Here is a 72,089-nt window from a genome sequence, read left to right as displayed (position 1 = left end):
TCAGCATGGGATACACTGCACGGGACTCAGTTCTTTAACACAAAGGCTGGCTCTCAGGGATAAACTTCCAGACCTCCTGGATAGAGCACCGAGGAAGTCAATGCTACGAATTAAAATTTACATACGAAAATGTGCATATTTTACAAAGTTGTATATTTAAACAACTGAACTACATAAATTTATGAACTGCATATGTATGCCTGTGTTTTTAATCTTATTTTATTTTATTTTGAGACAGAATTTCTCTGTGTAGCCCTGGCTGTCCTGGAACTCACTCTGTAGACCAGGCTGGCCTCAAACCCAGAAATCTGCCTGCCTCAGCCTCTAAGTGCTGGGATTAAAGGCGTGTGTTTTTATTCGAACATATTATTTTTTGGCCTTTAGAGGCAGGGTTCCTCTGTGTAAGAGAGTGCTGGACTCACTTCACAGACCAGGCTGGCCTCAGACTCACAGAGATCTACCGGCTTGTGCCTCTCTCGAGTGCTGGGATTAAAGGAGTGCGTCATCACACAAGCTGATGCTAGGAAGATTTTAAAGCAGCCTCTAGAGACTTGGTATATTGATTTCCTACTGCTGCTAAAACAAACTTAGATGCCTAGATGGGCATAATCCTGCTGTCTTGCAGCTCCAGAGGCTATATGAAGTGTCTCTGGGATGACCCTCCTTCCAGCAGCTCTAGGGAAGAGTGTGTTTCCTCTGCTGGTCCTGACGGCTGCCAGCATTGGTTTGGGTGTCCCACATTCCTCTGTGGCTTGGCTTTTGTACCTTTTAGTGGCTGCTTGCAGAAGCCACTCTCATAACCATCAGGAAGGCTTTTGTCTTCCCTCTTCCGAGGGGAAGGTGACTTTGATAGTCCCATCTGGATATTTTAAAGTTAGTTGTGGCTGGTGAGTAGGCTTAGTTCTCTTTCATTGTGTGTATTAGTCCAGGGCTAATCAGAGAAGCAAAATTGGTAGGAGACACATCTCAAGAGATCTGTTGTGGAAAATTGGCTAACCTGGTTGTCAGGATGGCTAAGGGTGGGCTGTCATGGTAACCCAAGGACAGGCACACAGCAGAGGATAATGTAAGTTGCCTATTGGGCAGATTTCCATAAAGGTGTGGCTGGAGGATAGAGCCACTAGGGGGCAGTGTACTAAAGGGTGAAAGCTCCTACTAGAGGCCAGGAATAGGGTCTGAATCCCCAACTCTGATACCTGATGCTGTATGCCAGGCAATACACTTAACACTTCTTTATCCCTATCATCTTCTTTCTCTTTTCTTTTTTCTCCACCTTTATCTTTTTCCTTTCTTTTTTTCTGGAAAGGGTCTCCTGTAAGCCTCAAACTTTGAACTTGTTATGTAGCTGAGGATACTTTGGATTCCTGATCTTTCAATGTTCACTAATACAGTTCTGGGATGAACAAGGGTGTCTCCATCATTGTTGTTGTTACTTGTTTTCTTGAGACAAGGTTTCTCAGTGTATCCCTGGATAGCTTAGAACTTATTCCGTAGAGCAGGCTGGCCTCTGACTCAGAGATCCGCCTGCCTCTGCCCCGAGTGCTGGGATTTTCAGTGTGTGCCACCACCACCTGGCTCATTATCACTTTTGTAAACCAGAGATTTTGGTTTTCCAAATATAAAATTGTAATTTATGTCAGATATATTTTTGTTGCTATTTTATACAATTCCATTTGAATGCTTATTGGGTCAACATTTGTGAGTGCAGTCTTCATAGCTCCTTTAGACAGAGTAATCACTCAAGTAACAAGAATGAGCTGCACTAGGCAGGCCACGGGCATCTCCTCTGAGTTCATGCTTGGTAGCAATTTTCCTTGGGAATCTGGACAAAGCACTGCTGCTAATGTAGAGATACGTCTTTGCCCATTAATGCTATTTAATTGGAAATTGGAACAGGGCGTTATGTGTTCTTTGTTCCTTTTCAAGTAGCCTATTTCATCACAAATTCTTCCTGGCTGTTACATGTATTAATAATCCATTTTCCATTTTTGTGCTACTAAGTAACATTCTGTAATGTCTGGGCCTGACAGAATCTGCTTCACCATTACTCATTAGTTAAAAGATACCCATGTTGTTTCTACTTTGAAGTTATAATGGATAAGTTGTTGCAGGTAGGCATTCAGGTGTGGTAGCATGTGTGTGTCTCTCTGGGTGTGGTGTGCCTCTCACTGGTGAGGACACTGGTGGAGAAAGAGGCACACTTCTCCATTGCTGGTGGGATTGCAAGCTGGTACAACTACTCTGAAAATCAGTCTGGTGGCTCCTCAGAAAACTGGACATAATACTACCTGAGTACTCAGCTATACCACTCCTGGGCATATACCCAGAAGATGCTCCAACATATAACAAGGATTCAGGCTTTACTGTGTTTAATTTAAAAAAAAAAAAAAAAAAAAAAAAAGATGTTATGCCTTCATGGCCAGAAGAGGGCGCCAGATCTCATTATATATGGTCGTGAACCACCATGTAGTTGCTTGGAATTGAACTCAGGACCTCTGGAAGAGCAGCTGGGGCTCTTAACCTCTGAGCCATCTCTCCAGCCCCATGTGTTTCCTTCTTAAGTAACAAGCAAGCTGTTTTCACAGGTTAGCTGAACCATTTTACATTCCTTTCAGCAAAGTATAAATGATTCAGCCTCTCTGTATGCTGAATAGCATTTGATATTCATTCATTCATTCATTCACTTTGCTTTGGTTCTTCTGAGAAGTCTATCATAATAATCCACTGTGTTTTAATGCTTCACACTTTCCAAACAGCTATCAATATTTAACTTTTCTCTCTCCATGATCATTTGCCATTTGTACTCTTCTTTGGTTAATGGGTCTTCATGCTTTGTCTCACTGAATTGTTTGCCTATTTGCTTTGTGTATGTACATATGTGCACACATGTGTATTTCTGCATGTGTATGTGTGTACATGTGAGCAACAGAAATTTGTATCTCACAGATCAAGGCACTGGCTGAGTTGGTGTCTGGTGAAGGGACACTTTCTGGTTTGCAGATGGTTGTCTTCCTTTGACAGGCTGCTCTTGGAAGGTCTCTTAAAAAGACACTCTCCTGGTTAACTTTAGTTGTCAACTTGACCACTCAGAGTTATCTAGGGTCTGGCCCAGTGCGGGTGATGTAATCCCTGGGTAGGTGGACTGAAACTATAAAAAGAGCAGATGAACATAATCCTAGGAGCAATTGGCATCACAGTTTCTGCGTCAATTCCTGTCTCCGGGTCCTACCTTGAGCTCCTGCCCAGGTTCCCCTCACGGATGGACTGAAATAAACCCCTTTCTTCTTCCAAGTCATGATATGTATCACAGCATAGAAAGCAGACTTGAGAAGACAGTGATTCCATCCAAGGGGACTCTGCCATCGTGATGTCATCATTTTCCCCAATCTATACTTTGCAAACACTACCACAATGAGGAGTGGTTCCAACATCTGCCTTTGGAGGGCAATAAATATTTAGTATATGGAAAACATCAAGTCTAAGAATCTCGTGGATTACTTAGAGTTCACAGGTCTTCTTCTATGCTTTGTCTTCTAAAAGTTCTATATGTTATAGGTAAATCCATTCTTCATGTTGAACTTGTTTTTATCTGAGGACTCCATCCTCATATAGGGTTTGAAGGGTTTGCTCCACTACACTGCTTTTGAGATTTTATGTACTGATAGAAATTAGCTGCTGACATTCCTGTGACTTTACTTTTGGGGTCTATATTCTTTTCCAGTGACCTGTGCATTTCTTTGCTAGTTCACACTCTTTAGGTTACTGGCGTGGGTGTAAATAGTTCACACTCTCTGGGTCACTGGCATGTATGCAAGCCATTTAAACTCTGGGTTACTGTCATGTAAGTTGTTCACACTATTGTGTTACAGTCATGTATGTAAGGTGTTCACACTCTTTGGGTTACTGTCATTTAAGTTGTTCACACTATTGCATTACATTCATATAAGATTCTCACACTCTTGGTTTACTGTCTTGTGTGTAATTTTCTCACACCTTGGGTCACTGTCATGTGTGTAAGGTTTTCACACTCTTGGGTTACTGACATATGTAAAGTATTCACACTCTGGGTTACTGTCATGTATGTTGTTCGCACTCTTAGGCTATTGCCATGTATGTTGTTCACACTCTTGGGTTACTGACACATATGTAAAGTATTCACACTCTGGGTTACTGTCATGTATGTAAGGTTCTCATACTCTTGGTTTACTGTCATGTGTGTAAGGTTTTTCACTCTTGAGTTACTGTCACATATGTAAGGTGTTCGCACTCTGGGTTACTGTCATGTGTGTAAGTAGTTCACACTCTTTGGGTTGCTGTTATACATGCAAGACATTTAAACATTCTGGGTTACTGTCACATATGCAAGTCATTCATACTCTCTGGGCTACTGTCATGCATGTGAGTAGTTCACACTCTTCAGGTTACTGTCTTATGTGTAAGTCATTAAGATTCTGTGGGTTACTGTCATGTAAGTTCACACTCTAGCATTACTGTTACATATGTAAGGCATTCACACTCTCTGAGTGACTGTCATAATAACAGGTAAACTAAAGCATGCCGTAACTAATTTATGTTAGTATTTTTTACTTATGCTCCTTGGGGAAATCAAGAAAGTATCAGGAAGAACAAAAACAAAAACAAAAACAAAAACAAAAACTTCACAGAATTGACTGCCTGTAGCTTGGAACAAATTCAGGGAGTCATACAGGAGAGAAGTTGTAACTTTTTATAAAATAATAACCCTGAAGAAGAAAATCCATATTAATACTAGATACTGTGAACTCAGCGAGGAAAGTAACTTGAAAAGGTTGGCCATCCTGTAGAAGACCTGGTGGGACCTGGCCCCTCCTCTGCCTTCATTCCCTGGGAACTCGGCAGGACCCAGCCTTCCCCTCTCACCCCATCCCCTTCCTGTCAGCTGCCAGTACCTCCAATACAGGAGACTCTGCCTGGGCAGGGCAGGCTTGGGAATTAGGTATGACATCTTCACCTTCGTTCCTTTCCTCCTATGCAAATTCCTCAGTCTCATCTCCCAGCCAATAGCAGACCACAGGCTGGCTCTCAGGACTTGTCCCCCCATGCCTCAGTTCCCTCAGGATGCCACTGAGCCTGATGGCAGATCCAGATTTCTTCTCCTCGTGGACCCTCTTAGCCTCCCTCTTCCTGCCAAACCGCACTCCTCCAAAGAGTCCCTAGTAACAATTTCTTCTTGGGATCCCCCAGTGGCCTCAACCGGGAGGGACTCAGAAACACTTCCTACCAGGCAACTCATGGCCACTACAGTCCTCTGAGATCTAGTGAAAAAAAAAAAAAAAGTAAAACAAACCTCAACCCCCAACCCCTGCAAAAAAAAAAAAAAACCCAAAAAACAAAAACAAAAAACAAAAAACAAACACACACCTAGCAAAGAAAAGAACAGTTATCAACACCTAGAATTATAATCGTTCCAAACGGCAGACACCTAGACATCAGAGTAAAAGTGTAATCAGTAACAGCCAAGAGGATCTGTTCCTACCATAGCCCAGCAACACTACACAGCAGGCCCTGAGAAATGCAGTATAGCATGAGGTAAGAGACAAGGACCTCAAAGCAGCTTTTATGAATCTGTTCAAGGAAGGACCTGAAAGGGGATAGGAATGAAATCTGTTAAAACAGAGCCCGTGGAAACATGGATTCTGGAAATATGGAGACAGTTAAGACATGAAAATAGAGAATCATTAGAGAAAACCCAAGCTGAAGTAAAACTGGAGGAAATAGTCAGGGCTCTGGCAGGGGTAGCTAACTGCAGACTTTCACCTACTGCTCCTCTTCTCCAATCCGGCCTCCCCCTCACAGTCCTAGCTCTGCAGACCACCTGCTGAGACCCCCCCCCCCTTCCATCTCTAGTGACTCAATCCACACAGATCCTCCCTCCTGACTTCCTTCCTTGTGATGCCTGGGAACCTGCAGGCTACTCTAGCCAGAGAAGCAAGCAGACAAAGTAGAGATCTTTCCTGCTTCCTCTGCTTCCTCTGCCCCAGTCTCATCCCCAGCTCCTTAGCAGACCTTCCTCTGTGGCCTCCCCTCACTCTCTACCGTCGTTCCTAAGGAACTAAGCAGATACTCCTGAAACATCTGCTTTCCTCCCTCTGTGGACACTCAGTTCCTTCTCTGGTCCTTTTCCATTCCCAAGTGTCAGCTCCCAGTTCCCAGATGCACATTTTAACTAGATTCCCCAGAGGCCACACCTATCAGGATCCCAGAAGAACTTCTTAGCAGGCAAAAACCCAGAGAGGGCAACAGAAACCAAAGAACAAAACCCCCAACCCAACATAAACAAGACTAGATATCTGCAACCTAGAATTACAAACCCAGATTTCTAGACACCAGTACAAAAAACACAACCATTAACAGGCAGGAGGACAGTATGTCTCCATTAGAGTTAGTCAGGGTTTTCTAGAGTCACAGCATTTATGGAATGAATCTGTCTATCTGTCTGTCTGTCTATCTATCTATCTATCTATCTATCTATCTGGAATTTATTAGAATGACTGTCTATCTGTCTATCTATCTATCTATCTATCTATCTATCTATCTATCTATCTATCTGGAATTTATTGAAATGACTATCTATATCTATCTATCTATCTATCTATCCATCCATCTATCTATCTGGAATTTATTGGAATGACTATCTATCTATCTATCTATCTATCTATCTATCTATCTATCTATCTATCTATCTATCTGGAATTTATTGGAATGACTTACAGGCTGCAATCCAACTAACCCAACAATAGCTAGCTGTGAATGGAAAGTCCAAGAATCTAGTAGTTGCTCAATTCCATGAAGCTGGGTATTTTAGTTGGTCTTCTGTATAAGCTGGATTTTTTTAAAAACCTACTCTTAATAAGGACACACTTTATTCCCCCCTTTCTAGCCCATCATTCAAAGATAGAGGAGAAAAGATAGTAAATAGAATAAGGGGGTATGGACCTGTTTAGAAGTAGTTCTTTGGGGAAATTCCAATATCTGTTGTCAGGATACTAGCAGTCCAGCTCATCAGTGTTAGGATACCAAACAGGAATCACTAATGGTGGCACGATCCAGCAGAAACCTCTAGGCCTCTGCTGAATTGGCATTAGTCAGTGGAAGCAACCAGAACCAGCTAGGATGCCAGGAGGCATTTTCTGCTGTGCCTTTCTCAATAAAGTGAAGATCAGCAAAGCCTAGTGCTACCAGGCTAGCTATGAAAGTGCACCATCTCTGTCTGCTGAGTCCTATTTATACTCTCTCCGACCATCGGGGTCCTCCCATTGGTCTTGCCTCAGCAAAACACCACATGAGTCTGCCTCACATGACACAACTATAAATTTCCACTTCAGTTATGTATATATTGCTTCCATTTGATAATAGATCACTGCTGCTTACATAACACCCAGCTCATGGTGGGCTGCTCAAGTCACATGGTAGCTTGGCCATTGTCAAACATTCAGTTTCCAATAAGGTCCATTAGCAGACCATGAGTTGTCTTTCAAAGGAGGAGGAGTTGCCTGCAGCAGATGGTAGAGCCTTGCTGCAAAATCCCAAAGTTCTCTTCTGTGATTCACCTATAGGGGCCTTCCAAACAGCATCCCTATCTGCCACCGACACCTCAGGTACCATTGGGTCTGCTGGATCATATGGTCCAAGAGGTAGAGCAGCCTGCACAGCAGCCTGAGCCTGTTGGAGAGCCTTCTCTTGTTCCAGGCTCCATACAAAACTAGCAGCTTTCTGAGTCACTTGGTATATGGGTCAGAGTAATCCATCTAAGGAAGGAATGTGCTGTCTCCAAAATTCAAATAGGGCAACTAAGCTTAATGATTCTTTCTTGGTGGTGGGAAGGGCTGGGTACAATAACTTATCCTTCATCTTAGAAGGAATATCTCTGTGTAACACACACCACTGAACTCCCAAAAATATCCCTGAGGTAGGTGGTCCTTGAAATTTGATTAATTTCCCATCCTCTGATACACATATGTGCTACCAGTGAGTTCAAAGTGGTTGCTACTTTCTTCTCATTTGGTCCAATTAACATAATGTAATCAATTAAGTGCACCAATGTGGTATTTTGTGGAACAGACAGACTATCAAAATCTCTTTTAATAAGTTATGACATAGGGCAGGAGAGTTAATATATCCTTGAGGCAACAGTAAAGGTATATTGTTGGCCTTCTTAACTTAAAGCAAATTGCTTCTGGTGTTTCTTATGGACAGGTATCAAGGAAAAGGTATTTGCTTGATCAGTAGTACGATGCACTAGGAGATGAGTTAATCTACTCATTTAAGGATACCATATCTGGTTCAGCAGCTACAATTGGAGTCACAACCTGATTTAGTTTTTGATAGTCAACTGTCATTCTCCATGGTCCATCTGTCTTCTGCACTGGCCAGATAGGAGTTAAAGGGAGATGTGGTGGGAACCACCACCCCTGCATCTTTCAAATCCTTGATGGTGGAGGTAATTTCTGCAATTCCTCCAGGAATATGATACTGTTTTTGATTCACTATTTTCTTTGGCAGAGGCAACTGTAAAGGCTTCCATTTAGCCTTTTCAATCATAATAGCCCTCACTCCACAGGTCAGGGAATCAATGTGAGAATTCTGCCAACTTCTAAGTATATTTATCCCAATTATACATTCTGGAAATAACCACAGGATGAGTTTGGAACCTACTGGACCTACTGTAAGTTGGACACCAACCAAAACAGTATTAATCACCTGGACTACATAAGCCCCTACTTAAACTGGATGGACACAATATTTCTAGGGATCTCCCAGAATCAGAGTCAATTCAGAACCAGTGTCCAATAGACCAGGGAAAGTCTGATTATTTCCTTTTCCCCAGTGTACAGTTACCCTTGTAAAAGGCTGTAGGTCCTGCTGGGAAAGGACTGGAGAAAGGCTAACAGCAAAGCTTTAGGTGTCCTATCAAGATCTCTCTTCAGGGGAACCTGGCCACCCCTTCATTCAAGGGGTTCACATCTGGAAATTCATTCACTGGCCAAGATTGCCTTTTGCTGAGATCCAGTGTTGCGATTTTTCTGCTTATACAGATCAAACAGAAATGCAGTGGGCTTCTTATCTATCTCATGCCTGGAAACATTAATTCACCAGCACTCAAGGTCCACAGGAGTCATACCATTATGAAATTCATCTTGTCTGTGCTCATTATGGGTCATAAAGAACACTGCTTTGATTGACAGACCACAGGAAGCTCAAGAAGAAGGAAGACCAAAGTGGGGGGTGCTTTGGTTCTAGAAAGGGGACAAAATAATCACGTGAACAACTATGGAGACAAAGTGAGGAGCATAAACTGAAGGAAAGGCCACCTAGAGACTATCCTACCTGGGGATTCGTCCTATAAACAGTCACCAAACCCCAAAACTACTATGAATGACAAGAAGTGTGTACCAAAAGGAGCCTGTTATAGTTGTCTCTGGAGGGGCCCTGTCAGAGCCTTACACATACAGAGGCGAATAATAGCCAACCAGTGAACTGAGCACGGGGTTCACAATGGAGGAGATGGAGGACAGACTGGAGGAGCTGGGGCAGGGGTGGGGTGGGGTTGCAGCCTCATGGGAAGAACGACAACATCGGCCAACTAGACACCTAAGGGCTCCCAGGGACTAAGCCATCAACCAAGGGGTATGAATGGTTCCAGCCAAAAGATTGGCAGAGGAATGCCCTGTCGGGCATCAGTGGGAGGAGAGGTCCTTGGTCCTGTGAAGGCTCAATAGAGGCCCCAGTGTAGGGAAATTGAGTGGGGGCTGTGGGAGTGGGTTGGGTGGAGGAGCATATTCTTGGAGGTAGGGGGTGGGAGGATGGGCTGGGGGTTTTTGAAATTATATTTAATAAAAAAAAGAAAAAAGAAAAAAAAGAACACTGTTTTGGCTGGGCAGTGGTAGCACACGCCTTTATTCCTAGCACTTGGGAGGCAGAGGCAGACAGATTTCTGATTTGGAGGCCAGCCTGGACTACAGAGTGAGTTCCAGGACAGCCAGGGCTACACAGAGAAACACCAAAACCAAAACCAACCAACCAACCAACCAACCAACCAAAACAAAACAAAAAAACCCCAACAACATACTGCTTTGTCTACACCATCCATTATAGTAACTATGATCACCTGTCTCTGGCAATTCAAACCTGGCCCCTGCTGCCTCGAAGTCCAGTTCAACCCATTGCATTTAATTCATCCAACTGAGCAGCAGCATCTTCGACTCTAAGGTCTAGTGCAAGGAAAAGGGCATCAACAAAGCTCTCCAAATGTTCTGTGCCCCTCTCGGTATTTTGGGTCTTATAGGATTTGTGAAGGACGTGTCCTTCCCATTATGGAGGATCAGGTATTACTAGAGTTACATCAGTGTACTCACTCTAGCATTGCAATTTCCCTGAGCCTTAAACTTCTCTCATTAACTCTAAGTCAAAGAATATCAGGCATCTCCAACTCCTTCTCAGTAGGCCATCTTTTGATAAACTCACAGCCAACCACACAAACTTCTATCACATTATTTTTTTAACTATGTGAGCTTCCACATTAAACTTCAAATCTCCACTCAGAGGGCCCATGTCAATAAACTCAGCCTGATCTAGTTTTATGTTCATTCCACCATTATCCCATACCCTTAAAATCCATTCCCACACATATTCCCCAGATTTCTGCTTGAATGGATTAGCAAAGTCATTAAACTCCTTAGTAGCAAAGCACGCTTCCTCATGAACTACAATTTCTACCTCTACTCTAGAGATTGTTTTGCCTTGAGTCTGGCTATAGGTCTAGAGGTAACTATTGGTGGGTCTTGAGGAACATCAGTATTGTCTTGCCTGTCATTTTCTTAATAGAAAATTACTGCTGGTTATCAGGCAATGAAGAATTAATTTCCTCGGGTGAAAAGGGCAATATTTCAAGGGCTGGGGCTGAGGGTACTACTTTCTCAGGTGAGGTAAACCCTGGAGAATCTAAGGATTCAAAGTTCTCAGCTTCTATAGGGTCTTCTCACGTATCCCCATCCCAAGTTATAGGAGCCCATTCTTTACCAATTAATGCCCTTACTTTAACGGCTGACACCCTCTGAGTATGAGACTTGAAGTTTCGTTGTGATTCAGCCAACCTTATGATGAGGGCATCAGTTTGATTTTCCACAACTCAAGCTCTTTGGCTGCCAGAGAGAAGATTCTCTTCAAGGGCACACTTAGAAACCTTTAGATTGTTTATTTGCATCTGGAACAGGTCAATCTTATCATGCTGCTCATTTTATTTCCTTTATCATTTTATCCAGAGTGTTTATAAGAGTGTTGAGCCAGCAAAATCATTTTCCTTATTTCTTCCCAAACTGTCCAAGTTTCATATACTGGGTCACCTAATCCACTGCCAGTCACAATTGATGAATCAAGATAATCAAAGACATTTACCTCTTTACGTTTGTAATATACTTTCCAGCGTGAGCTTTTAATACTCTCTGAACTCAAAGGAGAGAGTGAATGGCTGGAGAGGTTTCAGCAGCTGAAGGTCCACCCTACTTTTGTTCCTCTAGAACCACTTCTGGTACCAAAATCTGTGTTAGTCAGGGTTCTCTAGAGTCACAGAACTTATGGAATGAATCTATATATACATATAAGGCGAATATATTCGAAGGACTTACAGGCTGCAGTCCAACTAATCCAACAATGGTCAGCTGTGAATGGAAAGTCCAAGGATCTAGTAGTTGCTCAGTCTCAGGAACCTTGGTGTTTCAGCTGCTCTTCTGCATAAGCTGGAAACCAGGCTTCAATGGAGTGCTGGCAAAGTGCAAGCGGGCAAAGAAGAGCAAACAACTGCTTCCTTCTTCCATTGTCCTTCCATATATGGCTCCAGCAGGTGTGACCCAGATTAAAGATGTTCCTCATGGATTAAAGGCATGTGCTCATCTGGATCAAATGTGTCATCATCTCAACTCAAGATCCGGATCAAACACCTGCGTCTTTTAGCCTCAAGATCCAGATCACGCTTGTGCTCCCCATTTCTGGATTGTAGTTCATTTTAGATACAGTCAAGTTGACAGCCCAGATTAGTCATCCCAAGAACTTAAAAATAGACTATAGGATAGAACACCTTAAAGGACGTGAACGAGTCCCATAAAGTAATCTTCCACCATAAAAATATGGTGGAAGGAAATTAATAAAACAGGCCAATATCTGAGAGCAGAAACAGAATCAACATAGAAAATCCAAACTTAGGGAAATCAGGAAATAAAAAATTTAGGAACTCAATCAGGAACCTGAGTGGCAAACCTAACTCACAGAATATAAGAGATGAAAGAGACTCTCAGGCACTGAAGACAAGATAGAAGAACTGGATACTCTAGTCAAGCAACATGTTAAATCTAAAAGACTCCTGGTACAAAACATCCAGGAAATGTGGGACATTATAAAAAGACCGAATCTAGAAATAATAGAAATAAAGCTGGGCACCTCACTTCCAGAAGATCCTGCTATACCACTCCTGGGCATATACCCGGAAGATTCCCCAGCATGTAATAAGGATACATGTTCCACTATGTTCATAGCAGCCCTATTTAAAATTGCCAGAAGTTGGAAAGAACCAAGGTATCCCTCAACAGAAGAGTGGATGCAAAAAATGTGGTATAGATACACAATGGAGTACTATTCAGCCATTAGAAATAATGAATTCATGAAATTCTTAGGCAAATGGATGGAGCTGGAGAACATCATACTAAGTGAGGTAACTCAGACTCAAAAGATGAATCATGGTATGCACTCACTAATAAGTGGATATTAACCTAGAAAACTGGAATACCCAAAACATAATCCACACATCAAATGAGGTACAAGAAGAGTGGAGGAGTGGCCCCTTGTTCTGGAAAGACTCAGTGAAGCAGTGTGGGGCAAAACCAGAACAGGGAAGTGGGAAGGGTTGGGTGGGAAAACAGGGGGAGGGAAGGGGGCTGATGGGACTTTTGGGGAGTGGGGGGTCTAGAGAAGGGGAAATCATTTCAAATGTAAATTAAAAATTTATCAAATAAAAAAAAGAAAAAGAAAAGAAATAATAGAAATAGAGGCAGGAAAAGCAACAGGCATGGAAAATATTTTTGACAAATTCAGAAAATAAAATTTCCCCAATCTAAAGAAGGAAATGTCAATCAAAGTACGGGAAACATACAGAACACCAAGTAGACTAGACCAAAACAGAAAATCCCCTTGGTGCATAATATCCAAAAAACTAAATGTACAGAAACAAAAAAAAGAATGATAAAGGCTCCAAGGGAAAAGACCAAGAAACATGTAAGGGCAGACCTGTTAAAATCACACCTGACTTCTCAGTGGAGACTCTAAAAGTCAGAAAGGTCTAGTACATGCTCTACAGAATCAAAGAGACCACAGGCATCAGCCCAGCCCAGGCTACTAAACTGAGCAAAATTTTCAATTACAGTGTATAAAGAAAATCAGATATTTCACAATATCAATTTTAAACAGTATCTGTCTACAAATCATGCTCTACAGAAGGTCTAGAAGGAAAACTTTGACTTAAAGAGGTATCCACACCCAAAAATACATAAAGAATCTCAGTCTAGACCAGCAAATTAAAAGTGGGTAAATACACACCACACACACCACTTCTGACTGCTGTTGCCACCTCCGCCACAATGACATAATAATAGGAATCAATAATCACTGGTTATTGTTATATCCCAATGTCACTATATCTCAGTATCAATTCTCCAATCAAAATGACTAACAGAATGGATGCAAAACCATGACCAATCCTTCAGCTGCATCCAAGAAACATACCTCACCATCAATAATCAACATTATATCGAGGTAAAAGGTTGGAAAAAGATATTCTAAAGAAATAGACTTTAAACCTAAACTAATCAGAAGAAATGGGGAAGGACACCACACACTCAAGAGTAAATACCACCAAAAGGATGTTTTAATTCTTAACAACTCTGCCCCAGACACTAGGGTGCCTAAGTTTATAAAAGAAATAAAACTATAGCTTAAAATGCATATTGACCCTCACACAGTGGTATTAGGGTGTTGAAGTCTCCCACTCTCAGAACTAAAACTAAACAGAAATGCTAATGGACTTTATAAACCAAATGGACCTAACAGATACTTCCAGAGTAATTCACCCAAACACACAAAAAATATACTTTCTTCTTAGCACCTCATGGCGCTTTCTTCAAAACTGACCACATACTCAGACACAAAGCAAGCCTCAATAGATACAGGAAAATTTATACAATACATCCTATCTGATCAGCACAGATTAAACCTGGATATCAACAACGGACAGCTTACAAACTCATGGGAACTGAGCACTACTGAATGAAAAATGAGTCAACGAATGCACAGCATATCAAACTTACAAGACACAATAAAGGTAGTTCTGAGAGGCAAGCTCATAGTTCCAAGGGCCTACACTAAAAGCAAATGTGAGAGATCACATACTAATAATTTAACAACACACCTGACAGCTCCAGAACAAGAAGACGACATCACACCCTAAAGAACATAGTAAGAAGTAGTCAGACTCAGGGCTGAACTCAGTAGAATAGAAACAAGAGCACACAAAACTACATTTTTTGTTGTTATTTTTAAGTCAATGAAATAATCAATAAGAATTTGATTATTTAAGAAAATCAATAATATTGGCAATCCCTTATCCAAATTAACTGGCAAAGGAAAAGATTCACATTAATAAAATTAGAGATCAAAGACAGAACATAACAGACACTGAGGAAATTCAGAGAATAAAGAGATATTAAAAAATCTGTACTCCATCAGATTCCATTAAAAGAAATGAATAATTTCCTCATTAAAGATCAGATAAGCCATTTAAACACACCTATAATCCCTAGTGAAATAGAAGTGGTAATTAAAGTCTCCCAACCAAAATTGCCCAGTACCAGATGGCTTTAGCACAGAATTCTATCAGAATTTCAAAGACGAGTTAATGACAACAATCCTCAAATTATTCCATAAAATAGAAACAGAAAGAATATTTCACAATTGTTTTATAAGGCCATAGTTGCCTTGATTCTCAAACCACACAAAAATCCATCAAAAAATAGAATTACAGACAAATTTCCCTTGTGAATCTAGATGCAAATATTCATGATAAAAGTATTTGCAAACTGAGTCCAAGTACACATCAATAAGATCAACCACAACAATCAAGTAAACCTAATTTATTCCAGAGATGCCAGGATGGTCCAACATACATAAATTGGTAAATATAACATCGATGAAATATAACATCAACATCAATAAATATAATCTACCATATAAACAAAGTGAAAGACAAAAACCACATAATCATCTCAGATGTGAAAAAATCATTTGATAAATTCTAACACCTCCTTCCTTATAAAAATCCTGGAGATATTAGGAATACATGGAACATAGCTCAATATAATAAAGGCAGTTAACAGTCACCCATAGCCAGTATCAACCTAAATGGAGAAAACTGCAAGTAATTTCACTAAAATCACAAATAAGACAAGGCTGTCCGTTCTCTTCTTATCTATTCAATATACTGTTTAACATGTTAGCTAGAGCAATAAGGTAACTGAAGGCAATCAATGGGAGATGCAAATTGGAAAAGAAGAAGTCAAAGTATCTTTAATTGCAGGTGATATGACAGTACACATACATGACCTTAAAGATTCCACTCCAGACACAAGCATCACCGAGATAGAAGAGAGAATCTCGGGTGTCGAAGATACCTTAGAAGAGATTGATACATCAGTCAAAGAAAATGCTAAGTGTAAAAAGTTCCTAACCCAAAGCATCCAGAAAATTTGGGACACAATGAAAAAAACCAAACCTAAGAGCACTAGGAATAGAAGAGGGTGAAGAATCCCAGGTCAAATGGCCAGAAAACATCTTCAAGAAAATCTTAAATGAAAACTTCTCTTAACTTGAAGAAAGAGATGGTTCTTATAGAACCAGGTATATTAGACCAGAAAAGGAAATAACAATCAAAACACCAAATGTACAGAACAAAAAGAGAATATTAAAAGCTGAAAGGGGGAAAGACCCAGTAACATATAAAGGCAGACCTATCAGAATTACATCTGACTTCTCAACAGAGACTCTTAAAGCCAGAGTGTCTTGCAGATCCCAAGAGAACACAGATGCCAGACCAGAGTACTATGCTCAGAAAAACTCTCAATCATCATAGATGGAGAAACCAAGGTATTCCATGACAAAACCAAATTTAAACACTATCTTTCTACTAATCCAATCCAAGAGAGGATACTAGAAGGAAAACTCCAGCACAAGGAGGGTTAAGTACATCCAGGAAAACACAAGAAGTTAATAAGCTCACAACAAACCCAAAAGAAGAGAAACACACACACACACACACATACACACACACACACACACAGAGAGAGAGAGAGAGAGAGAGAGAGAGAGAGAGAACCACCACCATCAACAGAACTATCAATCACTGATCATTAATATCTCTCAACATTGATGGACTCAACTCACCAATAAAATGACACAGGCTAACAGATTGGATATATAAACAGGATCCATCATTCTGCTGTATACAAGAAACACACCTCAGAAACAAAAATAGAAATTACCTCAGAGTAAAGAGCTGGAAAAAGGTTTTCCAAGTAAATGGTCCCCAAAATCAAGCTGGAATAGCCATTCTAATATCCAATAAAAACAGACATTCAGCCAAAAGTAATCAAAAGAGATGGGGAAGCATACTTCATACTCAAAGGAAAAACTACATCTAGATGAAGTCTCAGTTCAGAACTCAAGCCCCCCAAATGTAAGGGTAATCCACATTTGTAAAAGACAAACAAACAAACATGTTACTAAAGCTCAAAACACATTGAACCCCATAACCCCATATGGTAATAGTGGGAGACTTCAATGCTCCACTATCCCCAATGGACAGGTCTTTGAAACAGAAACTAAACAGAGACACAGTGAAAAGAATAGAAGTTATGAAGCAAACAGAGTTAACAGGTATCTACAGAACATTTCACCCCCAAAACAAAAGAATATATGTTCTTCTCAGCATCTTCTCCAAAACTGACCATGTAAGCAGACACAAAACAAGCTTCAACAACAGATACAAGAAGATTGAAATAACCCCTTGCACTTTATCAGATCACCATAGAATAGGGCTGGATTTTAACAACAACAGAAACAACAGAAATCCCACATACTCATGGAAACTGAGCAACTCTCTACTCAGTGATAACTCGGTCAGGGAAGAAAGAAATTAAGGACTTCCTAGAATTTCATGAAAATGAAGACACAACATACCCAAACTTATGGAACACAATGAAAATAGTGTAAGGGGAAAATTCATATCACTAAGTGCCTTCATAAAGAAACTGGAGAGATCATACACTAGCAGCTTGACAGCACACCTGAAAGCTCTAGAACAAAAAGAAGCAAACACACCCAAGACGAGTAGACAGCAGGAAATAGTCAAACTCAAGGCTTATGTAGACAAATTAGAAACAAAGAGGACAATACAAAGAATCAACAAACCAGGAGCTGGTTCTTTGAGAAAATCAACAAGATAGAGAAAGCCTTAGCCAAACAAAACAAAAAGACACAGAGACAGTTTCCAAATTAACAAAATCAGAAATGAAAAGGGAGACATAACAGAAACTGAGGAAATTCAAACAACTCATCAGGTCTTACTATGAAAGCCTGTACTTGACAAAATTGATGATTGTCTAGATAGATACCAGGTACAAAGTTAAATCAAGATCAGGTAAACTATAATTCTTTAAGGGATTTTTATTCTTTCTCTTTAAAGGTGTCTACCTGTTTACCTGTATTCTCCTGTATTTCTTTAAGGGAGTTATTTATGTCCTTCTTAAAGTCCTCTATCAGCATCATGAGATGAGATTTTAAATACAAATCTTGCTTTTTCAGTGTATTGGGAGATCCAGGACTTGCTGTGGTGGGAGAACTGGATTCTGATGTTGCCAAGTAGCCTTGGTTTTTGTTGCTTATGTTCTTGTGCTTGCCTCTCGCCTAGTGTTAGTTGGTCTTACTGTCTCTAACTGGAGCTTGTGCCTCCTGTGAGCCTGTGATCTTAGATGTGTCAGCAGCTCCTGGGAGACCAGGTCTCTTAGGTCAGGATTTGAGTGTGGAGAGCTGTGTCACAGGGTTAGCTCCAGAGTGCAGATGGGCAGATGGAGATAGGAAGGATCCTGTCCCTGGCTGTTTGGCGGTTCCTGTGCCTTGAGGCCTCCTGGTGGCTCCTTCTTTGGCCAGTTATTGGAGCAAAAGTGGTGGTCTCACCTGTGAACTTAGGAGTGACAACACTCCTGAGAGAGCAGCTTACTCTAGGTGGGATTTGGGTACAGAGAGCTGTGGCTCAGCCTTAGCTCCAGGGCACAGATGGAGACCCAGGTAAACTATCTAAACAATCCCATAACCCCTAAGGAAATAAAAGCAGTCCTTAAAAACCTCCCAACCAAAAAAAGCCTAGGACCAGAATAGTTTTAGTGCAGAATTCTACCAGATTTTTCAAAGAAGAACTAATACCAATACTCCTCAGATTATTCCACAGAAAAAGAAACAGAAGGAACAGTAACACTATCTAATTCATTCTATGAGGTCACAGTTACTCTGATGTATAAATCACACAAAGACCCAACAAAGAAAGAGAACTTCAGCCCAAGTTAGCTTATGAACACTGACACAAAAATACTCAATAAATTCTAGCAAACTGAATCTAAGAATGCATCAAAACATCATTCATGATCAAGTAGGCTCATCCCAGGGTTGCAGGGATGTTTCTCTTTCTTTCTTTCTTTCTTTCTTTCTTTCTTTCTTTCTTTCTTTCTTTCTTTCTTTCTTTCTTTCTTTCTTTCTTTCTTCCTTCCTTTCTTTCTTCCTTCCTTCCTTCCTTCCTTCCTTCCTTCCTTCCTTTCTTTTGTTCTCTCTCCCTCTCTTTCTTTTTTTTTTTTTTTTTTTTTTTTTTTTTTTTTTTTGGATTTGGTTTGTTTTGAGACAGGGTTTCTCTTTATCGCCCTCGCTGTCCTGGAGTTCACTCTGTAGACCAGGCTGGCCTCGAACTTAGAAATCCACCTGCCTCTGTCTCCCAGAGTGCTGGGATTACAGGCGTGCACCATCATCACCCAGCTGCAGGGATGTTTCAATAAATGAAAATCCATCAATGTAATCTACCATTTAAACAAACTAAAGGAAAAAATCCACATGATCATCTCATGAGATGCTGAACCCAGCACCCCTTCATGTTAAAATTCTTAGATCAGGAATTCAACAAAATAAATGGAGAAAAACTTGAAACAATCCCACTAAAATCAGGGACTAGACAAGGCTGCCTACTCTCTATCTATTCAAGATAGTACTTGGAAGTTCTAGCTAGAGCAATAAGACAACAGAAGATCAAAGGGATACAAATAGGAAAAGAAGAAGCCAAATATCACTATTTGCAGATGATATGATAGTATATATAAGAAACCCCCAAAATTTTTACCAGAGAACTCTTATAACTGATAAACAACTTCAGCAAAGTTGATTGAATATAAAACTAACTTAGTAGCCTTCCTTTAGACAAATAATAAATGGGCAGAGAAAGAAATTAGGAAAACAATATCCTTTACAATAGCCACAAATAATAAAAAATATTTTGGTGTGACTCTAACCAAGCAAGTGAAAGACCTATATGACAAGAACTTCAAGTTCCTGAAAAATGAAATTGAAGAAGACCTCAGAAGATGGAAAGATCTCCCATGCTCATGGATTGGTAGGATTAACACAATGAAAATGGCCATCTTACCAACAGCAATCTATAGATTCAATGCAATTCCCATCAAAATTCCAACACAAGTTTTAAAAGACATTGAAAGAACAATTATCAACATCATATGGAAAAACAAAAAACCCAGGATAGCCAAAATAATTCTGAACAATAAAAGAACTTTTGTAGGAATCACCACCCCTGACCTCAAGAACAATAGTGATAAAAACTGCATAGTATTGGAAAAAATAGAGACAGGTAGATCAATGGAATAGAAGACCCACAAATAAACCCACACACCTATGGACACTTGATTTTTGACCAAGAGGCCAAAACCATACAGTGTAAAAAAGAATCTTCAACAAATGGTATTGATCCACCTGGAAGTCTGCATGCAGAATAACACAAATAGCTCCATATTTATCACCTTTCACAAAACTCAAGTCCAAGTGGCTCAAGGACCTCAACATAAAACCAGATTCACTAAATCTAACAGAAGAGAACATGAGCCCATCAGCACAGGAGAAAATTTCCTGAACAGAGCACCAATAGCTCAGGCTCTAAGATCAACAATTGATAAATGGGACCTCTTGAAACTGAAAGGCTTCTGTAAGGCAAAGAATGCTTTCAACAGGACAAAGCAACAATCTACAGATTTGGAAAAGATCTTCATTAACCCTACATCTGACAGAGGGCTAAAATCCAAAATATATAAATAATTCAAGAAGTTACACTCCAAAAAACCAAATAACCCAGTTGAAACAGGGTATAGAGCTAAATAGAGAATTCTCAACAGAGGAATCTCAAATGGCCGAAAAGCACTTAAAGAAATGTTCAACACCCTTAGTCATTAGGGAGATGCGAATCAAAGTGCCCCTAATATTCCACCCTATATCAATCAGAATGGCTAAAATCAAAAACCCAAGCAACAGCACATGCTGGTGAGGATGTGGAGAAAGGGGAACACTCCTCCATTTCTGGTGGGATTTTAATTTGTACAAGTCTGAAAATCAATCTTGTACTTCCTCTGAAAATTGGAAATAGTTCTACCTGAAGATCCAGATATACTGCTCCTGGGCATATACCCAGAAGATACTCAATGAAATCTCAGCACGTGCTCCACTATGTTCATAGCAGCCTCATTTGTAATAGCCAGAAACTGGAAGCAATCCTGATGTGCCTCAACTGAAAAATGGATGCAGAAAATGTGGTTCATTTATACAATGGGATATTATTCCACTATTAAAAACAAGATATCATCAGGGGCTGGAGAGATGGCTCAGCAGTTAAGAGCATTGACGGCTCTTCCAGAGGTCCTGAGTTCAATTCCCAGCAATCACATGGCCGCTCACAACCATCTGTAATGGGATCCAGTGTCTCCTTCTGGTGTTTCTGAAGACAGCAACTGTGTACTCATTAAAATAAATAAATAAATAAGTAAATAAATAAATAAATCTTAAACAAGCAAACAAAAAAAAGCAAGGATATCATGAATTTTTCAGGCAAATGGATGGAATTAGAAAATATCCTGAGTGAGGTAATCCAGACTCAAAAGAACATGCATGGTATGCCTAATTTTTTTGAAGTCTAACTTCTTTATTTATATATTTTGGATTTTAGCCCTCTGTCAGATGTAGAATTAGTGAAAATTTTTTTCCTGATCTGTAGATTGCTGTTTTGTCCTATTGATATTTTCCTTTGCTTTACAGAAGCCTTTCAGTTTCAAGAGGTCCTATTTATCAATTGTTGATCTTAGAACCTGAGCCATTGGTGCTCTGTTTAGGAAATTTTCTCCTGTGCCAATGAGCTCAAGGTTATTTCCCATGTTTTCTTCTATTAGATTCACTGTACCCGGTTTTATGTTGAGATCCTTAACAAAGAAGTTAACCAAGAAGAAAGGTCCACGTGAAGATGCTTAAATTCCACTTAGAAGGGGGAATAAAATAGTCATGGGAGGCAGAGGGAGGGAGAAACCTGAGTGGGAGCAGAAAGGGGAAGGGCAATGGGGGGCAGGTTCAGCTATGGGGCGAGTCAGGAGAGAGGCCCAGAGGGCCAGGAGAATGAATAGAAATATACAATTGCCATTCATTCAAGGAAGAGGGTGGGAGATATCACTATGAAGTCCCAGAGAGCTGGGATGGAGGAGGCTTCCAGAACTCAATGCAGGTGACCTTAGCTGAAATGCTCAACAGTGGGAATACGGAAACTGAAGAAACCATCTCCAGTAGTCAGACAGGACCCCCCAGTAGAGTGTGGTAGGAAGACCACATACAAAACTTTTGACCCAAAATTGCTCCTGTCTAAAAAAAATGCAGGGAAAAAACCGAAGCAGAGATTAAAGGAATGGTCAACTAGTGACCGACTCGACTTAGGATCCATCCCATGGGCGGTCATCAAACCCTGACACTATTACTGATGTTATTTTGTGCTTGCAAATAGGAACCTTGCATGATTGTCCTCTGAGAGACTCTGCCAGCAGCTGACTGAGACAGATGCAGATACTTACGGCCAACCATTGGACTGAAGTCCGGGACCCCTATTGAAGAATTGGGGGGGAAGGATTGAAGAAACTGAAAGGGATGGCATTTCCAAAGCTGGAACTAACTCTGGGAGCTCACAGAGACTAAGCCACCAACCAAAGATCATACACGGGCTAGTCTGAGATCTCTGGCACCTATGTAGCAGAGGGCTGCCTTGGCTGGCTTCAGTGGGAAAAGATGTGTCTAATTGTGTAGAGACTTGATGCCCTAGGGTTGGGGGATACCTATGGGTGCACCCTCTCATGGGTGAAGGGGATGGGGGAAGAACTCTGTGAGGGGGCACTGGGAAGAGGGCAGCATTTGGGATGTAAATAAATAAAACAATTAATAAAAATGCAAAACACAACACAAAACAAAAACGATGTCAACTGGAACCTCCTGCTAATAATCACTTTCAGTAAAGTAGCTGATACAAAAATCAGTAGCCCTCCTATATATAAATGACAAGTAGACTGAGAAAGAACCAGGGAAACAACACCTTTTACAATATCCTCAAATAATATACAATAGCTAGAGGTAACTCCAAGCAAATGAAAGATGTGTATGATAATTTTGAGATGCACACCTATGGTCACTTGATCTTTGACAAAGAATCCAAAACCATCCAGTGAAAAAGACAGCATTTTCAACAAATGTTGCTGGTTCAACTAGTGGTCTACATATAGAAGAATGCAAATTGACCCATTCTTATCTCCTTGTACAAAGCTTAAGTCCAAATGGATCAAGAACCTCCACATAAAACCAGATACACTGAATCTAATAGAAGAGAAAGTGGGGAAGAACCTTGAACACATTTGGCACAGGGGAAAACTTCCTGAACAGAACACCAATGGCTTATGCTTCAAGATCAAGAATTGACAAATGGGACCTCATAACATTGCAAAGCTTCTGTAAGGCAAAGGTCACCATCAATAGGACAAAACGGCAGCCAACAGATTGGGAAAAGATCTTTACCAACCTTACATCTGTTAGAGGGCTAATATCCAAAGTATATAATGAGGTAAAGAAACAAATAACCCTATTAAAAATGGGGTACAGAGCTTAACAGAGAATTCTTAACTGAGGAATATTGAGTGGTTGAGAAGCACCTAAAGAAATGTTCAACATCCTTAGTCATCAGGGAAATGAAAATCAAACCGACCCTGAGATTCCACCTCATAGCAGTCGGAATGGCTGAGATCAGGTGACAGCAGATGCTGGGGAGGATGTGGGAAAAAAGGAACACTCCTCCATTGTTGGTGGGATTGCAAGCTGCTACAACTGCTCTGGAAATCTGGTGGTTCCTCAGAAAAATGGACATAGTATTTCCTGAGGATCTAGCTAAACCACTCCTGGGTATATACCCAGAAGATTCTCTAACATGTAATAAGGACACATGCTCTATTATGTTCATAGCAGCCATATTTATAAAAGCCAGAAGCTGGAAACAACCCAGATGTCCCTCAACAGAGGAATGGATACAGAAAATGTGGTATATTTACACAATGGAATACTACTCAGCTATTAAAAACAATGACTTTATGAAATTCTTAGGCAAATGGATGGAACTTAAAAATATCCTGAGTGAGGTAACCCAATCACAAAAGAATACACATGGTATGTACTCACTGATAAGTGGATACTAGCCAAAAAGAAGCTTGGAATACTCATGATACAACTCACAGACCATATGAAACTCAAGAAGAAAGAAGATCACACCAAAGTGTGGATGCTGCAGTCCTACTCAGTAGGGGGAAGAGAGTAATCTCTGGGAAGTAGAGGGAGCGAGGGATCTGGGAGGGAGAGAGGAGGGGAAGGGGAAAGGGGGCCAGTTCAGATATGGGAGGAGATGGGGGAGAAGTACAGAGGGTCAGGAATTTGAAAGTAGGTGTGTAGCAGTGGGGGAGGGACAACTAGGGGTAGCCACTAGAAAGTCCCAGATATCAGGGACCCAAGAGGTTCCCAGGACTCAACAGGGAGGACATTAGCTGAAATACCTGTGATGGTTTGTATATGCTCATCCCAGGGAGTGGCAGTATTAGAAGGTGTGGCCTTGTTGGAGAAATTGTGTTACTGTGGGGATGGGCTTGGAGATCTTCCTCCTAGATGCCTGAGCACGCCCAGTCTGTTTCTGGCTTCCTTTGGATAAAGATGTACAACCCTTAGCACCTCCTGCACCACGCCTGCCTAGATGCTGCCATGCTTCTGCCTTGATGACAATGGACTGAGCCTCTGAACCTGTAAGCCAACCCCAATTAAATGATGTCTTTTATAAAACTTGCATTGGTCATGGGGTCTGTTCTCAGCAGTAAAACCCTAAGACAGAAGTTGGTTACAAGGCCTGGGGTATTGCTGTGATAGGCCTGACCAGGCTTTTGTTTGGAACAATGAGGATTTTGGGACTTTGGATTTGGAAAGCCATAGAATGCTTTAAGTGGGGCTTAATGGGCCAGCCTGGTAGGAATATGGAAGACAGTGGTGCTGAGGGTCATTTGAACTGGGTAGGCCTGCTGGCCCAAGAGGTTTCAGTGGAGAACTTCAGTGTGGCTGAGCAACTGTTTTTGTGATGTTTGGGTGAAGAACAGGGCTGCTTTTGCCAGTGTCTGAAGAGACTGCCTAGGGCTAAGGTACAGAGATTTATATTAATTACATTGACAAAGAAAGTCTCAAAAAAGCCCAACAGAGACTTTGTTCTCTGGTTAATTCTGATGAAGAGCATTTTGAACAAACATAGCAAGCTGAGAAAGGAAAAATACAAAATATATAGTTTGAGTATTAAAGGGACTCTAGGAAGTGAAATGGAGCTGAATTCAAGGATATTAAAATAAGGGAGTGGTGACCTCCGGACAAGATTCCACTCAGCTAAATGTAGGTCCAGGCTTGGTAGTACAAGCCTTTAATCCCAGGAGGCAAAGATAAGCAGATCTCTGAGTTCAAGGCCAGCCTAGAACAGAGCAAATTCTAGGTGAAGAAAAACTTAAATCCAGGCTTGGTAGATCACACCTTCAATCCCAGTGCTTAGGTGATAGGGATGCAGATCTCTGAATTCAAATTCAGTTTATGGAGCAAGATCCAGGACAGCCAAGCTCCGGCAGTGAAGGAGTTGGAATAAAGGAAGCTGGTGACAATGTGATAGAACAGGGGGCCAATGTTCCAGCTCCTGCAGCAGCAGGACTCAGCAGCAGTCGGTCATGTGTCTCTTACTTTATTTTCAAGAGGAGAAGGAGACTACTGGGACAATTGATGCTGGTTACCTGGGGGTAAGAAATTAGTACTGATTAAGAAGAGACCAGCATCACTGAGGTGAAATCTTCTGGGAAGTGTTTTCTGAGAGCACAAAGAAGCTGTGTTTCAGAGATAGCCAAGGTTGTACCTCATGCTGCAGCTGTACTTGGTAATGTGTAAGAATTACCCAGGTGGCACTGGTTTTGAAGGCATGAAGGTATCAATCATGAAGACAGCTGAGGCTTGGCACTGTGAGACGCCATGGAAGGCCACTGGTGAAAGTGAAGCCTTAGTTGTAGTTGACATCCCAGGCCTGAAGGGGTCATGCAAAGGAGTTGAGGCTTGGTACCATGAAGAGAGCCTAGGCTTTGGTGAAGCCTAGTTGCAGCGGAAGACCCCAACATTTTGTAGATGCCAGTACCATGGGATGGCCACCCAGCTCAAGAACAGCAGTGGCAGTAGAGTGGATCAACCTGAACTTAGAGTGCTACAGAGGGCAGAGCAGGAGAAGTGACGCCAGCTCTTTGTAGATACACAGAAGATCATGTGTGGATCTCAGACATTGGAACAAGAAGCTGTGAAGCTGAAGTTGACTTGTGGACCCCAAGATGTTGAAGATGCCAGAGCCTCAGGATGCCTGCCAAGGAAAACTGCTAACAGGGAGTGGAACAATCCCAGGAGACAGAACCTTGTTGAGGTCACAAAGATGAAAAAGAAGTTGAAGATCTGAAGACTGCTTTACCATCAGACATGGAGATGCAGAGTTTGGACTTTTCCCAGCTGGTTTTCTGTCTTGCTTTGGGAATTACAGTTCAATGATTGGATGAATCTCAGAAGAGACCTTGAACTTTGGACTTTTAACACTGTTGAGATTGGTATAGACTATGGGGACTTTTGAAGTTGGACTAAATGTATTTTGCATTATGCTATGCTTAGGTATGTCCCCCATAGACTCATGTTTGAACAAGTTTATGGTGGCCAGGGTGTAGAATGTGATGGTTTGTATATGCTTGTCCCAGGGAGTGGCACTCTTGGAAGGTGTGGCCTTGATGGAGGAAGTGTGTCACTGTGGGGATGGGCTTGGAGAGCTTCCTCCTAGATGCCTGAGCATGCCCAGTCTGTTCCTGGCTTCATTTGGATCAAGATGTAGAACTCTCAGCTCTTCCTGCACCATACCTACCTGGATGCTGCCATGCCTCTGCCTTGAGGACAGTAGACTGAAACTCTGAACCTGTAAGCCAGCCCCAATTAAATCCTATCTTTTATAAAACTTGCATTGGTCATGGTGTCTGTTCACAACAGTAAACCCCTAACTAAGACAATACCCAACAAAGGGGAGATAGAACCTGTAGAGACCATATCCAGTGGACAGGCACCGCCCCCAGCTAAGGGATAGGGCCACCCACCTCAAAAATATTAATCCAGAATTCTTCCTGTCAAAAGGAAATGCAGGGACAAAGAGTGGAGCAGAAACTGAAGGAAAGGTCATCCAGAGTCTGCCCCACCTAGGGTTCCATCCCATCTGCAGACACCAAACCCAGACACTATTGCTGAAGCCAAGAAGTGCTTGCTGACAGGAGCCCGGTTTAGTTATTCCTTGAGAGGCTCTGCCAGAGCCAGACAAATACAGAGGTGGGTATACACAGCAAAACATTAGACTGAGCATGGGGACCCCAATGGAGATGTGAGGGCAAGGACTGCAGGAGCTGAAGGGGATTGCAACCCCATAGGAAGAACAACAATATCAACCAACCAGACCCCCCCAGAGCTCCCAGGGACTAAACCACCAACCAAAAAGTAATGGGAGGGGGGACCCTGGTTATGTAGCAGAGGATTGCCTTGTCTGTCATCACTTGGAGAGGAGCCCCTTGGTCCTGTGGAGGCTTGATGACCCAGGATAGGGGAATGCTAGTGTGCTGAGGCAGGAGTGGGTGGGTGGTGGGGGAGGGGAGCATAGAGGCAGGGAGGGGGGAGGAAGGAATAGAGGGCTTGTGAGGGGGAAACAGGGAAGAGGGATAACATTTGAAATGTAAATAAATAAAATAACCAATAAAAAAAGAATTAACTTTAAGATGTTGAAGAAAATATCAGAAGATGGAAAGACCTCCCATGATCATGGATTGGCTAGGATTATCTAGTAAAAATGACCATTCTACAAAAAGCAACTTAGAGATTCCTCTTCACGGATCTTTAAAGGACAGTTTTCAGCTTCATGTGCAAATACAAAAATCCTAGGATATCTAAAACAATTCTAAATAACAGAAGAACTCCGGGAGGTATCACCATCTTTAATTTCAACCTGTACTACAAAGCTGTAGTGATCGAAACAACATGGTATTGGAACACAGTCAGACATGTTGATTAGTGGAATTGAAGACCCATACATAAATCCACATACCCATGAACACTTGACATTTGACGAGGAAGTCAGAAATACATACCAGAGAAAAGACAGCATCTTCAACAGATGGTGTTGGTCATACTGGACAATTGTGTGTAGAAGATTTCAAATAGACCTGTACTTACCACCTTGCATAAATTTCAACTCTAAATGGTAAAAAGACCTCAACATAAAACCAGATACACTGAATCTAACAGAAGAGAAAGTGGGAGAATAGCCTTAAACTTATTGGTATAGGAATGGACTTTCTGAACAAAACTCCATTAGTATAGGCACTAAAATCAACAATCAATAATGGGACCTTGTGAAACTGAGAAGCTTCTGCAAAGTGAAGGACACTATGCCTTGGCCAGAGTGGCAGAATGCCAAATGGAAAAATATTTTTACCAAGTATATACTATATATTATATACTATGCTATATATACTAATATATACTATATATACTATAATATTAATATATTATTATATATTATATGTAATATAATATATAGTAATAGTATATATAATTATATATTAGTATTTATATATTAGTACATATATTATATATTAATATTCTTTATATATAAGCTATATATCTCTCTCTATATATATCTATATATCTGTAGTCTATATGTGGATAAAAACTATATTTAAAAACTAGTTTATATATGGATATAAATTAGAAACCAAGAAATCAAATAACCCAATTAAAAATATGGTGCAGATCTAAACAGAAAATTCACAAAAGAAGAACCTCAATGGGCTAAGAAGGAAATGTTCAACATACTTAGCCATCAGGGAAATGCAAATCAAAACTTCTCTGAGATATTATGTCACCCCTATAGGAATGGCTAAGATCAATAAAATAAGTGACGGTGCTGGAAAGGAGGTAGAGTGTCTTAGTTAGGGCCTCCATTGCTGTAATCAAACACCATGACCAAAAAGCAAGTTGGCGAGGAAAGGGTTTATTTGGCTTACACTTCCACATTGCTGTTGTTATTGAGGGAAGTCAGGACAGGAACTCAAACAGGGCAGGACCTTGGTGGTGGGAGCTGATGCAGAGGTCATGGAGGGGTGCTGCTTAATGCTCCATCTCCTTTTTTTATAGAGCCCAGGATCACCAGTCCAGGGATGGCACCACCCTCAAAGGGATGGACCCTCCCCTACTGAGTACTAATTGAGAAAGTGGTTTACAGCTGAAGCTCAAGGAGGTATTTCCACAACTAAAGCTCCTTTCTCTCTGATAACTCTAGCTTGTGTCAAGTTGAGGATACACAAAACCAGCCAGTACATCTGACCACTTGCCAACTTAACACACAAATACTTCACTATTAAGTCATAACTGTTCCTTTCTTATTCATCCCCAAGATCTCATCTTAAAAACATAAATAACTTTAAAAATCCCAGTGGTCACAAATTCAAACACATTGAAATTTCAATCCCTTTAAAATAGTCAATCTCTTTTAAAATTCCAAGTCTCTCAAGTGTGGGCCCCAGTAAGATACTGTCTTACTTCAAGAGGGAAGAAGCAGGGCAAAGCAAAACTAAACTCGACAATATAAATAACTCAATGTTCAATGTCTGCAATCTACTCACCATCCTCTGGGCTCCTCCAAGGGGCTTGGGTCACTTCTCCAGCTCTGCCCTCTGTAGCACACACAGCTTGTCTTCTAGGCTCTGGCCGGCTCCACTCCACTGCTGCTGCTGCTCTTGGTGATTGTCCCGTGGTACTGGTCATCCAAACTGGGCTACACTTTCACCAATAGCATGGCATGGGCTCTCTTCATGGTGCCAAGCCTCAACTTCTTTGCAAGACCCCTGCAGTCCTGGGCCATCAGCTGCCACTGAGGCTGCACCTTTACCAGTGGCCTCTCCTGGCCTCTCACAGTGCCAAGCCTTGGCTGTTCATCATGAGCCATTAAAACCAGTACCACCTGGTGACTCTTACACATTATCTTGTCCATCTCTGGAACACAACTTCTCTGTGCTCTCAGAAAACACTTCCCAGAAGATTTCACCCCAGTGATGCTCAGGTCTATTCTTAATCACTGCTAATTTCTTAGTTCCAGCTAACCAGCACCAATTGTTCCAGTAGTATGAAAGTTTCTCTTGGGTAGTTCTGGTCTCTTGTTAGTTGCAGCTGATTCTTCAGCCCCAGCAAATCAGAACTACAGAGTTCTAAATAAAATAGCAAATGGACTTGATAGAGGTTTTAACCTTCCCTCTAAAGCTTCACAAGCCAGGCCTCCATCTTCTGTACTGCTCTCGATATTTTTATCTTCCAAGCTCCCACAGAATAGATACCACCGAATTTTCAAAACACAATGGCTACTCTAGCCTAAAGTTTCAAAGTCCTTCATAATCCTCCCCAACACATGGTCAGCTCTGTCAAGCAATACCCTACTACGATGGTACCAACTTATCTTGGTTAGCTTCTATTGCTGCAGCAAAACAGAGTGACCAAAAACCAAGGTAGGGAGAAAGGGTTTATTTAGCTCACACTTCCTCATGGCTGTTCACTATTGAAGGAAGTCAGAAACAGAGCAGGATCCTGGAGGCAGGAGCTGATGCAGAAGCCATGGAGGGCTGCTGCTTACTGGCTTGCTCAATCTGGTTCCTTATAGAACCCAGGACCACCTGCACAGGGATGGCCCCACCCACAATGGGCCGGGCCCTCACCATTTGATCACTAATTGAGAAAATGCCTTACAGCTGGATCTCATGGAGGCATTTCCTCAAGTGAGGCTCCTGTCTCTCTGATGACTCTAGCATGTATCAAGTTGACACACAAAACAGCCAGTACATGGAGTAAGGGTAATAAGCATCCATTTCTCGTGAAAATGAATTTTATACAATGATTATGAAAGTTAATGCAAGCCAGGCAGTGGTGGCACATGCCTTTAATCCCAGCACTTGGGAGGCAGAGGCAGGCAGATTTCTGAGTTCGAGGCCAGCCTGGTCTACAGAGTGAGTTCCAGGACAGCCAGGGCTACACAGAGAAACCCTGTCTCAGAAAAAAAACAAAAAAACAAAAACAAAAAAACAAAACAAAAAAAAAAGAAAAAGAAAAAGAAAAAGAAAGAAAGAAAGAAAGAAAGAAAGAAAATTAGTGTGGCAGTTCCTCAGGAGGATAGAAATCAACCTACCTCAAGATCCAGTTGTACTAATATTGAACATATAACCAAAGGATGTTTCATCCTACCACAGAGACACTTGCTCAACCATGCTCATAGCTGCTCTATTTATAAAACCCAGAAATTGGAAATGACCTCAATGTTCTTCAACAAAACAGCAATGGGGAATGAAAATGTACATTCATGCAATGTGGAGTGTTATCCAGAAATATAAAAAAAAAAAAAAAAAGAAAAGAAAAGAAAGAAAAGAAAAGAAAAGAAAAGAAAAGAAAAGAAAAGAAAAGAAAAGAAAGAGTGACATCCAAAAAATTGGCAGGTAAATGGATGGAATTAGAAAAAAAAATCATCCCGAGTGAGGGATCCTAGGCCCAGAAAGAGAGAAACAGTATGCATTCGCCTATATGGAGCTATTAGCTGTTTGTTCAGTGTTAACCAAGTTATAATCCATGGAACCACAGAGGTTCTGTATGGAATAAGAGACAAGGGGTGGGGCAGATAGATTTTGTAGGAAACCAAATAGATAGTCATGGATGGTTGGGGGCCGGACTGGAACAGGAGGATCAAGTTGGAAAAGAGAGGGGAGGGGCAAATGGGGGAGAAAATATGGGAAGAGCCAGCTAAATGTAAGGGGCATTTGAGGGGCTGTATGAAAACCAAGCACAGTAGAAGTGTCCATATATACATATGCATCTTCACACACACACACACACACACACACACACACACACACACACACTAAGGCAATATAAATGAAATTGAAAAATAATGGCAGAGACTGAGCCCCAAATGACTATCTCTTGTCACCAAATGGAGCTTTTGGTATTAGGATTGCATTGCATCCACTTGAGTTGTCGGTCAAAGGGAGCCTCCAAACAACCCAGGCTGTTGCCAAGGTGATTGGTTATTCCCCACAAACTGACGACAAGACCCCATTGTTGAAAGCAACATCTACTCAGCTCATTGTGCATGGAGATATTGTGGGTTTGGTTTATTGCTTGTATTAGGTTGACTGGATTCCCAAAATTACTCAGAAATACACACGTCTGCGTATAAGACACTGAGGGTCCCCGCACTCAGTTGGCTTTGATTGGTAACTAAGGTTGCCAGGGCTGCTAATGGCTGGCCAAGGAGACAGAGGCAGGACTTTTAGGATTCCCCAGGCAAAAAAGTTCAAGAGAAGGAAGAAGTGCAATGCTGGGAAGGAGAAGGTTCAGGCCTAAGAAGTGTAATACAGAGACAGAGAGACTCCCAACGTGGAAGAGTTGGGGACTGGGGTCCAGGAGGGCTGTAGACCTCCATTCAGGGTAGCAAAGATGGAATATGGATTTTAGTAAGTAATAATTCAGGAGTATCAGAGGGGAGGCATTAGCAACGTGGAGGATTGGGAGTGGCTCAGCCATTGAGGTGTTTAAGGCATATTAAAATAGAAGGCCACATGTGTGTGACTTTCATTCAGGAATCTAGAGAATTGGAGCACATGTGGAACATGTGCGCAGCTGCCAGGGAGACTAGAACGAATTAATTAACTACCACTCCATGGAGATGTTGAGCTGGTGCCGACATAGGGCCATTATCCCTATGTGCTAGCGTTTTTGGTATAGGAAGGCACCCTGCATGGTCCCAAAAGGGAAATGCCAGCATCGGCCTAGCCACAAACCATTTGATCTACAACCATGTGCTACCTGCAAGATATGTTAAGGCAATGGTGGCACAAAGCTCATGGGAGTAGCCAATCCAAATAATCCGAGGTATCCCAGACACAGCTGGAGACATAGCTTAGCTTTATAAGAGTAGAGGACCAAGGTTTGGTTCCTAGAACCCACATCGGGTGACTCAAAACGGCTCTTAAATTCAATTTTGGAGGATCTGGTATCCTCAGACCTCCAAGAATACTTTCATGCATAAGGTATACATAAACAGACCCAGTACATGTGAAAACATATAAATAAAAAAATAAACCAATGAGAGAGAGAGAGAGTCAATAGTTATGCCTGTTCCAAAAATTTATATTCATGGTATATGTGGTGGATGGGTAAGTCTACAATGGAATCTTGCAGTATTCAGTATTGAGGCCACAGGCAGCAAGTCAACTAAACTTGTGTGATCTAAGACAGTTAGAAGGAGCAGGTTAATCAGCACAGAGAATGGGGCTCTAGAAGAGGAGACGTTGAAGACTGGCAGGGGGAGCACAGTTGAGTGCTCAGAAAGCTCCAGGGAGGACTTGAACTTTCTGACCTTTCCCTTCTCTAAGGCCTTGCTACTGCTCTGCCAAGAGATGCCGACCAGAGATTGCCACCATCATCTGCAGCACGTCATAGGGATGCATGCATTCCCTTTGATTTGAGTCAGCCCTGGAGAACCAAATGACCCCACCCCACCCCAGGCCCCATAGATCAGAAACTCTCCTAGGTTTAGAAATATCCTGAGTTCCTTGTTGGGGAAAGCAATTTTGTGGTATAAGAAAGCATTGTTGTGATTCCTGGCTTAACATCTTTAAGACTCTTGACACTCTTGGGCAGTAATTTTATTCTTTTCATTTTAGGCAGGATCTCAAACATGTTGGCCCCTAACTCACCATGTAGCCAAAGGGCCCTTGAACTTCTGACGCTCTTGCCTCTCCCCACGAGTGAGGTATAGTTTCCAGCAACTGTACCTATTTATGGCTTTTTATATGTTGGTAAAATGACTTGTATCTGGAGTTCCTCCGACACTTTAGGGTGGTTTCTGGTTGCTGGTCTGATTCACTAGTCTTGGAGTCAGAGTTAAGAACTCTTCCTTTCCCGCCTCTGCCCTGGGAAGGGGTTGGAGACTGAGTTTATCATCATTGGCCAATGATGTAATCAATCTCAATTACACATCTTCACACACACACACCACACACACACACACACACACACACACACACACACACACACACAAATCTCTAAAATTACAGACTGGGGAAAATTCCAGAGCAGGGAACACTGTTACATGGCATACTCAAACTCCATGTAGACACATTTTTTTTTTGAGTCCATACTGTACTTTAGTCGTGATAGTTCCATCAATTTGTTTCAGTCACAGTTGGCGAGTAACCCATACATAACAGTACTGCTGTGATTTTTAGTCATTTTCTATTGAGGGGCCTAAAATATATTATGGTCACAAAATAACACTTGGTATCTATTAATCAGCTTTTATTTCTACTCCTTCAAAAGTACTCCATACAGGTCGCTCACAGTAACCTCCATTATTACGGTTAACTAAAGCCAAGTAATTCAGTACAACTCTTACATAGAAGTTGTACTTGACTCGAGAGCAAAAGCCTGCCTGCTTTACGCATCTTCAAGTTCTCAACTCCTAAAACCAAATGCACATGTTCTACTGAAGCCACCGCAGCCAGGAGTTTGGCCTTTCTGTTTATAGTCTATAGTTTATAGTTTATAGAGTTTGAGCATAGACACAGACTACAGACCGACAGTGAGGTAAACTAGCTAATCCCAAATCTAAGATAAAGTGCAAAGCGAACGTGAGGACATTTTGCAGTTCTAGTCACAGACGGACACTTCACCATTCAGACATCTTCAGGACCTCCCCTTGTACCTCGTCTGGATTTCCACCTGCAATCTTTATAATAAATTAGTTGGCTGGGCGGTGGTGGTGCACGCCTGTAATCCCAGCACTCCGGGAGGCAGAGGCAGGCGGATTTCTGAATTCGAGGCCAGCCTGGTCTACAGAGTGAGTTCCAGGACAGCCAGGCTTATACAGAGAAACCCTGTCTTGGGAAAAAACAAATCCAAAAACTATAAATAAATAAATAAATAAATAAATAATAAATAAGTTGGAAAAAGGCAAGTGGGGAACCATTATGGCAAATTCTCAAGTCTGAGGAGGGAGTTATGGAACCTCTGGTTTATAGTCTGTGAGTCAGAGATTTGGCATCTGGAATGGCAAAAACAAAACAAAACAAAACAACAAAACAAACGACGTGGGACGGCATCTCCTGTGGGATCTGGTGCTGACTTTAGGAGGATAGTTTGAAATTAATTGCTGAACATTCACTCAGTTTAGACTCAGAGATGTTAGTTTATCGCACACTTGGTGTCAGGAGGGTTGTGAGTATACAGAAGAACTTCTCTTTTGGACATGAAAAGAAAACAGTTGTAAAGCAAAGGGTTCTGGAGTGGGGAACGAATGCTTGAAAATAAGGTTTAAGGGTTTCAAAAGCTTTGGTTATTCACAGAAGTCACAGAAGAAGGAGGAGGAGGGGGAGAGGAGGAGGAAGAGAAGGAGGAAGAGGAGGGGAAGGAGGAAAAGAAAGAAAGAAAGAAAGAGAGAAAGAAAGAAAGAGAGAGAGAAAGAAAGAAAGAAAGAAAGAACTACAGATGAGATTCGTTAGTAAATGACCAGCTACATTTAGAGGGGGGTTATTTCTCAGTGACACAATGCTGTGAAACATCCACTTCAAAGGCACCAGGCTGACTGTGGCCTTACCTGGCACACAGTGTTATAAAGTCCTGTGGACCAGGGTCTCTGGCTAATACTCTTTCAATATGCTTTAGCTTTTCTTATGGAAGAAGTGACTGTTAAACACCAAGCACTGTGCTACATCACCAAATTCTCAAGTAAAGCAAGAATATATCTGAGCCAGTCTTTGACTGAGGTGCAGCATGGTACCCGTGGTCTCCAAGAAGCACACCCTTTGAGCACTTACTTACCTGTGCCTGGCACTACACTAAGTGTCAGGGGAAGGTGGCAAACCAACCATATACAGTCAGTCCCTGCGCTCACAGAGCTAGTAGAGATGGACACCACAAACAGAGCAGAGAAATGGGCAAATCACCTCTTCTTGAGGTGATGGTCACTGGACTATGGAGGCAAGGGTGGAATTCGCTGTAGATAAGATGGGAAGGTCTCACAGAAGAAGGGTGAGCCAAGGGCATTTCTTTATAGCACTTTCAGTGATTTGGTCCAATTTAAGCCTCTCAAAAATGTCGTAGCCATCCTTGATCGCCTACATAATTAGGGGACACCAATATCATTCTTTCAGGTACTTTTGTGACTGAATTTTCAAATGGCTGGCCAATATTTTCTTTTTATTTTGAAACAGCATCTCTGTATTGTACAACTCTGAACTTGCTATGTAGACCAGACCAGCCTGGTCTACACAGACTCCAAAGATACAGCTGCCTCTGAGTCCCAAGTGCTGGGGTTGGGATTTAAGCATGAGCTACCACACCCAACTCCCATGTTTGTAGTATAAAGTTCAGAAAAAGGTAGAAACAGCCTGAGTATCTCTCATGTATTTGGTATCTCCTTACCAGAGCAATTACTATTCTGCATATTTTACAGATGGGAGATTGAAGATCCTGAAAGGTTTAGATTCTATCCAAGAACCCAGCTAAAGTACCCCCCCCCCCCATTAAAACAGAACAAAATTTACATGGGCAACAAATTACTTTCTCTACAAATCAAATTATGTGCACATTAGGTTTTACTGTAGTGTCTTAAGCTATTTCTATAGTTAGACTATCTTTTAAGCTAATAAAATCCAATACGATTTCCACTGGAGAAAGAAAGAACACATTTTTTCTAGTGATGATATTCCTGTCCCCTGTTGATTCTATCTGGTTCCATCACAAACATCTTTCTTAGTTTTTCTTTGCCACAGACCTTCCCCATATCTTTAATGCTTAAGAACAGTTTTATCTCAGAATCATTCTTTTCTCTTTCCTTTTTCTTTTGTTCTCCACATTTCTAAGAGTAATGATTTGTTTTTGAATCAATACTTAATGAGATCTTAGACCCTAAGGTGGGTGCTGGGTACAAAACCAAGTCAGGAATTCTAACTCTGCTGTGGTAAACCAGTGTTTCTCACTGCCTTTCCTATCCTCTCTCCTCTCTCAACAGGGAGGAGTCTGGAGCTGGTCAGGGTAGTTAACTAGGAGGCAGGATAAGTTTGAAGATCAAAGAACGTGCTGAGCCCAGACTCTCAGGAAGCCGAAGGGCTTCTGCCTTTGGCTTGGACAGCTTCGAATTTGAAAGAAGGTGGGAGGCTAGGAAACGTTGTTCTGCAGATTAGCTAAATGCCGTTCTCGCTGCGTATTCTTTTGTGCGGCAGTGACCCAGAACCTTCCCTGGACTGACTGAGTCTCTGCTTGGAATGGGTCCGGCTAGGGCTCACACCAGTTTTCCCAACACCAAGCTTAGGCTGGGAACCCAAGCTTCCTTCGCCTCCTGTAACTTCCTTAAATCCGGAATAGCTTTTCCCTCTTCTATCTCTCCTCCCTCCCCTCTCCTGGCAGCGCTCACCCCACGCCCACCCTCACCCCTAGCTTCGGTCCTTGCACTCAGCCAGTTCCGCTTCCTGAAGAACAGCAGGGCTGCAAGCCCGACTCTTCTTCACCCCAGAGAGAGGCTGAAATCTGCGGATCTGGGAATGAGTTGCCGGAATCTCTTGTACGAGGTGTGAGTCCACCATGACCAGAGTTCTTTCCTCCTTAGGAGTCTAAGGAACTCAGCGATATCCTGGTCTCCAATCTACACGGGTTTTTGATTCGTCGATTGATCAATAGCTGGAATTTATCTTCTAGGGCACAAAACGAGCGCTCACCTGGTCGGGCCGCATCCCTAGGACAGAACCGATCTCAAGTTTTCAGAGAGTGAGCAACTCTTCTTCTAGGTTGACAGTTGGGTGCATTTATCCTAGAGTGAGCAGCGGCACTAGAGCCCAGAACTGGAAGCTTACACACACACACACACACACACACACACACACACACAAACAGAGAGAGAGAGAGAGAGAGAGAGAGAGAGAGAGAGAGAGAGAGACCTGATTCTCAAATCGTCCCCAGTTCCCAGACCAGCAGCAGAAATATCACATAGAATCCTGTGACCCCCAGACCTCCAGATTCAGTCTCTCCGGCGTTTTTTGGAATATATATATATATATATATATATATATATATATATATATATATATATATATATATATAACTAGTAAATACCAGAGCTCTCTTTCTTATTGCTTTTTGGAGTAAGTCTTTGATTTGAGAGTGGGCACACCTGCTAAAAGCACACTGAATTGCTTGTAAAATTTGTAAGTCCTACAACAATGACAGAGAGAGGGAGGGAGGGAAAAAGAGAGGGATGGAGGGAGGGAGGGGAGAGGTGTCATTTGCTGCCACAATATGAGTCTCTGTCTGAGAACTCAGACTTTTGGAAACACCCCATTTTTTCCTCCTAGGAGGCTATAGTAATTTGGTCATGTGCCTGGTCCTTTTTTTGAAAAGTGCTTTTTCTTAAGATACTTTTTATAGCTTAAAGGTCACATGACACTCCTCATTCCCCACCCCCCCTCCCATCCTCCCATCGGGGCAAAGATATCCACTACTCCCGCTTTGCAACCGCATATGCATATTAAAATTTGGCACAGGAACCTAGGCTGGGTACCAGGCAGCCAGGGAGTTGCAAACTTTGGGGAAGATCTGAGAACAAGAGGAGCAGGCAGGGAGGAAGGGGAACTCGGGAACACGGTGAGTGTGGGCAGGGTCTGGGCAAGGGGCTAGTGGTGGAGTGAGGCTCGCTGCTTGGAGTTGGTAAGAGAGGAAGAAGGAGGAAAGGAGAGAGGGAGGGACAAGGAAGGGAGGGAGGGAGGGAGAGAGGGAGGGAGGGAGGCAGGGAGGGAGAGAGAGAGAGAGAGAGAGAGAGAGAGAGAGAGAGAGAGAGAAAGAGAGAGAGAGAGAGCTTTTTTGAATTTTTCCTTTTGTCAGAGTCATTTCAGTAGAAAACTTTAGTCAAATTTAGAGAACACCGGAAGGGAGGTAGAAAGGTAAGAGGGACAAAAGCTGTTTTGAAGAGACACATTTTAGACTATACAATCAAAGGACCATCACCACTGTGTGTGTCAAAAACACACCCTCCTAGCTTCCTTTCAGTTTGGGAGGTACCAAAAGCAGCTTCAAATACTGGATACTTATTTGCTGGATCCGGTCTTTCACAAAGAGGCCCCACACATTATAATTTCATTGTGCGGGATTAAAGCTCGGACAGCAACAGGGCAAAACACAAACCCACTATTACCAGCATTATCGTCATCTTTAGTTGTAAGGAAGAGAAAAGCTGGATCTGGCCTTCTGAGGAAACAGCCTTGTGGAGCCAGGACTTTGGTTTCTCATGACCTTTCTCCTCAAGCTAAAGCTTCAGACTATGAGTAAGATGAACAAAGTCTTTAAAATCATGTACGTCTTCTACTGTTTGTAAAAGAGGAGAAAAAGCCTCTATGAGGCCGCCCCACTCAGAGTGCTCAGAACGTCACGAATTTACTTGGTTTGTAAAAACGTGACTAGAAACTTGGGAATTTTCCTGGGCTAACCGCAGCCTGATTCATGTTTGGTAACACTAACCATCCTTCCCCCCAGAATCCCTGGGTCGTTCTGGCGAGGACCGGTCCCGTCTCTTAGGTGGAAGGGAAGTCGGGTGTGAGTGTGAGCAGGTGTCACCACATAGAGTTTGAACCGAATCTTGAAAGTCAAGTTGGGGTGGATCTGAGGCGTCGCCAGACGCCTTGAAATATCATCCAGTGAAAGTGTGCAAATGATATGGATGAAGAGTCCTGGGACAGCGAAGTTTGCTCCTTGGGCTCACAAAGCCCTGGAATAGGTGTTTCCGGGAAGATCTCACCGGAGGCTCCGCCCCGCGTGGTCTTTACAGTGGGCTGAAGTTCTGAGTAGAAGTTACCCTAATCAGGTACCAAAAGCAGCTAAGAAATAATGGGGGGAGAGGGTAAGGGGCGTCGAAAAGAAAGAGCAAGCGAAGCGGAAGTTTCAAGGCCTCTGAGAGGGATAACAGTATAAATAACCGAGGGCGTCTTGTAAACACTGCGGTCATAACCCCGAACATTAAACAGCCGCGGTGGCATCTGGCGCAGCGCCGAGGCGGGCTGCGCTGGGGCAGAGGCAGCAGGGTCCCAGGCCCCTCCGCCGAGCCTCTCTGTTTATCTCAACTTAATCTTCCCCTATGTGCTCGTTCCTCAGTCTGGAAGATGTTTAAGTTATGACCCGGCGCCCGCGGGAAAACTTGGTGGGAGATTAACGCAAGGGGTAACCGCACCAGGAAAGCAGGCACGCACGTTTACTGTGGCAATTAATTAATTGTCAGTCAGTGGCAAGCACAGTATCTTGCTGCATTTGGAATTCACATTCTCCAATCCCCTCTTCCCTGGCTTGCAAGCAGGGTTTTGTTTTTAAGATCACAGCAACACACGGAAAGTTATAAAGCTCTCATAGTTTACTCTCCGGAACAGGCGCACTGTAAAACAGTGGAGAATCAAATTTTCTTTTTCTTCGTTGTCCTCGGATCTGTGTGTCTGGATAACTGTAATCCTGCTTATTCTCGATTTACAGTTATAATATCTTTAGTGAGCTTAAAATAACGGGGAGAACTCTTTAAGTTTTCGTTAGAAAACATGACTTGTCTTTTCCTAGTTGAAATCAGAGTTAATCTTTTTCTATTTGGGCTAAATGTTAAAATAACTACTTTCTAATCATTAGGTATCCCCATAGTTTCCCTTGTTCTTCACAAAAAAATTTAAAAAAGAAATCACACCAATGTCCAGGCTTTTTTTTTTTTTTTTTTTTTTTTTTTTTTAGCAATATAAAGAAAGATTTATTTTCGGAAGTAGCAAAACCTGTTTGAAAAAAATATATTTCTTTGAGTGACTTATTTTATAAATGTGACTGTCAAAGTCAGCTATTCTATCATCTACATTTTACAACATATTGTACAAAAGATACACATTGATAGGCTCTTATTATCTATTTATATAATATATATATATATAATTACATATTGCACTTGGACCAGCCAGGCTCGCAGTCACTAATGGCAGAAGGTAATCAAGTTAAATAGATGGGACTCGGTAAGTACGGTTGGTCTCCTTTGGTTTGGAAAGGAATCTCCTCGTCGCAGTTAAGTGTTCTTGTGGGGTGGGATGGGGAGAGGAGCTATGCAAGGCGTCAGCAGAGACAGCGAGGGAAGGGCAGGGGTCGTCACCCTCGCCAGCCCACTGCCCCCGGAGCGCAGGATTCCCAGACTCGCACTTCCAAGGTCAGGATGCGGTGGTTCCACACAAGCGGCTCGCGGTCACCACTTCCTTCAGGTCACTCTCGGGTTTGCCGGCCACCATAAAGGGCCAAGTCTGCAAGAGAGAAGAGGGTGGAGAGGGTAAGTAGACTTAGACGTGGGGAGAGCCCTTAGTTGCAGGAGTCGGCGCATGCAGGAAGGTTAGGACCTTGGAGGCCAAGGGACTGTAGGTACTAGGTGGATTAGCGCCTGGCAGGGTAATGCAAGCAGCCCCAGGTGGTAGTGGTGGTGGTGGTGGTGATGGTGGTGGTGGTGGTGGTGGGGTGGTGGTGGTGGTGGTGGTGGTGGTGGTGGTGGGCTTTTAGAACAAGGGCAAAACAGGTCTCCTTCTGGGTTCTAACTGGAACCCTAAAAGCCAGCCTAGGCTCAGCTCTAAGGCTATGACTCCAGGAGTCACAGCAGGGCATGTGGGAAGGACCCTGGCCCTAACTACCCAGCTGCAGGTCTATGGAGGCTCTGGTCTAGCATCCTGGCTTTTATTGACTTCCATTTATCTCCCAGTGCCATCCTAGCTAGGACCACAATTTTAAGTTAGTAGTAACCACCACCCCCCCAAGGTGTGTGTGTGTGCTCTTATAAAAGACACAGGAACATTTTATTTGAGATCCTCCTACTAGCGAGAAAGCAAGTCTTTCCTCTTTCCTTTCTTCTTCCTTTCTCTGGGCTGTTTTATATATATATGTATACACACATATATGTATTCAAGGTTTTTTAATATTTAAAGATGAAGGTAGCAGCAATTATAAATGTTCTGATCGATAATCTCATTCTAACTTTAGATAGTAAAAAATGCTACTTATCACAACAACAACAACAACAACAACAAAATCCAAACCTTTTTATTTGCAGAGAAAATATTTTCCCTGGCAAAAAGTGTTTTAGCATCCCCTCCCCCAATTCCTGAGACCAGCTGATCGAGAATTCAAGCCTCTCTGTAAGGGCCGGCCGGAGGGGTATCTAATCCTTATCATATGTAAACAAAAGTCCTAGTAAGGTGCTGGCTTTCTTTGGAGCCTGCACGTTTTAAAATGAAATCAAACGAAAGAGGAAGTTAAAAAACAACCTTAAACAGTAAAAATACCTCTGAGAAAATCGGTTCAGTAATCAGCATTTGCTTTTCAAAAATTAGGCTCATTCACTGTGACTGGTGGGATCCAAGGTTGCTATTTTATCCAGTACATTAAGACCTGAGCGGATTTACCGATTGCGTTGACAGTGGCTGGAATTTCTGGGATTTGAAATGGTAATCTACTAAGCCAAGCACAGAATATTTAAGTAGCTGAGGGGATTTGCACGGACAGTTATGGAGGTGGAAGAACATAAATACGTCTGCATTTAATAGTCCTAAATATACCCAGGGACAGAACAGACTTGGATGTTTACAAGAATCGGAAGGGGAACTCAAGTTTTGCTCTTAGCTAAAAGAGGCATGGTAAGGTAGGTCTTCTGGGCGCCCAAGCATCCTGTCAGTTTCACGACAGCGGAAGTGGCACCCTGCGCGGGGATCACTGGTCTTTGCCAACTGAATACCCTCGGAAATCCCTTCATGGGGTGGCCACGTCAAACCCTCGCACAAATCACTCGCGGGCTCGCCGCGCTCAGTGCAGAGGGCCGGGGCGCTGCGTGGAGCCCGCGCGGAGGTGCCCGGAGATGCTAGGGTGGCGATTGCTAAAAGGTGTCACGCGCTCGCCCGCGTCCCCAGGCCCCGGCCAGAGGCGCGGCGGGAGGACTCACCAGGTTCACTGGGTGAATGTAACCGTTCTCGTACTTGTCGTTGGCCAGGATCTGCCTTAAGTGCGCGATGTAGCTGGACGCCAGCCTGAGAGTGTCCAGCTTGGAGAGCTTGGTGTCCGGGGGCACCCAGGGCAGGGTGGTCTTGAGCCTGGAGAAGGCCTTGCTTAGCACTCGCATGCGGGCCCGCTCGCGCGCATTGGCCGCGTTGCGCTGGACCTGCTTGCCCTCTTGGCTGACCCCGCTCAGCGGGCTTTTCTTGGTGGGCGCCTTCCTCCTCTTGCCCAGGCCACCGCGACCCTTCTGTGGCGAGCCGTTCTCACAGTTGGAGCCCTCCTCGGTGCTCTCGTTGGAAGTTCCAAACTCCTTGTTGGAGTCCACTTTCAGGGAGTCACAGTCCAGCATCTCCACCTCTTGAAGGTCTTCTACATCGCTCAGGGAGCCAGTGGACATGTTTAGAGAGGAGGTGGAGGGAGGGAGGGAGAGAGAGAGAGGAGACGCTGCAACGGAAACGAAAGGGTCTCAGAAGTGTGGAGCCGGCCACTTCGTGTGTTGGGTTTCCGAGGTGGGATCTGGCAGCCCTGCCTTCCCAGCTTTCCCCTTCACTGAGTCGTGCAAACGACCCGCGACGGGGAAACCAGTGCTCTGCCTCCCCACCACTGGAGCCCTGGCCTTAACGGAGAGGAGAGCGAAAGAGCAAGCGCTGAGGAATTTGGTGGACACTAGGAATTTATCTGGGGAATAGAGAGGCGGACCCATGCAGCCCAGGGGAGGGGCCTGCTAGGCCCAGCGGACTCCCTAGACCCCTTTCACAAGCGCTGGAGACTTCGTGCACAGACCTGGGTTTCCAGCAATCTATTGCAACATGCCTGTACCGGATTCCTTCTTTCACTCAAGCCAAGGAGGAGAAAGCCTTACTTAGAGAGACCTTGCTGAGGTCATCTCCTAAGGCCCCTTTCCTCTGAGGGAATCCCAACTGATTGTTACTGAGAGCTCAGAAAAAGGCCCAGATCCTTTGCTCTTAGTGGCCCTGTCCTATTCACTCTTCGTCCCAAGAAATAACAATCGAAACCCAACGGCCCCTAGTTAATACCGCCTAAGACCACAGGGCTTTACCAAGATTGCCTGACCATGTACTGGATAATATCGCAGTCATAGATAGGTCCTATCTGTCACCAAACCAAATGTTTGAAAAGAAAATGCTGATCACTGGGGCTGGGTTTTTTTCCAGATGCATTTTACTGTTTAAAATTTACATGAGGTAAATTGGTGAAAGGAAGTGCTAGAAAGAAATTATTGGGGAGAGAAGGAAGGAGGAGGGAGAGAGAGGACTGAAGAAGGGAGGGAAAATAAGAAAAAGAAAAATCCATTAACATCCAGTCACTTTGAAGGAAGCAAGGAACTGTTAGTGCTAGTGCATGGGAACACACACACACACACACACACACCATACATACAGGTGACTGGGGATGGGTAGGGGATGAGAGAGGTCATATGGATTTGTGGAACATATTTTGTGAGCTGAGAATCTTTTTCCCAGTGAGATGAAATTCCTTTCCGCGGCTCCTGGAGGCCTCTCTTTGCCTGACCCCCTTTTGTAAAGACTGCATTTCCTTCTTTCTCTTTCTTCTCCCACACTCTGGGCTGTGAGGGTTCCTCATAGAGAGCTGGCCCAATGAAACACAAAACAGGACCATGGCTTTGGAGAGAGGACCTTTTCCATCCTTAATTCCAGCTGGGACTGTCTTCCTCAGGGAATGGTAGTCTTCTGGGGATAAGAAGAAAAACAAAGGGAACCAGAACCCAAGGACAGAGGACTAGGGACAGGAGCTAAGAGTGACTCTCAGTGGCTGAGTCCAAGTCCTTCTGTTATCCTCAGATATGGGTCTCTAACCCAGACTCAGCTGGGAATTCACTAACCTCGAAGATTTTTGTTTTCTTAGCAGAGATCTGTTTGCTTTCCCCCTATGCCGTAAACTAAACAGATTGTCAGCAAATCAGTCTCTATTAATGAATTAGTGAACCCTCTCCCTGCCCCCATAATATCTTCCTCGAGGACCCAAAATTTGTTAATCACCAGTGTGGAGATTTATGAGCTCTTATTTTCTGTTGTTTGTGCAGGTGGAGATTTAAATGACCACATCCACTCCCGAGATTTATTGCGAGAGTGATTGATGCTATAATCCGGGAAAGGACTCTTCCCACAGCAGGGATGAAAGAAATATCAAGTTGAAGTTGCCTTTGTCTGCATGCACACGTGAACCAGAAGGACGACACAGACAGCTTTGAGAGAACACCCAGTGAGCTGGACAGATAGTTCCTGCCGGTTTCCAAACTAACCTTCCTTCCTTTGCCCAGATACTCCTTTTCCCAGTTTCAGTAAGACCTGAAATCTCCTAACTTTTAGACTGAAGAACTATATGAGAATGGGACAGCATTTTGTAATTTTGTGGAGACAGGAGAGAAGAGAGAGAGAGAGAGAAAGAGAGAGAGAGAGAGAGAGAGAGAGAGAGAGAGAGAAAAGCAACCAAGACATCTGCAAAATGGCTACAAGTCTCCTAATGAGGTGATGATAAAGACTATTGATTGAAACCTTATTACATACCGGATTGCTAAGCTGTGGTGATGTTTATCTTCCTTCCCCTTTGTCCTTTTCTGCTTGTGTGTGTGTGTGTGTGTGTGTGTGTGTGTGTGTGTGTGACAGAGACAGCCACAGAAATGCACATATTCCTCTGAAGACTGCTGCAGTTTCTTCTGTTTTTTTTTTTTTTTTGCTTGTTTTGTTTTTCAGTGTTGGAAACTTAAATCTAACAGTTTCTGGAAGGGAGCACAGCTAGTCTTTTATCATAACCAAGTTTTTATGACTGCAATTAATTTTTCTTTATAGCAATGTAAGCAATAATTAAGTCTCTTGTCCATTTCTCTCCCAGTGACACACTCAGGCTGGGAAGGAGTGAGTAGTGGGTTGATAATGAGGCTTGAGAGATTCTGAATTTTTGCAAGAAATGACCACCCGTTTAGGGATACGATGCGAAGGAGGCTGCCAGTCAGCGATCTTGATGCCAAATTCTGAAGAAAGGGAATTAATAATACTTCTTCCCCCTCCCCCTCCCCTGCTTGAATTTTGTATCTATCTCTGCTAATAAACATGGAGGGACAGATGGGCGGGGAGGTGAAAGATGGCTGGATTTCACTGAGCAGATCAGTTAGGCTGTAACTTAAGCTCTGCCAAATTCCCCCAAATATAAACTATATTCTGTGAGAAGAAAAGCTCTTCAAGGGAGCTAATTAACCCTTACCACAACTGGAGGATTGCTCTGAACGAGGTCACTTCACCACAGTCAACAGAAGACTCAAGGTTTGAACACGGGAGGTAGAGCCATCCTTGGCTTGCTTTCCCACCACAGCTCATGCAGGCCTCCGGCCAGTTTATCGTGAACTTCTAACAAATCGGTTTTTTGCTAGGAAAGCTGTCTTTGAGAGGTTTTGTCGTGCTAAGGAAAATTTATCTGCAGAAGTTGTAAAATGAGGATTAGACAAGGAATGTGTCCTTGAACCTCACTCCTGCTTTATCAGCTGGTGCACTTTCAGGAAGTTCATACTTGATTCTGTTGCACTGAGACGATTTGCCTCCTTGTTTTTTATGGGAAGGAAAACATCTCAGGCTTCTTTTGAACTGAATTCTATGCCATTGCCTTATGTTCTGGGGTGAGGGGAAATCTTCGTTAGAATTGAAGTGTCTGTCCTTTTTCTTCTCTCCTAGCACAGAGCTAGCGGGTATCCTGTAACCATCCCATCGGCCTCTCTTGCCTATCATCAATGTATGTAGATGGGTTGCCATAGCAACAGGATTTATGGTTGACGAATGGCAATTATAATAACTAAAGAAAGATTCTTTGTGGTTCTTTGGATCTAAGTGTTTAATCTTGGGTTGAACGGTTTTGTATTCTATATGATTTGTAATGTAGGGGGTCCTTCTGTCACTCCCCTGGGTCTAGCCTGGAAGACGCGCGATGCTTCCCAGGCTATGTGCTCTGCTTCCTGCCTCTGTCTCTGGAGCACTGGGAGCACAGGCCTGTGCCACCCACCACTCTGAGCTCCTAACGCAGAGCTGAAGGCAGCCCAGCCCTTGCATGATGTTGACGGTCTGGGTTTATTCTAGGGAGCAGCAACGGAATGGAAGCCAGACATTTAGAGGAAACACTTTACACAGTTAGATAATATCCTGTTTTCTAATACTAAAATAATTTTTATTACATCTACTGCATATTAGCAAAGAATGGGAAAAACTGTAGAAGAACTTCCAAGCTAAATATCACACAGGGCACTTGGTTTTTCATTCTTTCAATTCTAGGGTTTTTTTGGTTTTGTTTTTTGTTTTTGTCATTACTAAACAAAAAAAAAAAGCTACTACATGAGATGAAATATTTATTAAAATGTATTTCAGAGGCTCTTCCAGGTCACAATGAAGTCGTAGAAAAGTGGACTGTGATTACTGTCCTGTAATTTTTTTTTATAATAAGGATAACATTTAATTGGGGCTGGCTTACAGGTTCAGAGGTTCAGTCCATTATCATCAAGGCGGGAGCATGGCAGCATCCAGGCAGGCATGGTGCAGGAGGAGCTGAGAGTTCTACATCTTCATCTGAAGGCTGCTAGCAGAAGACTGGCATCCAGACAGCTAGAATAAGAGTCTTAAACCCTATGCCCACAGTGAGATACTTCCTCCAACAAGGCCACACCTCCTAATAGTGCCACTTGCCGGAATCTTATAACAAAGCCTGAGAGTAAATTCTTGTTTTCCTGACAAAGATGCTCATGGATTATACAGAAAATATCTCTAACATCCTTGTAGATTAAATACAATTGTTTGGTGGGCATGAGAAGGAACAGTCTGACTTGTGGATGGGATCCTGTTTGTCAGGTTAGAAGGTGGCCTGAGACAGCTGCTTCTAAACCTTGAAGGAGAAAGGGTGAAGTTGGTCCTAGGACAGGCCGGAACATTTTGAGATAGTGAATCTTGGCTTCGGGAATACGGAATATTTCCAGGTTCCACCACACTTTTAAAAATAATTTATTTTTATTTTACATGCATTGGAGTTTGGCATGCATATACATCCGTGTGAGAGTGTCAGATCTTCTGGAAATGGAATCACAGACAGCTGTGAGCCTCCATGTGGGTGTTGGAAGTTGAATTTGGATCCTCTGGAAGAACCTCCAGAATTCTTCACTGCTGAGCCATCTCCCCAGCCCCGTACTATATGTCTTTAAATAGAGATATAAAGTAATGTATGGTTTGAGTTGGACTAGCCAAGAGCCATAGAAACCTCACCTGGTCAAGAATTCCATCCCCATGACATGTCAACGACAGCATTACCACCGTTAAGCCTGTCTCCAGGTTTGTCTTGTCATCACATCCACAAAGCCATGCCACCTTAGAGAAGGGCTAGATCCCTGGAACTGGAGTAAAGTATGTCTGTGAGTCAACAGGCAGGTGCTGGGAACCGAACCCAGGCCCTCTGCAAGGACAGCGTTCTTAACCACTGAGCCTTCTCTCCAGCCCCTGTGATCTCTTAAAGTCTTTTTGTCTATTCTTGTCCTCTTCAAATTTATTTCCAGCAGAGAAGACTCAAGTCACTCTTCTGCTTAAAGTCTCTCAAAGCTGCCTACTGTGTCTGACATGAAACCCAAGTTCCTGTATATGTGTGTGTGTGTGCATGCATATGCATGTGGGTATGTATGGTTGGTGTGCATGCATGTGTGCATGTGTGAACATGCATGTATGTGTGTACTTATGTGTGTGGGTGTGTGCACCCATGTGTGTGGGTATATGTGTGTGCATGTATGTGTGTATATGTGTGTACTCATGTGTGTATGTATGTGTGCATGCACATGCATATGGGTGTGTATGGTTGCTTTGCATGCATGTGTGCATGTGTGAACATGCATGTATGTGTGTGTATGTGTGTATGTGCAGATGTGTATGTGTGTACTCATGTGTGTATGTATGGGTATGTGTGTATGTGTGTACTCATGTGTGTGGGTGTGTGTATGGTTGGCATCACTTTTTACTTTTCTTCCCTCACTTCGTATCACACTGGCCATGTCTGTGTTCCTTGATGTATCATTGTCTACTTTGTGACCTTTGTCTGTCTGAGTGCTTTTGCCTGACTCTCTGTATGTCTGAGTCCTTACTTTAGGAAAATGTCAAGTGCTATTTTCTATAAAAGAACTCCCCTGAGTGCAAATAAGGGACACTTTTAAATTCATCATCTTGCCCCCCACCCCAACCTACTCCCAAGACAAGATTCCAATTGTGTAGTCCGGGCTAGCCTGGAACTCACTATGCAGGCTAGGGTAGCTTTCAAGTCATTATAACGCATCTGCTTAAGACTCCCAGGTTCTAAGATTATAGTACAAGCTAGCAAAAACAACCCCACCATTCATTTTTCTTCAATACTTTGATGTGGTTGGCACAATTTGTGTGTGTGTGTGTGTGTGTGTGTGTGTGTTCATACCGTGGTGCATATATGGAGGTCACAGGACAACTTTTTGGATGTTGCTGCTTCTGTTCCCTTTAGCTTGGGTTCCGGCCTTAGAACTCAGGTCTTCAGGCTCATACAATAAACATCTTTATTTCCCACAGAGCAATCTCACTGGCCTGCCCATCATTCCATTTTATGCATTAACAATAAAGGATATCAGCTAGTGTTTGCTAACTTGCTGCTGCATACCGGGCGCTGTTGTAGAACTTTCTGGATCCCCTCCTCTAGCTCTCATTGCAACTTTGTAAGATTTGAAAGTCCTGGAGGAGAACAACGGAGCACAGAGACAAGAGACACCTAGATGACTGGCTTTGACCTCCAGAGAGCTGTGCATGGGTCATGTCCCGGATCAATGATGGAAGCTCCTCTTACTTCTCTTGCTATTGTGTGGAGACAGGGATCAGGTTTGTCCTTCTCTCCTGGGGCCTGACACACTAAGGTAGCCAGAACCATGCGGGCTAGAGTCGTCTGAAGGATCCAGTAGGCTGAGGATGAATGCCAAAGCAAGTTCCTCATGTACTCTTGCAGGCTCAGCTGGGTGGACAGGATAACCAGGGTGCGACTTGCTTCTTGTCCACTCAGCCTGTCTACTGGGCAGTACCAGGGGTTGAAGGTCTTGTCAGACAGCCTGCTTCAGTCAGGTTTTCAGAGGATCCAAGTGGGGCGTCGGCGGCTTTCAGTTGGCCTTGGAAGTCACAGGTCACTTCTGGCTTATTCCATTGGACAAAAATGAGTGATGGGTGTGGTTGCTAGGGCAGCAGGAACACCTGGAGGGCAAATTCAGGTGTGGCCACCATTCAAGGCAGATTCTACCTGGCCAAATGCCGGAGCCTGGTTTTACCGGTGACCGTTGAGGCTCCTTAGTGATGTCCTACAACAATCTTTTAAAAATTGCTTTGTTATTCTGTCTCTTCTCCCTGTTCCCTGACTATATCAAGTATGTCACAAATGCAGAGGGTTGATGTGTCTGGCTTATTTGAGTACTCAGAACCTAAAGCAGGGCCTCTGCACACAACATATGCTTAATAAGGGGTTAGTAAATCAAAGAATGAATGAACAGGTAGGTGTTGCAGAATATAAAAATGTTTTAATTCTCTATAACACCCTGGAAGTGTCACTTCTGTGCTAAGTTAAGCTAAGACTCCTCGACCCCCAGGTACTTCCAGAAAAAGAATGTAAGAAACAAGCTAAAAATAGTCTCAAAAAAATGTTCTCTGTATCAGAAGGGAAGAGACTTAGTGGCCTGGGACCATAACCAGGCAGATGAAGTGACTGGAGAAGCGGCTCTGCAGAAGCCTAGCCAGGTTAGGGGCTGTAAGAGACACCCGCTGGGGAATGGGACTGGGCTAAGGGATGGTCTCACTTAGAATATACTGCATAAGAAAGGACTCAGATTGCTGGCCACCCTATCCACTATTACCAAGAGAAGGAAGGGCAGCGGGGCACACAAGAAGGAAAAACTATACTCCCCAGAAAGCAAGTAAAAGACTTACTTGGCCAAATGTATAAATGGAGTCATTTAGGGATAAGCTCATCTGAGCAGTCAAGGGATCTAAGGTATACGTAAGGGACCTCAGGGTTTTAGCCAGAGAGACAGTAGAGCAGTGTAAGTTGTGCCTGCAAGTGGATGCTTATACGGCCAAGAGCAAACAGGGCAAAAGACCTAGGGGAGAATGGCCTGAGTATATTGGAAGGTGGATTTTACAGGGCAAAAGACCTAGGGGAGAATGGCCTGAGTATATTGGAAGGTCGATTTTACAGAAGTTAAGCCAGGAAAACATGGGTACAAATACCTTCTAGTGTTTGTGGATACTTTCTCTGGATGGGTTGGAACTTTCCCCACCAAGCAGGAAACAGCTACCATGGTAACCAAGACGCTATTAGAGGAAAATTTCCCAAGATTCAGAGTGCCCAAGTTAATTGGAATAGGACAAAGATCCTGATTTTGTCTCTCAGGTAAGTCAGGGATTGGCAGAGATATTGGGGACTAATTGGAAGCTCCATTGTGCATACTGTCCCCAGAGCTCAAGGCAGGTAGAGAGAATGAACAGAACCCTAAAATAGACCTTAACTAAATTGTCCTTGGCGCTAACTGGGTAATGTTCCTTCCCTTGGCCCTGTTCTGAGCTTGGAACACCTCCTACTATTTTAAACCTGACCCCTTTTGAGATCCTCTATGGGTCCCCTACTCCCTTGACCAGCTCCCCCAGAGAGACTTTTCAGGCTGACAAGGATCTCTTAGGGCTCTATTGCAAGCTTTCCAGATCAACCTCCAGGAATTGTGGCATAAACGTAGTGCCCTGTTGAGTTCTAGGGCATTTAACTCTTATCTGGAGCACAGAACCAGTTGAATGATCTTTAATTACTCACCTTCTGCTATGTGTCTGAGAGCACTCTCCTGTGCAAGCCATCCCAAACACTGTTATCACTGCCTTACCTGCCTCGGTAGAAACAGCTTTATAAAGTTAGTTTCTGAGGGTTGGTCAATATGAATGTGTGAGTGATTGAATAGTTTTACTAACAGTCATTGCCATTAACCAATGCTTTTCACATTACTGTTTAGCTTAATATCAATACACGTATGGATATCAGGTATACTACAAAATAAGATAGGTGAAACTTTTTTGAAAAATTTTTCTAATATGTTTCTAAAGTTTGATAGACCTTTATTGTTTTAGTAAGACCAGGTTGAGTACAAAAATGAAGATTTTATTTTCTCTAATTTTGCAGGCTGGAAGTGCAACGTCAGACTACCAGCATCATTTGTTCTTTCTGACTTGCAGATGGTTACTTGTGTAATATGCTCCCTTAATACTCTTTCCCCTAAGTGCATACACTGCGGGACAAAAAGATATAGGAAGACATATATGAGATCTTCCTTATAGAAGACTACCAGCCAACGGTAGGGATGGACCCTTATGAACCTCATTTTAAACCTAATTACTTTCTAAACTCTCCCTCCAAATACAGTGAGATTAGAAGTCAAACTTGAGTAAATTAACTCTAGGAATGTAGTCCATAGAATTTACCTTTAGAAATTAGAACTCCTAAAATGGTTCTTCCTGTTTCTAACTTAACCAAACAATTAAATATCAAGATAGGATTATGACTTTTCTGTAGCTGTTATACCATTGGTAACAAAACAGTAGCGGCAGACCTCAGGTTTTGTGTGCTTTTGGTTTTCTTTTGTGAGGAATCTTTGTGATGATGAGCTGTGTATCCAGACTCATGGTCTATGATGAGGAGGGCCCCATGGACTCCCATTCCTGAAATTTGTAAAGAGAGAGGAGGACCGTCCTCTAGCTAAGAGCTTAAATCAATTCTCAAGAATTGTTAGTGGAAGAATTTAGGAATTTTTTATCAGAACGTTTGAGAGCACCCCACAGGCCCTACATGGAAAAAGACATGGGTTAGATCAATTTAGTCATAAAATATGCCAACAAGTGTTGAGGAGTTTCTCCATAGACAAACACAGTTAACTGATGGCTGGGGGGCTGTTGAGCTGGTCACTCTGACATGTTAGATAAAGTTAGTATTATTTTAAGCTAAAAATGTTATGCAGAAAGTAAACTTCTCTTCCTATTACTAAGTAAGTTCATTTCTCTTTTAGCCTAATTGCAAAGATGGCCATGGCCAAAAAGTTTGCATAGGAAGAGTCTAATGCTTCCCGAAGGAATTCAAGCAGAGAGCTGAACTAAATGTTGAGTGGGGAAGGTGATCCTCATTCCCTCACCACATTCTAAAGCATCAAAGGCACGAATAGAACCACCATCTTTGTTCTTTTTACATTTATCTCTTAAGTTCGTCTGTCTCAGTGTAACACTCCCGAGCTGAGTGACAAGGGACAGTGCCCAGATCCTGTTTGTATGCTTATCTAGCTGTGTGGACTTGAATGTGGACAAATCTTTTACCTCGATGGATTCCTGTATCTTCCTCCTCAGTGTGGGCTACAGAATGGATCCTGTGGTGTTAATTATGGTTCATGCCTAACATGTAGTCAACAGTTATGATATTGGTGATTGTGATGGCGGCTGTTACTGTGGTCCTCCTCTGAAAGGGTTCGCATCTTTGTTTATTTCTACTAGTGGTAAGATTATACAGAGAATCAAAGACTCAGCCATAGCAGCAAATCAAACTTTCAGACAGGGCTTAGGATGCAGCTCAGATGGTAGAGTGCTTTGTTTAGCGCATACAAAACCTGCTGGATTAGCAGAATTGAATGAAACTAGATGTGGAGGAGGTGGTTACACTGGGGAGGTCGAGGCAGAAGGATCAGAAGTTCAAGGCACCTCGGATACATACACTCTTGTGAAACTGAGACTGAGACTGAAACCAAAACCTGAAGACACTTCCTAACCAGCAGGAGATGGCCCCTAGAAACTTCCCATAAACTATGCAGGTTAACAGGATTTAAGTTTTAAAAAATGAACTGTAAATCCTTTTCTTGCAGAACACCATGGTGACTCCTGGTTAGGTAGACAGATGTTTAGGTTTTTCTTGCCCCCCCTTTAGGGCCTTTCAAATTGTCTCATACTTCTAATTATATACACAAGGGTGAGGATATACTCTCTTGAAGTTAGAGAATCTTTAAAAGACAGTACGAATCTGGTATGTGTGTTAAGCTCACATATGTTCCCTACTGATGGACGTCAACAACTCACATTGCACAAGGCTTTGGTCTTGGCTACCGATAGCGCAGTTCCCCCAGCCACGTGGAACCCCCTGAAAGAAGAATGCTATCTCTAAATTTCTTTATCTTTCATCTATGAAAATACATTCAGCAATAAAGCATTCATTGTCTTCCCCAGGATACTCAAAAAATTTAAAACAAGTAACTGGTGTCTTTTTTTTTTTTTAAAGAACAGCATTTTAAAATAAAACATGAGAAAGGCATAGTGTGGGGGCTGGAGAGGTGTCTCTGCGGTTAAGAGCATTGACTGCTCTTCCAGAGGTCCTGAGTTCAAATCCCAGCAACCACATGGAAGCTCTCAACTATCTGTAATGAGATCAGATGACCTCATCTGGTGTGCCTGAAGACAGCTACAGTGTACTCACATATAATAAATAAATAGATCTTTAAAAAGAAAAGGCACAGTGTGAAGGTATTTGTTAGATGGCACCACATGCTTGGTCACCACCAAACTTTATATGAAGAATTTTGAGACTGGTTATGGCTTGGTTGTGAGTAATTGTTTCTGTAAGTGTGAGATATTTCATTTATGTTGCTTCTGCACAGCCAAAGCCATTCGATGAACTTTCTTTACAGAATAATCCTTGACAGTTTTCTTCAGGAAGATACAGATGATAGACAAACAAGTGATTTGGGGGGGGGGGATGGCTTAAATGGTTTATGTTTTCTTTTGTTCCATTAAAGTCGTTGTCAAATTTCAAACGGTGTTGAAACATTTTATAATTGTTTTCTGATAGTAGAGCATTAAGTCTGGGTTGTATTGACATAAACATGCTCTCTTTTATCAAAAATTATACCCTGAGGGATGAGATTGATCTGTCCAAATCATTCTTAATCTCCAGCTTTGAAGACATACACAACGACTTTCTTCAGTTATCACCTATATCTTTGTCAACCAAACTCGACTGGTAGTTGCAGACTTCTGGAAAAAAAATTGCAAATTCTTCTGACAGAAGGAAGAGGAGTTTCAGAAGAGCAGGTAAGACCCACGTTCTGACCATGGGGAAGGTAACTCTATAGTGCAGGTAGCTACTGACCTGTCCACCATATTCCGGAAACCTCTAATGAGTGCCAGGTGTAGAATAAAGTGTGAGGTGTTTCCTGTAATTCTCCCTCGTCCTGACATACACTCCTCTGCGACTCATGGTTCCTCAGCATCTCTGTTCCCATGTGGCCTGGTGTTGTCTGTCCAGGCCTCTTGAGGAAGCAAGTCTGTCCTTTCTTCCCCCAACATATTTTTATTGATTCTTTGAGAATTTCACATCATGTGCCCACCCTGGTCATCCTCGCTTCCCATTCCCCCCAGACCCGACCCATCCTCCCGCCCTTCTTTCTGACTCCACCCACCCCTCCCCAAAAGAAAAAAGTTCAAGTTGTGTTTTGCAGATGCTCACTGGAGCATGGCTAGACTCCCAGCAGCCGGCCCCTTAAAGAAGCCCGAGTCCTCGCCGTCACCGCAAGCAGGTTTCACTTTACTGTGTTTTCCCCACTTCAACTTTAGAACTGGCACTCGGTTTATGCAAATGTTATAACTTAGTAGACTGAGGTCTTTCTTTTCTTTCCTTTTCCCTTTTTCTTTTTCAAAAGTAGGGTCAAAAGTCTTGGGTAGCAGAGTCAGGTCGAGCTCTGTGAATTTAAGGTCATTCTGGTCTACATAGCACGTTTAAAAGTTCCAGGCCAGCTGGAGCTGAAAAAAAAATAGAATAAAATAAAATAAAATAAAATAAATAAATAAATAATAAATACATAAATAGAGTTCATTGTGGGTATTAATAAAAATGAAAAAAAATGAGCCAGACTTAGCGTCTGTACAATTTAATTTTAGTAAATTTCTACCCCCTGTGTAACCACGGTCAGTCATGCCTTCTTCTTGATCCTGTTTCTGGGGCCAGGCTATTGGTCCGCAGGCTGTCTGTAGATGTGTCCACGTGGTGTGCCATGCACGGTGTATATTACGTAAATCATAAAGTAGGGAGTCATAAAGTATGTGACCTTCATTCTTTCACTTCATGTGTTTTTGAGGTTCACTGATATTTTGGCTTACATTAATGTTTTATTCCTCTTAATTTGATGGCTTCTATAATTTTTAATGAGCTGCTTGGCACAAAATGATGGGAACCCAGACCCACCCAATAGCCAACACTTGAAAGCCCTTTTGTTTATTTCTCTCTGTCTCATCTCATCTCTGTCTGTCTGTCTGTCTCTCTCTCTGTATAGATCAGACACACACACACACACACACACACACACACACCAACACAAATACCCCGCTCCCCAAACCCAGAAAATTGTTGACTTTTGTTTGGTGTGTATGTGTTTAGGGCTGTCTGACCACTTGAAACTGGACCAGGAAACTGACTCTCCCCTTTTCAATAGCCACCGATGGCTTCCAGCTTCCACTTAGGGATGGCATCTTGTGAAACTTCTCCTATCCACGCTGGCACATCAGCTGGGTCTATCACTATGCCAGCCTTGTTTAGAGAACCACAGGGTTGAGATTTCATGAGTTGTAGCATCTCTGCTGCTGTGTCCAGAAGACTCGAAGATAACTGTAGCGCCCAACCTTCATCAAACAAGCTTCCTATGCAACAGGTAGAGGCCACTATGGAGAGCCAGAACTGGCTAAAATGCAGAGTCAGTGACCGTGTGGTGTTCAAGTCCAGTTCACCCACCGCAATGCAACCGCTGTACCTGAGGTCAGGGAAAGGCAGGAATGGAGAGAAGCCAGATTGTCAGTGCCAGAGGACCAGGACGGCTGGGCTGCCGGGTGACACACACTGAACCATTACCCTCTCCCCCCTTCCCCCATCCCCCGCCCCCAGTCCAATGTCAGCATCTTGTGTTTAATCTTAGCAACTGCACTCTATTTAAGGGTTTTAGAGAAAAGCAAGACAAATGTGGTGTGTGGTGTGTGAGGATTCGTTGCTCAGTCTCCATTTAAGCTTCTTAGGCAATCAGGCGCTCCAATTTGTTCCAGGAAGGCTCCAGGAGTCACTAGCCTTTTCTTGCTGCCATCAGTTTCTGAGAGAAAACAAACAAGCAAATAAAATGCAAAACAATATCATTAGCTCAGTCTTGTTTATGTTTTAAAGATTAAGAGATTTAAATTATGTGTATGCATGTGTCTGTGTGGGGTTATGTGCATGTGGGTGTGGTCACATTCAGAAGCCAGAAGAGGACCGTCACATCCCTTCTGATGTGACACAGAGCTAGAGGTACCTGTGATGAGCTGTCCAAGACCAAACCTGAGTTCTCAGTAAGAGCGGTATGCTCTCTTAAATGCTGACATTCATCTAAGTCCAGAGTGTATTAGCTACTTTTTTTGTTTGTTTGTTTCTGTGATAAAATTCCCTGACAAAAGCAACGGACGGAAGAGAGGGTTTATTTTTGTTAGAAGTTTGAGAAGTCTGTTACGGGGGAGGACTTGGTGCCTGGAGTCAGAGGCCGCTGAGCATACGGAATGTGCCACCCACAGTCAGGGTGAATCTTCCTCGTCAATTATTCTAATTGAAGCACTTTCTTATGATATGCCCAGATATTTGTCATCCTGCTGAATCTAGATCCTGCCAAGGTAGCGATTAGTCTGCAAAGAGGCATAAAGAGAAACAGATTGAGAAATACCAGATAGACAAATAATAGTATTAGATAGCAGAGAAAATTATGTAGCCTATACCAACATCCAACAACAGGGTCAAATCACTGAACATAATTGAACTGTAGGGTGTTGGGTGAAAATTTAAGCCATAGAAAACCACCCGTAGTATGATCATCTAAGGATGGATACATATATAACGCCATGAATAGAAACATAGGCATAGGGATTGTGGAACTCAAGTTTCAAAGTAGGGATTTCCACCCCCCACCCCCCTAGGGATTTTTTTCCCCCCGAGATAGGGTTTCTCTGTGTAGACCTGGCTGTCCTGGAACTCACTCTGTAGACTAGGCTGGCCTTGAACTCAGAAATCTGCCTGCCTCTGCCTCCCAAGTGCTGGGATCAAAGGCGTGTGCCACTACTGCCCGGCGGGATTATTTTTAACTTGGGGCAAGGTAGAGGAATGTAATTGGTGGGGGGCACAAACATAGAATCACTGGCATTGTGGTGTCGTAGTTTTTATTTTGAATGACTAGTTCTAGGTCTTTGAAAATTGCTAGATGCATTAGTTATTTTCTCTTGCTGGGACAGAATACCAGACAAAATAGCTTAAGGAAGGAAGGGTTTATTCTGTCTTGGGGTTTGAGAGGGTCCAGTCCATCTAGCAGGGGGAACAGGTGTGGGGGAGCATGAGGCCTCCAGTCACATTGTATCTGCAGTTAGGTCCAGAGAGATGCTCAGATGTGGGTGCTTGCTTTAATTTTTCTGCTTTGTTCAGTCTGGAGCCCCAGTCAATATTACGACATCTTTCAAACTGAGGATGAGTCTTTTCTCCTCCGTTAAGTCTCTGTTGCACAGTTATACCCAGAGGGTGTGTCTTCTAAGCAACTCCAAACCCACTCAGCAATGAAAATTAACTGTCACACAATGCTTCATGATGTATACATGCATTGTATAAATTTCATTATTGTGGATAAAATGTTAGTTATACGGTGATCTTATCTAGAACTATGAAACAAACCCAGCTCAACTCCACATGTTTTAGAAAGTCAATAACATCTTCTACGTCATTGTGGGAATATTTATATTTATAAAATTAATAGTACTGAATTATTCCACAACTTTAATGAGAAGATTCACCTTTTCACTGCAACGATACACTAGAAAGATTAACAGTTGAAATCAACAACTGCATCAGTCTTGGGGAACTGGCCATCAGCAATTTTTCTCTTTCACCTTTGAGACTTTTCACTACTCATTAAGCAAGGGAGGGGAGGTGAAATTCAAACCGCTTAATGTTATTTCAGTGTTGGTTAGCAAGCCATGTTGGTAAGAGCTGCAGGACGCACGCCTAAATAAATGGCCAAGTTAGATTTTTTGGATGGAATAAAATTCACTTTTAAGCATTTTCTGTTACATTTGTAGATATAGTGTCGAACAAAAGGCAAGTTTTGATGGAGTTTGTATGAAATGGCAGAAAACCCAACGTGCTCTAAGGACGAAGGGGGTTGTTTTCGTTTATAGGTAAAAGGCCTAAGTCACAACTGGCTCACGCAGAGAGGCTCAGTGCCTGACTGATTAGTCCACTGCCTCTCTGACTCCTTTCTGCTGGTTCAGCTCTGTGTGGACTCAGAGCTGCTCAGTGTTCCTTAACGATGGACGCCTCACTTGATTCCTCCCTCAGTGCTCTCTGTTCTCTATGGGGTGGTGCATCTTAACGCTCATCAAAAACACTTTCTGACTCTATCTGTCTCTCTGTCTCTGTCTCTCTCTCTCTCATTATCTATCATTATCTTCTATTATCTATAATTTATTTATCTTCTATCATCTATTTTCTATCATCTATCATTGATCTATTTGCCTATCTTCTATTATTTATCTATCTCTCTATCAATTTGTCTATATCTGTCTATCTACCTACCTACCTATTTATCATTTATCTGTCTTCTATCATCTATTTTCTATCATCTATCATTGGTCTATCTATCTACCTATCTTATCTATCTATCAATTTGACTATATCTGTCTGTCTATCTATCTATCTATCTATCTATCTATGTATCTAATCTACCATCTATATCTATGATTTATCTATCATCTATCTATCTATATATCTATCTGTCTAATCTACCATCTATATCTCTGATTTATCTATCTATCTATCTACCTATCTATTGATATCAGTCTATCATTTATCTGTCATTTATCTATCATCTATCAATTAATCATATCTATCATCTATATTTATCAACTATTTATCTGTCATCTATTTTCATCATCACCACCTATAACAACATTATCAGTTATCTCTTATTAATATATATAGATGCCTAGTTTAATTGACAATTGTATATGTTCTATTTCAAATTTACCTAAGTAGTAGATTTTTTTCTTTTATGTTAAGGTTTAGTAAGTACCCTTTCACTCCTCTCTTTCTCTTCTCCTCTTTTCCCTTCTTCTCCCTGCTAGTGCTGGCCTGCTAGGCAAGCTCTCGTGAATAGGTGCTCTTCATTCTGAGAGTTACCTTGAATTCTATGGTTTTTCACTATAACTTAACTGCTGCCTGCCGATGAGCATTTTGAGTTATTCAAAGCTTTCCCCTGTTATTTCATAGAACGATGCATCACTTAAGTTCTTTTCTCTGCTTGTATCTTGCAGCATTACAAAATGATGATTTCAAGTTGCCATTGACCGCTGCACTCCCAAGTATAGTGAGGACCTACCCAGGGCTGTGCTGTTCCCTCAGTGTTCCCTCAGTTAATGACTATAATCATTCTGATTGTTTAGATGTATAACTGAAACAGTGCTTCAAGAGCTGTTAAACATTATGCTCTGTGTTGTGGGAATTTTTAGTGAGTTATGAGCTGTGAATCCCTATTCTTTGTGCTTTGTCAAGTCCCATAACTGTGAAAATCTCTTCTATCTATCAAGATTATTTAAGCTGTTTGGACTTTCTGTATTTTAATAAACAACAACTTAAATGAAAATATCAAGATCAAGACAATTAAAATAGCTCATATCCTTAGATACTTAAGATTTGTGTGTGTATGTGTGTGTGTGTGTGTGTGTGTGTGTGTGTGTGTGTTTTCTAGACATGGTAGACCTTGCTGTCTTGGAACTTGCTCTGTAGACCAGGCAGGCCTTGAACTGATAGAGATCTGCTTGCTTCTGCCTCCCAAGTGTGTGTGCCACCACTACCCAGTGATACTTAAGATTTTAATATAATAGAATTAGATCTACTCATGGTCTTTTCAGTTTTTATAGAACTAGAAAGCTGTGTTCTGTATATGAACAGAGATTTTTCTACCAAATAACCTTTAAGGAAGCTCAAAAAAGGAATGAATGGTCAGTCAAAAGCTCATACCCTCGTTTGATAAAATTATGTTTTATATTTCTTCAGCATATGCGATCATTTTGTAAAAATATAGTCTGTCATAGCAATTACTTCTTCAGTGCATATTAAGTGCTTGTAAAATCACAAATTTACTTTTACAGTGCTAGTCTCTGAAAAGCACTGTTTTTATTTAAAAGGAGGCAAAGTAATTTTCACCCAGCTGGGAAGGAGTGGCTGATCAGTTGATTTCAGGAGGACCATGTGAATTGTTGATAGCCCAAGTCCCCTCAGGCTTAGAGGGAAAGGTAACGGAACAGCAGGGGGCTGAAGGCTTGGCAAAGCATTTCAAGCCTGACTACCTAGTTCCCAGACAGGGGTACCATGAATCTTTACAGATTTGTTCTTCTTCTTCTTCTCAGAGCTCTTCCACTATTCCATGTTCACGGTGATCCCGTAAGGAACTCTTTCTGATGGACACCCCCCCCACCCCCCATCCCCGCTTCACATAGCCTTTTAATCGCCCCTCATGGTTGATCTGGTTCTTAATGGAGACATTTCCAAAGAGACCATTTTGTCAAATGAACTGGTGTTTTTTTCAAAGATACTTTTTTTCCGATGTTCTTTATAATGATTCAGACTATTGTTCAGGACATAGTCTGGTATCTTTGTAATATATGTAGACACTTATTTGTGTATATATCTAGGCTAGCTAATTAGTCACGTCCATATATTCACGAATCTCAAAATCTGATATACTTGCACAAGGGTCTAGGCCAAGGACAGAGAAGGCTTACTTCATTATTTGGAGGCAACTCCATCATAGAAATTAGAAATCAGAAACCCAGGACTGCTAGTGAGCTGTCTCATGTTCCGTATAGGATAATCCATCAACCCTTTTGTGACTTGATTCCCTAAAAATCTTTGGAATTGATTCCACTGTGCCCATCTTTCGGTCCAACATTACTGTGGAAGCTACTGTTCTTCTTCAGACTTTAATGGAGTTTGGTTCTACCTGTTTTCTCCATTTTCATGATATAGCCAGACTAATCTGCACACAAATTTATGCAAGCAAGTCTTCTGTTTCTATTGCATGTAGATTGAAGCTCGCCTCCGTTGGCTTGAGCTACCGTAACTAAATACTGTCAACATTTACTGATCACAGTTTTGGATTATTTATATATTGTCTCATTATAGTCAGGGACAAAGCCTAGATTAGCTCTGCTAATATAATATGGTACTGGGAGTCATAACCAAAGCAATTAAACAAGGGAGGAATCAATGAATAAAACATCATCAGGGGAGGAAATTATACTTTCAGAAGCCAAACAGCATATCTGTATATTTAGAAGACCTAGAAGAGAAGCACTTGAAAATCTACAGAAAGAATAAGAGAGTAATAAATATGATAAATTGATGTTAAAAGTAACATTTTTTCCTAATCCAAGTAATGATCTTCCAGAAAGTAAAAACAAAGGAGGAAAGGTTCCAGAACAGTAACAAAAAAGCAAAATTAAGGAGCCAGGCTCCTTAATGCTCAGGTCCCGGTGAGAGAAACACTGTTGCGAACCTAGTGTTGCCCCGCAGTCTTGGTGAAGATGCTGCTTCTTATTTAGCTAATAAACTCAATGCAATCTCTGTGACAATGTATGCAGACTTTTAAGAAGCTCCATTCTCATATTGTAGTAACATTTAAAAAGGTAAGGCAAAAGGACCTGCAGGAGAATAGTGCCCTGTATTAGCATATCTTATGAATATTCATTAATTTAAATAATTATTTCTCTACACCTAAGTAGAAGGACACACTTTCAAACTTATATGACTTCATGAACCCAAATGCAGGTGCAGACTTATGGAGCAAGTGAGATTTTAGATGAATGAAAAATGTATTTTTCAATAAAAAATGTTAACTAAGCCAGACATAGTAACACATGCCTGTAATCTCAGGCCTTGGGGCTTTGAAGCAGGAGGATTGCCATGAGTTTGAAGGCAGCTTGGGCTACAAAATGAATTCCAGATCAGCCTGAGCTATAAAGTGAGACCCTGTCTCAAAACAAACAAAACAAACAAAACAAAAACAAACAAAAAACCCAAAAAACAAAAACAAAAAGAAAAAAAAAAACAAGACAAAACAAAACAAAAAAAAAAACCCAAAAACTAAAACAAAGCAAATAAAAGAAACACAACACACAAAACAAAATGAGAAGAATGGGCCAGGCAGTGGTGGTGCACGCCTTTAATCCCAGCACTTGGGAGGCAGAGGCAGGTGGTTTTCTGAGTTCGAGGCCAGCCTGGTCTACAGAGTGAGTTCCAGGACAGCCAGGGCTACACAGAGAAACCCTGTCTCGAAAAAAACCAAATCCAAAAAAAACAATAAACAAACAAACAAACAAATAAATAAAAAATAAATAAAAAAGAGAAGAATGTTACAGATAACTCCATGTCCTAACACATTCTTCTGTGATATAACAGAGAAAATAATTTCTTTGCAGTTTTTTTGTTTCTATAACTTTTTTTTTAAAGTAAGGCAGTTGCATAGATCCTTAATTCTTCCTATCAAACAAATTCTTCCAAAGAGAGCTGAAGCGTTGCCCAGTAGCTCAGGATAGCCTGAAGCTCACCAATTAGCCCAGGCTGTCTTTGAACTCTTGGCAATCCTCTTGCAGTGTCTCATAGAGTGCTTGCTGTGAGGACAGGAATTGAGTCACACAGCCAGCTTCATTTGAATACTATAGAGTTTGTACAATTGAGACTGGATTTTTATTATATATGCATATTGATTTTTCTTTTGTTGTTTAGGCATCTGTAGAGAAGATCAATGTTCTCTCTCTCTCTCTCTCTCTCTCTCTCTGGCTAAAATAACTACGTGGACAAGGACACAAAGGAATTGATTCTTTTAATTTCCATGATGCCCAGAGCAGATATTCTTTCAGCCAGCTTTGAAATGGCTTCCTCTACTGGCTGAGCAGAGTCAGAGGGAAGACAGGATAGGTCTGCACAGACGTGGGTCTTCTCCAGTGCTTCTGCTGAAGGCAGCATGGTTAGATAAATTCCTATAGTTTATTATCATTCTTTACACAAAAGCAGGATAATTTAACATTCTCCCCTTCGACCAAATTGGTTCTATTTCATCAGCCAACGATGCAAACACCTCCGTGTAACAATGTCAAATTAAGCCGCCCTGGAGGAGGAGGGGAGGGCTGGCACTGTGATAAATGACCGGTCAGTTCATTGTTTTCTTTCCAAGAGAAACCACGGCCAGATCCCACTTTATCTCGCTCTGACTTTTAGCAAGATAGATAGCCACGCAAAATTTTCAGGTTCAAATAGTTTCCATCAAAGGGGCTGAAATCCTTCACACTCTGGCTACACAGAACCTTCATCATTTTAACGGAAGGGATTTGATTTCTTTTACTGGATAAAGAGGAACTTGCTTCAGACCACTTTCCTAATCTCAGGGCTTTAGCCAGAACAAAAGTGAAGAAATGAACCGTATTGCTTAAAGCACAGTGAGAATATCAAAAGAATAGTGTTCTCAACCTTCAAGGCAGTTTTTGCCTGGAATTGTGTATTATAGATTCACGACATACTTGTATTATCCTTAAAGTCGAGGCAAAACTGTATTGAAAGTTGTACAATGCTGGTGAAACTAATTGCCCACTTATGCATTTGATTATATTACAACTTAGAAATCTATGCACCCATTTTGCTGGAGAATAGAGCAAATGTATTTTAAACAAATTTTAATGTAGTAGTGAATATAACCTCGAAGAATCTGAAAATTAATTAAGGTCATAAATACAGAGAAAATGTCGGCAATAGCTTGAACTTTTCATATTAACTATGTGAACCGTGAAGCGAAAAGGCTGTTTTCAGTGGGGAGAGGGGCGGAATACCCGATCCCATGATAGGGAGATTATCTTCAGTTGAGAACCCAAGATATGTAAAAGACACCAGGAGGCTGCCAACCCAAAGGATTTTTACCCAGGTGGGTCCTTCCGGGTCACCAGTAGGACACCAGAGCTGGATATCAGATTTGATGACCTGACTGGGAACCTGGAGAGACAGGATCCAGGCCGAAGGAACTGACCCCTACCCCAACCCTGGGCCCTGCAGGCAGCAGCCAATCCCCTCAAACAGGGAAGGGGCACCCTGCCTTCAGGGCTGCAGGGAGGAGTGCAGGTGTGGCCGCTTCTGGGCATGCGTCTTAGGGGACCAGCAGTGCGTGGGTGGCTCCTGCCTTCTGCTCTGGCACCTCCCAGGGTCACCCCTGGGATTGGATTGCTCAATTTATCAAGGCCTCACAAGCATCGGATCGATAGCCATCTTTCCCGACCTTTACGACAACGACTAATTCCCATACGTAGCATTCACTTTTGCTGAGCAGTTCAGTCCGTCCTCTAGTTTTAAACGTCCTGCCTTATCTACCTCCAGGGAGGGGCTCTGTGGAAATGTCAACTAACTTTATGGGCCCCGTAGTCTCTGTTCACCCAGCTGGGTTCCGGGGATCACTGGGAACAGTGGCAGATGTCACCCTGGCGAGCTCAGCTGCCTGGAGTGCCCTCTGTGGTGTCCAAGGCAAAGGATGCAGGTAAATCTCACAGTGCAGCTCTCTTGTTTGTCTTGGGGCTGGGAACCGGAGCTGTCTGCCGCGATCTCTCCCCGGGGATCTTGGTTATTCCTAGACCATTCCCATTCCCTCTGCACTAAGCCTAAGAAATTATTAAGTGTCTTCTTCATCCTAAAGCCAAGCAACCCGGAGCTTCCAATTTCCTCTGAAATCTTGAAAGCTTTGATCCCGCATTTGCAGCTCCACCTTACCCTGCTCCTCTGGGATCCCTCTGGTTCCTTGCCCAAAATACCTGCTGGCGCCAGAGGAAATTCACTTGTAACAGATACCCAGGGAGTGTAAAAGCAACACCCCATTTCCAGGGTCATGTTCCTCCCCACCCCCTCCGCCCTCCTCCCCGCTCCCCCCATCCACGGTCTTCTGACCCATCAACGCGTCGCTTAGCGAGCCCCAACACCCGGAATTACTGTCGATCCTTAGTGAGCGCTGGACGATCGGGGCCCTTTTAATAGAGTTGATGATAGCTATCTTGCACGCGGCGGCTTCTCCTGCACGCCCTCTATCCCCCACAGCAGCGCAGGGCAAGAAGGGTCTGGGAAAGAAACCCGTGCTCAGAACTGATCCGCAGGTAACTTTTGTAAGACCCTGGAAAGATTTTAAGTAAACTTCAAAGCATCCGAAATGAAAGAAATAGTACACTTGTTTCTAAAATTGTTATTGAAATGGAAAACAAAAAATCAAAATCAAGACACACACACACCACACACACACACACACTCACACACACAATAAATCACACATACAAAGAACCGGAAAGATTTAGCAGGTGGTCTCATTTTACAACCTGTTTAACTTTGTTTTTTCTTTTTTTGCATTTCGCATGCAAATGAGCCACCCGCTGGGAAGAAAATCGTGTTATACAAATGCAAATGGACAAGACCTCGAAAGAAATCGGTTTCAGAGAAAGGACACACTTGAAGAGACCAGGCTTTCTCTCTAAATATTTGTGCCAAGTGGGTCTTATCTAACGAAATAACATTATTTTCTTTCTTTCCAAAGAAGCAAAACATACCAGCCCACTAGTAGGCTCCTTTCGACACTGACAGGGTTTTATTACTCAGTGCTCTTGTTCCTTCCTTGGAGCACAGGTGCTGGCTCCTGGGATTCCAGGCAGGCACCCTTATATCCAACTTTTTACTCAGTCTTCTTGTCTAGTCCCTGGTCCCTTTCAATTCTGCACCTTACAGACACTAACTATCTGTTGTACAAATCTTCAGGCTTAAATAGCGCTAAAAGGAAAGAAAGTGTATATTTTGTTAGTATTTGTAGACATCTGGAGTTCAGTGAGATGGTTCTAGGTAATTTATTGGAAAAGAAACTAGGGCTCTGGGGCTGTTTTTTCTTCCTTGGCCTCAAGGCCCCAGTACTGCTGAGCAGAGTTCTTAAGTTCCCAGTTGAAGCATCACCAACCCACCTCGATGGATAGCCAGGACTGTGAAAAAAAAAATCCATGATTCTCCGTGTTTTAATTTCTTTTGCAGCACCAGTGCTGTATGGTTATAAACTTCTGATCTCTCCTGAGCAAAGAATTTCCATATTTAAGAGTCTATTTATAGATAGTGCCTGCTTTGTTCAAGATGGCGTCTCAGCAGTGGTTTAAAGATAAAGTATGGATATATGCAGGGGGATAGGCTAATATGATCTTCCTTCCAGGAAAAGATCTGCCTCCTTTCAGAGGCTGGAGCACTTGTTGGGACTCAGAGCTAGCTACAGTGATGGATAGCATCTGTGACTTGAAGTATTTTCCACTTTGTTTATTTGTTGAATGGAACCGTCAGAAGATGTAATCACACAAGCCGCTAGAAGACTGTGTCTTCTTGATCCTAGGAATGCTAAGGCTACTTAAGAATACCAGGGACAGCATGAAAAATACTTTACAAGCTCCAGATAGGATGTCAATGTTGTAATTGCTGTTTCTTGAACCTTTTAGGGAAACGGAGGGAGGGCCAGGAAGTTCCTTGGGGTTACCAAATTAGATTGCTAAGCTGTCCATTATAGAATTTATTTGACAGCTAAACTGGTGTAAGGTCAGCTAAACCAATTGAAGAATTTCTTGCTCCAGCATATTTTGATGGGTGACAGAGTACAAGAGTGTTGTTTTAGATAATATTAACTTATCCTGAAAATAAATCAGTTTTTGATAACTCCCTAGGTGAATGGTTAGCTTCAGGTTAATACTGACATGCAGAAAGGTCAGGCTTCATTTGGGCTTAGCTGAGACAAATTAATTGTAGTGGTAGAGAAGAAAAATAGCAGCAGCAAAGAACTGAATGGGGATAAAGGATGGAGATCTAAACAATAATGTTTTCAATCATGGTAATAACGGTACTCATGAGTATATTTAACTTAATAAAAAATTCAACTTTGTGTCTCAGATTTTAAAGGAAAAGGTTTTAAAGCCTGTAGCATTACTTAAAGCTGACATGTTTTACATTTCTAATAATTTGAGTTGTATAGAAAATGAAATAAATGTTGTACCTTCAAATAAACTCAATTCCAAATGATCAAATTTCTCAGCTTAAAACAAAACAAAGTAGAGCAACAACAACAACAACAAAACCAACTTAATTGTGCAATTTACCCAAGATGTGAATGCCAAGAATTGGTATAGAATATTTGTTGAACTAAACAGTCATCACTACAGCATAATTTTAAATGTGTTGTTCCCCTTTGTCCCAGACAGCTGTATTTCACTGACAGTTTCTCTCTTCTCTCTCTCCTCAACACTGCCTTGGGCAAACATTAATCTGCCTTATCATGTATTTCTGAAATTTCATGTAAGTGAAGTAATCCAATATGTGGTCTTTTGTAATTGTTTTTGTCCACTTATGTTTATTATGTATATATATATATGTCATTGCATAAACTATATATTTATATACATGCACATATATACACATATATACACATATACATGTATACATATATGTGTATGCACACAGATTTACAGTTGAATAGCATTACACTTCAGGGATGTGCTACATTTTATCTATTCACCCATCAGATGACAAACATTTTTTCCATTTTGAATATTAGGAACAATGTTGCAATATTTGTGTGCAAAGACTGTGGTAGCTCTGTTTTGATTGTGTAGATATTACCAAACCCCACTTCCTCCTTGTGAAAGAAAGACAATTTGTTTTCTCCTGTGAAAGAAACAGTCTTATTGGTTGAGATTCCTATGTTATGAACGGTTTTCCCTGGAATATAAACACAATTTATTTCTAAGGGGTCTTGTAGAAATGTTTGAAAAGTAGAAAATATGTTTTGGTTGAAGAAAGGTGAATTAATGTAGCAAACCAAAGTAAGTTACAGTCAAATATTAGAAAGTATTCGTTCATGTACCTTCAGATGAAGAGTTATCTAGTAGCTATTATTTATTATGGTTCAGTGCTGAGAATCAGACCCAGGGCTCTGTCCATCCTGGGTGCCAGGCAAGTGCTCTATCCCTGAATTTATCCTCAGATCCATTGCTTATAACGTCTGGCCCAGTGCAATAGAGATGCTTGTCTTTGACTCTGTCACCTTCAATTTCTTGGACACTTGCTCTTGTGATCCTTGTGTTGACACACAACAAGGATTTTTTTTTCCACTGTAGGCTTTGTTCTGCTCCATCTGCTGAGGGAGAGTTCCTTTAGTGTCTTGGCTTTCCCCGTCATTGATTACCTGATTTCTGTGGGATAGGTAGGACATGTATGATAATCTACAATGGCATGTATTTTTGAAGGTCGATTGTTTCCAGAGTAACTCCCCGGAGATAGAATAGCTTATATTAGATGTGAAGCTACTAGCACTTGAGTATGTATGTCCTCTGTAAAAATGAATCATATGTGGATCTAACCAGTATTTATTGATAGCCTTCAACATAGAATTTGAGATGCTGTTGATGAGTTTCTTCTAGTTTTCTGATAGAGGTAAGGATTTGTATTATTCTCATTAAACATACACACAATTCTGCTCGAGGTTGAACCAAGATATCAAGGGAGGTCAAACTTGTTTTTATGTTAAAACCAAAGATCAAACATATAAAACATATAAAACACAGAGACCTTTCTGCTTGAGAATTCACACAGCTTCTACTTTTTCTATAGATAAACCTTTTAGAATACCTGGGACCTTTCAGGAACTCAAACTACATAGAACACAATCTTTAGCACACTACCTTCCAAAGCCCTGGAAACAAAGAGCTTAACTTTCACTGAATTAAAGGTTACATTACACAGTTTGAATCACCATTCCGGTGGTAAGATAATAATGAATATTCATAAGGCACCCCCCCCACCCCCAGCATCAGAAGCAACACCGCAAACATCTCCATCTGTGTGCTCTTTCTTGGGAAATCAACTTCGTTCCATTCCCAAGTAGGACTTTTAAGGAGACAGATTCTGTCTGTTCAGCCGCTGTACTATCAGTTGAAACCCCAGCCCTCCAAAAGGGCATCATCTGCACTTTTGAAATCTCAGAAGTCCAAGACCCGGGTTGGGTTTCAGTTCAAAGAAAACACAATCGTCTCAAAGCTACTAAGAGTTAGCATTAATTCCGGGTGACTGGACAAGACTTCAGGGCTTTCCTGTTTCCTCTCTTGTGTCCATTCCTAAGCCTAGATGCAAGCTCTCTTATCTTGAAGTCTGTTTCAAAATTGGGTGAGGCCGGTGCTGGAATTTCAAACATGGAAGCATAGCTCCTAGCTATGAAGGGACTACAATAAGTTGACATCTTACGGTCAGTTTCCAACTGTCTTCCCTTTTTCATGACATCAGAAGAGATACAAGCATGTCTCTGAGCTTTGGAAAGCTTGGCTTTCCCTACGACCCTATGACACACGAGGGCGTTGTGCACATGTTACAACAGAACACCGGGGACCCATTTGCTGGGATGCTCCTACACTCTCAGCACAGGGTTCTTCACTGCAGAATGAGTCTCTAGTAATTCCCTTTGTAAGAAAAGAAATGAGAGGGGCTGGAGAGATGGCTCAGCGGTTAAGAGTACTGACTGCTCTTCCAGAGGCCCTGAGTTCAAATCCCAGCAACCACTTGGTGGCTTACAACCATCTGTAATGGGATCGGATGTCCTCTTCTGGTAAGTCTGAAAACAGCTACAGTGTAGTCACATACATAAAATAAATAAATAAATCTTTAAAAAAAAAGACATGAGAACCTGACCATCTTTCATGGATTTAAATAAACCGATCTCTTCTAGTTGCGGAGCTTGTTTATTTCCTCAGTTACTCCAGGATTTAGAACTCATTTACATGTTACAACACAAGTAGCATCCTAACAAGCTGACTGAAGAATAAGACATTGCGGAGGTGTTGGTGTCAGAGTTCAAAGACTATGCAAGAGCGTTGAGTAGACCGTCTACTGCTCCCTGACCTCCTCGGAGAACATAAACTAAGAGTCATCCTTCCCTGATGGAGGAGAGACAGACACCTGTCTTACAGGAAGCAAGGAAAATGAACCACGTCCTTTGGACTAGAGTTATGAAATGGGCGTTTCATCTCATTCTGAGGATACAGCTGTCTCCTTGCACCACAGTGACAGCTTCTGTTGTTGAGAACTGCAGTTACATTCAGCTTGTGTCTTGTCCTTACACTATATGTAGCTCAGGTCCTTGTTTTGGGGGTACGGACTGAGCAGCTGGAAGAAAAGCTTGTGTCCTGTTGGAAATGTATTTGTTTTGTTTTGTGTTGTATTTTTGAGGCATGGTTTCTATGTGTGGAACTCACTATGTAGTCTAGGCTGGCCTCAAACTCAGAGATCTGCCTACCTCTATCTTCCAAGTGCTGGGATCAAAGGCAGGCACCCCCACCTGCTAGTTTAAAACTGTTCTTTATAAAGGTCCAGTCTGTAAAGATGAGCTGAGGGAGCACAGAGAGGGAGCACAGAGAGGGAGCACAGAGAGGGAGCACTGATTAACCCATCAGTGCTGAGTGAAGGCCAGTGATTTGTGGAACTTTATTCCTAGAGGCCCAGAAGCACAGCTCTGTTCATGTGTGTGTGTGTGTGTGTGTGTGTGTATTATATGTGTATGTGTGTGTGCATCTGTGAGTATGTGTATGTATAGGTGTGTGCATATGTGAGTGTGCATGTATGTGTGAGTGTGTTTGTCTATGTGTTGTGGGAAATATTTAAAAATATAAATAAATATAATTTATATGTACAAATATAAATATAATTCATATTGAAAATATAATATAATTTAGATTTAAAAATATAAATATAATTTATATTTAAATATATAAATAAATATTTAAAATGTAAATTTAAATATAAAAATTATTTTGAAAAATGACCAGCCAAATCTCCTGCCCCCTCCCGGCCATCTCTCTGGCTAGTGTCTTGAATACCTCTTGCTTCCACACAACTCTTCACACACCCCATGATCTGCCACCTTGTCACCTAATTACCCCGTG

General features: G+C 42.2%; 1 protein-coding gene across 1 annotated transcript; it reads right to left on the bottom strand.

Moving 5' to 3' along the window:
• Window positions 1-40,669: 40,669 nt before the first annotated feature.
• Window positions 40,670-43,608, bottom strand: Tcf21 (transcription factor 21). The gene is made up of 2 exons (XM_052169766.1): window positions 42,893-43,608; window positions 40,670-41,213 (listed from the first exon to the last, which is right to left on the bottom strand). The coding sequence occupies exons 1-2, from the start codon at window positions 43,340-43,342 to the stop codon at window positions 41,124-41,126; spliced, it is 540 nt and encodes a 179-aa protein (XP_052025726.1). The 5' UTR covers window positions 43,343-43,608; the 3' UTR covers window positions 40,670-41,123.
• Window positions 43,609-72,089: the final 28,481 nt, after the last annotated feature.

The sequence above is a fragment of the Apodemus sylvaticus genome, chromosome 23 (assembly GCF_947179515.1).
Source record: "Apodemus sylvaticus chromosome 23, mApoSyl1.1, whole genome shotgun sequence".
NCBI classification, from domain to species: domain Eukaryota; kingdom Metazoa; phylum Chordata; class Mammalia; order Rodentia; family Muridae; genus Apodemus; species Apodemus sylvaticus.
The sequence above is the reverse complement of the archived record's forward strand: the minus strand, read 5'-3'. Positions and strand labels throughout refer to the sequence as shown.

What these genes read in the sequence shown, in the direction of transcription:
- Tcf21 (XM_052169766.1), bottom strand. Translation starts at nt 43,342, where the DNA reads ATGTCCACTGGCTCCCTGAGCGATGTAGAAGACCTTCAAGAGGTGGAG. An exon ending in ACATTCACCCAGTGAACCTG is followed by an intron (nt 41,214 to 42,892) that starts GTGAGTCCTCCC and finishes TCTCTCTTGCAG; the next exon opens with ACTTGGCCCTTTATGGTGGC.